Source organism: Eptatretus burgeri, chromosome 1 (assembly GCF_056783735.1).
Source record: "Eptatretus burgeri isolate ZD-2024b chromosome 1, Ebu_testis_v1, whole genome shotgun sequence".
Lineage (NCBI taxonomy): Eukaryota > Metazoa > Chordata > Myxini > Myxiniformes > Myxinidae > Eptatretus > Eptatretus burgeri.
The window spans coordinates 87,196,662-87,268,750 of NC_140961.1; the positions used below are offsets into that span (position 1 = coordinate 87,196,662).

A 72,089-nucleotide genomic window follows, 5' to 3' on the forward strand; every position below is an offset into this window, starting at 1 on the left:
TTTTTCTTGTTTTAATCTGGGTTCAGGGATTTAAATCAAACTTGGTAGAAGTAGCGTATGTGTAATGATGTAATAATGTGGGTGAAGACATGTCTGGTAATGTCGCGACGTTGAAGAATGCCCTTCTAGTTTTCTTTATACATACCCACGCCTAGTTTTACCTTTTCTTCAAGCACAAGCTGACTACTGAGTGCTCGTTCATCCACAAGCATTTATTATCAGGTGATGCTGTTATTGGGGAAATGAATACCTTCCACCCCCCCCCCCCTATTTATAAACTTCATATGCAATAAATAAAATGCTACTGGTGGACCATAGCAAGACAATTCTGCGATATATTATTATAATCAAAAGTTGAAAGGTAAATAGCTAAATTCTGCACCCCCTAAAGCTTTACTTTGCATAGCAGGAGAGAGCAGCAGGTTGTATTGTGTGTACACGTCGGTCTGCTTAGCTTATTGTGGAACGAGATGGGGCCTGACTTCCAATACTGAAAACTGACCCAGTTTAAAATTGCTGCAGTATTCCAGAGGGAACAGTGTGGGTCATTCATGTCAACTCAAGGCAGAAACCCCATCCACAATTGAGAGGAAAAGCGTCAAGCTTGCAGAGGCCTCAAGGTTGTTATACCCTGTATGTCATGAGGAAAGCAAAACAAAGTAAAGTATAAAATACAAACATTCACATCGTATTTGTTTTAACTTTTTCTTTCCAGACTTGAACCTTTCAATGGTATATGTTTTTCTCGAAGTTGTAATGAGACCCGTTTAACACACCCACACATGTACAGAGATTGAGACTCACAAAAGAAAAACATAATATCAAACATAATATAAAATATAATAGTATTGATTAAGACAAAATATAAATTCCTTCCAACATACAATCACATGTTATTAGAATTGCAGAATACTAGGTAATGTCTTGAAAACGAATATATATATATATATATATATATATATATATATATATATATATATATATATATATATATATATATATATATATATATATATATATATATATATACCCATTGGTTTTACCCACTCCTGTTGCGATTGCTAATATATGCAACTGATTCATGTATTCACTGTTTAGTGCATATATATTCTAGATTATCATGAAATGAATTGAGGATAAAGGGAAAAGGAGAATGCACATCCGCATGTTGGCAGGCTGCAAGGATGCCCCTAGATTGTAACTATCTTTTTGTTTTGTGTCAAGCACAGCATTTTAAGAGGTTGTATTATTGAGCTACAAGCTTTTGAATATGTAAATGTAATTACTGAAAGACCATGGGTGGCGATTCGTAAAAAGCTGGTTGTTTATTCATGGCAGATCCATTGTGAATTCTTTTTTCCCATCTCCAATCCTGTTGCATTATTAAAAAGAAATTAATTAATTGTATGAGACCATTTGGGAGAGAATTTTGTGAATATGGACCATTCATTGTCTCTGTAATTTTGAAGAATGGATTATTTTATATGTTCTTCTGATAGTTATCAGAGCTGACATTAGACAGATCAAGCGGAACATGAAAACTCTTGCATTATTTTTTAATCCCATCCCAGGACATTTGCACTGTAAAAAGTAAAATGTCATTTGCATGCACAGATGAAGTAAATTATATAACATCAAAAAATAGTTATAGTAAAGTTAATGTTCCAAGCTTTATCAAAGTCTGCTATTTGCACATATAAAAAGCACTTAACAGATTAGATAGTATTCATCGAAGACTTATCCTGCACAGTCTTGAGAAGGATTTGGTGGCCAACTCTTCTGTTTTTTTAATGGTTTTTTTTTTTCCTGTGATCCAAGATGGTGCCAGACAAGTGACTGATGATGTCACTTTTATCAAATTATATTTCCCATGGGTAGTTGATCAATTAGTTAAAGTTTGATCAGTTCGTGGTTTCAAAAATAGTGATCAATTAGTTGATCGGTTAGTGGTTTCAACAATTGCAGCGAAACTTTTTTCATACTTACCGGATCAAGCATTGTACTTGTCAAATTATGACGTCATAGCAAAGGCACCAATTACATCGTCATGAACATATTTTAATATGTATTGGGGGTACTTGATAATGAGCCATGTTTCAATTTTTTCCATGGAGCGGTTTCAGAGATAAAGAGGTGCAAAAATTTTCGTTTTTTCCAAAATGGCGCCCGTACGACGTGACTTATGAGTCATAATTATCTATCTATAATTCCAGCAATCTCTGTGTGTCTGTCTGTCTGTCTGTGACCGCTGTTTCTAGACAACCACTGGTCCGATCTCATTGAAACTTGCCAGATATATTGCTGGGGACCTGAGTATGTGCCTTTTCAAGGTTTGATATTAATCAGACAAGTAGTTCTCAAGTTATGGCCATTTATTTACCAAACCAATGACAGGACACGGTGCTATGACGTCACGATTGACGTCACAATTCTTCTTTTTTTTTTCTTTTTTTTTTGCACGTACGGCCACGCACGTACGGGAACACACATACAGGCCTGCACTAGTAATTATAAATTCCTGCAGGAGGAGGCACGCCTATGGTCAAAATTTCGTGTCAATTGGACGAAGAGTTGCAAAAAAAGAAATTTTCATTACTTACCGAATCAAGCATTGTGCTTGTCGAGTTATGATGTCATAATGAAGACAGTGATCACATCATCATTAACACATCTTATTCCCCATTGGGGAGTACTTGACAATGAACAATGTGTAATTTTTTTCCATGGAGTGGTTTCGGAGATTATAGAGATGCAAAGCGTTTTGGTTTTTCCCAGATGATGCCTGTATCACGTGACCTATGACATCATAATTATCACGAAAAAAAATTATACAAGAGGAGGTGCACCTATTTGGAAAATTTTGTGTCAATCAAGCTAATGGTTGCTGAGAAAATGACTTCAAAATGCAGGCATGCACTACATGCGCACATGCATATGTACGGCACACGTATGTGACCGATCGCTTTGCGAGGCCAGGGTAATTATGTTATTATTAATAATAATAGTAATAAAAACAATGATGATAGTATTCCAAACCGTTTGTTTGAAAAGAGATTTGTATGTTTAATATCCCATAATTATTACTTGTGTGATTTTTTTCCCCCTATTGCACTTGTGAAACCAACTTTCTTGCTCTTTGTTAAACAGATTAATTTCTCAAAAACTAGCGCTGGCATGATATCTTACAGGGATGTGCAGTCAACTGCAAACATGTTAAGCCTGGGTTTGAATCTCGACCCAGCTATAAACTGTCATCCTTGTGTTCCCCCTGAAGGGTGAGGCATCGTTCGTTCGTATGCAACACAAGGCTCGAGAGTCATTATCATCATTGGCCGAGGGCACAGCTTTGCTGCTGATGCAATTCCCTCTGTAGGTTATGGCAGGAATTTGGAATTTGGCCATGGTGCTTGCAAGAGCTCACCGACTCTTTGCGAAGGACACCATATGATCTTTATTATCATGAAGAGTGGGCGAGTTGTTGCTGGCACCTTGTGAAAATGACAAATTCTTGCCACCTTCATTCAAACATCATGGTTGCCAGGCCGGTGCATGAAAGACTTGGGCCAAAAATGCTCCCTGGCAGACTCAAAAGAAGGTGCATAGATGTGCTTCAAGAAGAAATATGGGGCGATGTAGTTATTAGTTGATGAAGTGCTCGATCCAAGCACTGCACACTCTGGATGACACTGAAGTTGTCCATTACTTGGCTGAGACCTGGAGATGATATTTGTCTGATTTCCCGTCTGATGTTATTTTTCAACTCCTGTGGTGTGTGGGTTGTTTCTGCAGACTTCAGCTTCAAAGGACTCCAAAGGTAGTAGTCGGGATGAGACAGATCCAGGGAGTATGGAGGCCATGGGTTGTCTGTCCATGGAGAAATGAGTCAATCACTCAGAAAATGTTGTCTCAAAAACTTCAAAGCACCATGAGACAGATAAGGTGGTGCACTGTCTTCCTGGAAGATGACTAAATTCAAAGTGATATCTTGCTTCCTTCTCAATGATGGAAGGAATCTTCTTTACCACACGTCTTCATAGCTACAGTGCTTCCAAAAGGTATTCACACCCCTTGATGCATTCTTTTGTGTTACAGCCTGAATTTAAAATGGATTCAATTTTAAATTTTCATCAATGATCTCCAAAAAATACCCCATAACCCATAATGACAAAGTGAAAACATGTTTTCATAAATCCAAACAAATTAATTAACCCTTTGAACACTGGCAGCCATTTTACCAGCCACTACACGACCCTCCATATTCCAGAGCGGCCGGATTTTTCTCCAGGGTGCCCAGTGTGGCGGAGCTGGAAATCCAAGGAGCTCAGGGTTCAAAAGGTTAAAAATGAAAAGCTTAAATGTCTTGCATCAATAAGTATTCAACATCTTTGCAATGACACTCCAAATTGGGCTCAGGTGCATCCAATTTTCTTCCCTTGAGATGTCTCGACAACTTGATTGGAATGCACCTGAGGGCAATTAAGTTGATTGGACATGATTTAGAAAGAAACACACCTTTCTATATATGGTCCTATAGTTGACAGTGCATGTCAGAGCAGAAACTCTACCATGAAGTCCAATGAACTATCTGCAGAGGAGGATAGATATTGATAGAATTGTGAGGAGCATAGATCTGGGGAAGGGTATAAAACAATTTCTAGAGTGTTGGAAGTTCCCAAGAGCACAGTGAGCACCATCATTAGAAAAGGGAAATAATATGGAACTACCCAGACTCTTCCTTTAACTGGTCACCCTTCCAAACTGAGCAACTGGGCAAGAAGGACCTTGGTGAGGGGAGTGACCAAGAACCCAATGACCACTCTGACAGAACTACAGAGTTCCTTGGCTGAGATGGGAGAACCTTGCGGAAGGACAACAATCTCTGCAGCACTTCACAAATCTTGGCTTTATGGGAGAGTAGCCAGATGAAAGCCACTCCTGAGAAAAAGGCACATGACAGCACTCCTGGAGTTTGCAAATAAGCATGCGAAAGAGACTGAGAGCATGAGAAAAAAATATTTTGTTGTCTGATGAGAAAATAATTGAACTCTTTGGCCTAAATGCAAAGCGCTACCTCTGGTGGAAACCGAGCACAGCTCATCACCCATCCAACACCATCCCTAAAGTGAAGTATGGTGGTGGCAGCATTATGCTATGGGGATGCTTTTCAGTGGCATGGACTGGGAGACTTGTAAGGATAGAGGGAACAATGAATGAAGCCAAATTTGAGGATTGAATCTTGTGCACTAAATAAGTGTCGAAATCTGGAGTGAAATCTCAAAATTCAAAGATTATAACTCAGTGTATATCTTATAAACTTTAAGCAAGGATGTGCACCCTCCTTCTCCACGTTTACACAGGAAATGTGAAATTGCCAAAGCATTTAACTTAACTTTTTCTAATGTTCTGTTTTTCTATGTTTTCCTCAAAGTGCAACTTAATTGAGTGCAACAAAAACCACGACGTAATGCTTGATCCACGAGAACATATCAGGACCAATACATTTTTGAAATATCATGCTATTCAGTACAATATCGTTTTTGGCCCTTTCTCTCAATGGTGAAGAATCAATTTTAAAAGTAAATAATTCTCATATCAAGATTCAGATTCGGATCTTCAGGAAAATTGAATAAATTCTTTCTGGTCACACACCCAACATCTTCACCAAGTTTCGTCTGAATCCGTCTACAACTTTTGGAGATATCATGCTACATGCCGTTTTTGGCCCTATCTCTCAATGATGAAGAATTACTTTAAAAATTCTAGTAGCCTAATCTGGATCCGGATCTTCACCAAAATCGAATCAGTTTGGCCTTTTCACATACCCAATATGTTCACAAAATTTCATCCAGATCCGTTCACAACTTTTTAAGATATCCTGCACACAAACAAACAAATCGACAAACAAACAAAGAAGAAGACATCATGCAGATCATGATACTTGCAAAATCCATAAATAAAATTGGACCTCAAAAATAATTGCTGGTTGAACTCAGTGACCTGATCTGAAAATCCTTTTCAAATTTCAAGTCAATGGGATGAAGAGTGAGGATTTTAGAAATTCTACCTTTGTTGTTGAGCTTGGGCCTATGTTGACCGTTTGGTCCATGTTGACATCAAAAATAATTGGCTGGTTGAATTCAGTGACCTGAAATATAAATCCTCTTCAAATTTAATGTCAATCGGATGAAAATTGAGGATTTTAGAAACCTCACTTAAGTTGTTGACCTTTGGCCGATGTTGACCTTTTGACCTTTTGAACTCAACAACAATAGCATTCTTCCTTATGAAAAACTCTACCATGTGGTGAGGTTTCGTGAAGATCGGTTTTAAATTGTGACCTGTAGGTGACAAACAGACAGACAAACAGACAAACAAGCCGGTCGGCGGTGATGGGTTGCCGAGCATGGAAATTATTAGATATAGAGCAAAATGGATGTAATATAGTGGATAGGGAATCACCTTAAGATTATGCAAATCAAATCTCATCCAGTTCCATCTCCTGATAACTACTCGGTATCCATTTGAATGAAAAGTACCGAAAATTCGGTTTGAAATTGGAAATCCCCAAAGTTCGAGGGGGTGCTGTGGGTGAACAAAGAACAAATTGAAAATCCGGCTTGATCCTTTGTGTGCAATCTATTCCAGATGATTAGTGTGAATTTTCATGACCATCCGACCATAACCCTAGGAGGAGTAGCATTTGGCGCGAAGGCACCTCCAGCTCTCTCATATTATCGATTTTTGCACTAATTGACCTTTGACCCCTGACCTAAGCGAAATCGGTCAATATGTCCTAAGGCAAAGTTGTAGTACTCATTAAGTACCATGAACCTCCAAAGTTTCATTTGTATCAATGCACTAACATGGTCGCAAGGAGGCCTTCAATTTTCACCAATTTTCGCGCATACCCTAATTGTAGGGGGCGCTGTGGGTAAAGTTTTCCATATACCACAAAAACCGGAATATATTTGATAGAGCATCACCTGTAGATCATTCATGCCAAATTTCATAACCCTTCCTGGGATAATGGCTTTCGGAATTGATTTCGCGTGAACGGTACCGATTTTGAAGGTTTTTTAGTTGTTGCTAGGGAACCAAAGCGTCCCTCGCAACCATCACAATTTCCAAAGCACTAGGTGATAAGATGTACCTACCACCCGAGTTTGGTCAAAACCCGAGTTTGCTCGGTTCTCTGTGGGGACATCCCTGGAGTGAGGTAGACAAAACAAATTGGAATATTTGAATAAGTAAAGCAATCGGACAAGTGAACTACGAGTTTAAGAGAGATATGAAAAATGCTTTCAGCGGCTACAAAGCAATGAATCCCACCCGCCGCACACACACCATATCAGGATGTCCAGGAGGTATGCATACTTGCTTTAAGCCGTCTCGCCTGGGTTCAAATTGTTTCACCTTTTTGTGCGATCTGCTTTCATTTAGAATATCATTTTATTTCATTGGGAGCTTGGAGCAGTGTTATCTACGATATAAAAGTCTTCGACATAAATGCAAATGAGTCATTTGTTTGTTTGTGACGCTACTCCTCTGAGTGCCCAATCATTACAAAACTTTCATAGGATGACATTTCTTGCCATAATACACCTTACTAGGGGTTTTAAACAGTCATTTTGTCATAAAACAAAATAACCCAAAGAAACAAGAAAAAAATTTCATCTATGTATTGCTAAAACTCATCTTGTATGTATGTATGTATGTATGTATGTATGTATGTATGTTCCCGAAATACAGCCAAAACGGTACACGATAGCGCAAAAACAAATTCGGCCCACCTTACTCACCATTTGCCTGCAGTGTGCAGTATCAAGTTCCGTTCAAATTGGGTAACGAAAAAATTATGAAAAAAATCAATTCCCGATTCAGTCAAGTACTCTTCGAGAGTATTTGATCAATGCAAACAACCTCAGTGGTATTGTTTGCTGGAGATATCTTTTTTTTCCTTGAAAATTTTTTTTTTCATCAACCGCTGTCACAACGGTAACCCAACGGGTTCACGGGTCGTCTAGTAACTTATAAACCCACGAGCCACCATCAGTCGTGGGGGAAGGGGTGGGAGTCTGGAGGGAGGGGAGGAGGGAGGGGAGTGGGTGGGAGTCTGGAGGAGGGGTGGGGGGGAAGGAGGTGGGAGGAGGCAGCGGCAGCGGGAGGGGTGGCATGAGGGAGAGGAAGGAGTCGGAAGGGGGACCTGCCTTTGCCTGCCGCGTATCTTTGCGAGTGCAATACTTCGTTTTCAATGATTAAACCAAGTGCGCAACTATATAACTGCCCTCTGTTCTGTACATTTTCTTACATGCAGGAACAGGTTACACATCACTTTCTGTTGGGTGTCTTGTCTTGCATAACTCCTCAGATAATCTGAAGAACTGCCTCTTTCAAATCAATAATTATGGTTGATTTCAACTGAAACACTCTCCATTTGACACGTCCCCATAAAAATATAATTCAGCAATAATAACTCAGAGGATCTGGGGATGGGGTTTCAGTTCTGTGACTGATAAGGCGATTCGGAGATGTTTCCCTCAGCCAAGTGAGATGTTCATTTGAGGTTAGGTTGTTGTTGAAATTTTGTTGTTGTTGAAACCACAGATTTTCATTATTTCTCACCTTCTTTCCATAGGTCAGTCTTCAGCATGTGAAGATCTTCACAGTCTTTTATTCAGTGATTTATTCTTAAAGATGATGGCAATGGGTGAGATTCATCCAGTCTTGAAAAATTTGTAATCATTGGGAGACTTTTCTCAAACTTCACGATGACCTTTGTAATAAAGATATAATCTGATTGTGAAAGGAACACCTTTCCTGTAGGATGCAAACTGTAAACAGGCCTTCAAATTCTTAAAAGAGTGCCAAACACCAGCATGCATCATGGCCCTCCTATGGTTTGACCTGTTGTTCCTCCTGGACACAGACACCAGCAACAATGGGTTAGTGGGGGTCTGAGCACAAAAGGACAATTGAAGAAACACAAGAGTGGATGTTGACCTATGGCAACCACACACTGAACCCCGAGGAGAGAAATTACAACATCTCACAAAACAGCCTGCTATCGATGGTGAAGATGTACCAGTTTTTGTGACAAATAACTGCGTAGCTGAGAGTTTGTGGCCTGGAAAAGACCATGTGGTCCTTCGGTGGATGGACAATTTTCAGGATCATGTGGGGTAGGTTTTCCCCATGGTTGGAAATTCTATCGGCTTACACACTTATGGTAGAACATCACCCAGGCCAACTCTTTTTTACGGACAACTCTTTTCATGAACATAAACTGCTGGTTGATGCACTGGATATGGCATGGCAGAAACGATCCACATTCAGACAATACATATTTGTATGGATTCAGATACCTTTGTCAGATGAAAATTTGGAAATGTGAACTCCAAAAATAAAATAAAATTTCACAATGAGCATTCTGGTGAAATAAATGCTCACCTCCACTCATGTTGGTGTTTGGCACTCTTTTAATAATTCGTTCTCTTCTTTCCTGCCTTCGGAATCAACTTCTACATTGTCTCCAATGTCATTCTGCCCTCCAGGTCTTCAAGGCAGCTGTTCACCACCAACTCGGGTCACCCCTCCCATCCAAAACCATGATATTTTCAACTCCAGTTAATGTGGCTCCATCTCGTTGTTCACCTCCATCTCAGATCCCCCCCCCCCACTACCCCTCCCCGATCTAAAACCAGGTTGCCTAACGCATTTATTCATCCCTTTATTCTCCCAATTGTGAAATCACCTTCCTGTTTCTGTTACTTCATCTTCCTCAATTTATTCTATCAAATTAGCTAATGTGCTTACCCAAATGTGCATATACAACCTCGTCTGCACGTGCTGATTTTTTCCTATTCCATTCCTCTTTTGTTATTCTTCCTTCCGTCCTTGTCCATTCCCATTCACGGTTAGTAGTCTGTAAATCTCCTGGCCTTTGTCGTTTATCTACTTTTACCCTAGACCCTTGAAAAATATCCCCAACCAATATAATACACGAGATAGGTTAAAATGCTTAGTAATGGATTGCCTGGACAGAGTGCAAATGGTGTCCTGCAAAGGTATTCAACCCCCCCCCACCCCACTCCTAACCCCCAACCAACCCCTCCAATGTTTTCACATGTTTATACTTATTTCATAATGCTTTCAAATCAAACTTAATATGTAGAGTCTTTACAAATTACTCCAAAGTGATAAAGCTAAAAAAAATGCAGATAAAATGTCTGGGTGTGCTCTGTCTTTCAAAAGGAATTAGCCACTGTGGCTTATCCAGGTTTAGAATGATAAGCCACAGGAGAAAGGAAATAGCCACATATTTTATTCTAAAGTTTTTTTTAGCAATATGAAATAATAAGTTAATTTTAAGGCGGATGTGTGAGTTTGATGGGTGAGGTTGGTTGGATGAGTGAGTTGGATTGTACAGATTGGTTGGATGAGTGAGTTTGACGTGAGATTGGTTGAATGAACGACCATCAGGGGAGGTGTTGATTGTGAGGGATGGTGGTGGTGGTGGTGGTGATGGTGTGTGTATGTGTGTGGGGAGGGGGGGTATGGTCTTTGTGCCTTTAGTAGGTGGTAGTGGGGGGTGGGGAGGTTGTGGACCAGGATTGGATGAACCTCATGCCAGTCAAACTCACTCATCCAACCAATCTCACCCAACAACTTCACTCATCCAACCAATCTCACACATCAAACTCACTCATCCAACCAATCTCACACATCAAACTCACTCATCCAACCAGACTTTCATCCAAACAAACTCGTCCTACTACAGGTACTGCTAATGATTGTGTCAAAACTCACCGAGCAACCACTGACCGAACGAAGCATGTAACGCCGAGTCACGCCGAATCATGCGGAATCATTCCAGAAAAGAAAAAAAAGAAAATATTTTCAAAAAAATTAAAATAAAATTTTGAGACGAGAATCATCGGAATCATATGTAATTTCGGTCGATTTTTTTTTACGAGAAACTAGTTTAAAACTACTAAAGTTAGTATATACTAGTACACGCCCATAAAATAAATAAATAAATAAATATTCAAACCACGAGCAAGAAACAACAACCACACAGGCCGTTTCTCACCTGATTCCCGTAATCAAAACATACAAAATGGCGGCTGTCTCGGCTAAAATCATCGGTGCTAAAATCGGTGGTAAAATCACCCAAAATTCGTCTAAAACTGGTAAAAAAAAACCCATGAAACATGGATTAGCGACAGTGGCTAATGGGTGGTTTAAAATATTAGCCACAGGTAAGGGGGATTCTCCCTGTGACGATGTGGCGAGCCGCAGCACACACACAGAATGTGAACAAGTTTGATTAACAGAGAAAATCAGATGATTCTTAGTTGCATAAGTATTAAAATTAATGTTAAATTTTCTTAATTCATAAATTTTCCTCAATTTGCCTAATGAACCATAAATCATATTAGGAGCAAATTATTTGTTTGAAAGGTTATAAAATAAGTGTAACAGGTTTCACCTGGATATAATCAGTGGTTTAACTTAAGAGTGAGCTGTCCTGCTTACCGAAGGAGTTTTAAGGTGAAACTCACTTGGTCAACCAATAAGGCAAACATGAAGACCAAGGATCTTTCGAAAGAAATCAAACATGAAGTGGTGGAGAAGCACTGTTCATGAGAGGGTGATAAGAAGATTTCAAAGTCACTCATTATCCCTTTGAGGGTGGTGAAATCCATCATTAAGAAGTGGAAGACATACAATCCATGGCCAAAAGTATGCGGACACCCATTCTAATGAGTGGATTTGGATATTTCAGCCACACCCATTGCTGCCAGGTGTATAAAATCAAGCATACAGCCATGCAATCTCCAGAGACAAACATTGGTAGAAGATTGGGCCACACTGAAAAACTCACTGACTTTCAACGTGGCACCATTATAGGATGCCACCTTTCCATCAAGTCAGTTAGGGCGAGCCTAACTTAGCCATCAAGTATATATATATATATATATATATATATATATATATATATATATATATATATATATATATATATATATATATATATATATATATATATATATATTGCAAATTCGCGCCCACCGGCGTGCGATTGGCCACATAACTCAAATCGCGGCATTTCGCCCACCAGACGGACAATTCAGTCGTGACCCTCCGGGAACTATCGCCCGGAGCCAGTCATGGGTGGGGGTTTAAACTCACCACGATCGTGCCAATTGCCCACCCGCGCAGGATAGGTTTGCCCGCCATATTCGACCTACCTAAGTACCTGCGCAAGTGGTCGACCGGGCGATCGTACCACGCCACAGGCCGACCCCAGACATGAACCGCTTAAGCGGTTCATTCCGTATTACAGGGATAACCGAGCGGAGTTATCGTCGGCCTTGACAGTTCTGATTAATTACCAGGCGTTTTAAACCCACTACGAATCTCTTACACGATGCAGGATGGAGAGTCAATAAAAAAGAAAGGAGACGAAGCAGAGCGGGAACAGTTCAACAAGCAAGAATTTTATTTACACACGCAGACACACAGACACACGTATTTACAGCAAAAGAATAATGCAACAAAAGCAAATGCAGAGTTAAAACCGAATAAGAACGACACACGGTAACACTTAAAACAATACTTCTTGAGCAAGACTGGCGCCACCCACAGACATTTACACAAAAAGCAAAGGAAAAAGAAAGCCACCCTCATAGGCGAGGAGGCAGACAGGTCCGTAGACCAAATGAACGTGGATCCCGGAAGATCGGCCAGGTCCACGAGACCGGGGCGGTCTTACCCGCGTCCTCGTGACACGATGGCGGGCAAGCCGCAATGTTCGCGCAGCTGCGCCTTGACTCCGTGCCCTGGCGTGGTCGGCGAGTCCTCTCCGGCATGCTCCGCGCACGCGGTCCCGTTGGCACCACGTTTAGGGTGGGGGGGAATGGGGGCACCCCTCGGCACTATCTCAGCGCGAATGGGGGGGGTGGAAATCGTTGATGCTCAGCGAGAGGGGTATGGCTGGTCAGCCTGGATCTCGCGACGAGTCGAGCGACCCCAACACCGCGACCTCGTCACCGTCCGCAGTCTTCCCTGCAATTCCTCTGCAACTTCTCTCCAAGCTCGACTCACCTCTCTATCAGTTCCACTCAGCTCTGCCCCGCTCTTCTCCCAACTCACGCCCTCAACTCACGCTCGCGAGTCGCCTTGCGCTCGTCTCTTTATAGGGGTCTCAGGAGGAGCCGATTTGCAAATATGCAGATCAAAACGTGATTGGAGGCGGGGCCACGCCACCCTCTGTTCAGCCATTGGTCGGGAAAAAAGGGGCGTGAACCTCCCTTGAGCCGTATATCTGCATAAACGGACTTCACATACACGCGCTTGGAGGCGGGGCCAAGCCGCCTCGCGTTCGCCCATTGGTCGGAGGGGGAGTGGGCATGAAGCATTTTGGATCCGAATTTTCCCCTCGGAAAGGCCGCCATTAGTGCTCGCGGCTCGGTGCGTTTGGCACCAATCGCCGAACGGGCCCTAGACAGCCCGACGTTCATTGTTCACAGGTGGTGCGGTTGTTGGTTGTGAATGAGAAAGGCGAAGGTGGTGGAGGGTTTTCGGTGGTGGTTTGATGGTTATGGTGTCGTTTGGGAATGGCGGTGAAGCGATGTTTGCGGGATGAAGTTGTGAAGGTAAAGGTAGTGGCTGTTTGCGTTGTTGTTGGCTTAATGGTCCAACATAACAATAGAGAAAAAAAATGGCGAACTCAAAGCGTCACAGCCCGGATGAATCACACATATTCCCTCGATACAACGGGTTTGGGCAAACTACACATTAACTACCGATATATCTCACATGAGGACTCTATATGGTGTAATGCGAATTTCCACAACCGTAACAATATATATATATATATATATATATATATATATATATATATATATATATATATATATATATATATATATACACACATATACACGCCACCCGTATCGTGCACAACGTGGCGTGGTTGTCGTTATACTATTATCGGTCTCTTTTGATGTAGCTTTTGGCACCACGCTACGAGCCACGATCTTGCTGATATTGGGTCATTTGCTTCTGTGTTGTGCAAAACCACATCCGTGCAGCCTCTTTAAGAGATATTCATTCGTATACCTTTTCAATGCAACCGGCAATCTCATCCCAGATCATGGGAAATGTCAGACGATCATCTCGAGCTTGCGGTAGAGGTTCGTTTGTGAATATCGCTGTATCCTAGCAGCTGCGCTGTTCATGCTCATGGTGTTGTTGCAGCTTTCTATTCCCCTCCGCCCACCACGGCATGTGCTGCATGTGTTGGCTTCTGCGAGGACGCAAGTTCAGATTTACCTCAGGGATAAGCTGAAAAGAAGAGTAGAAATGAAGTTAGTGGGGTAAGTAAACCTCGCTATGAGTTCCCTGCAACACATGCCCCATTTGACCCACTCGAAAAAAGGGAAGGGATGATCTAAATGTACACTTCAGGTCAAAAGTTTTAGAACACCCCCATTTTTCCAGTTTTTACTGAAATTTAAGCAGTGCAAGTCTAGTGAATAACCTGAAATGGTACAAAGCTAAACGGTAAACTGTCAGAGGTTAAAAAAAGGTTAGGTTGCCAAAAACGGAAAAATAATGTACATTTCAGAGTTGTTTAAAAAAGCCTCTTTTCAGGGAAAAGGTAATGAGTTCGCAACTGCAGCTTTTCTGCAGCAATAGAAATAAATTAAGTCTTGAAAATTGATGCAAACAATTCCGACACGTGTCCCAACATTTTTTTGATGAGTTCCAAACCCGCTGTCTGTGTAAAAGCAGTGTTGGAACAGTCTGTATTGCTAGACCCTATGAAGTATTGTGTGGACAATATTGCATTGCAGGAAGTAGTATATTGCTTTCATAATGGCGAGAAAAATACAATTAACAAAGGAAGACAGACAGACCATTATAACCCTTAAAAGTGTAGGTCTTTCCTTTAGAGAAATTCCAAAGGAAGCCAAGGTGTCAGTGAGTACAGTTTCCTACACCATAAAATGGCATTTGGCAACTGGAGGAAACTCTGACAGGAAGAGGTTTAGCAGACCCAAAGCCACAACACAATCAGAAGACAAGGTTCTGAGAGTCAACAGCTTACGTGATCGGTGGCTCACAGGACTGCAGCTTCAAGCACAGCTTAACACTGGTCAAATTAAGGAAGTCTGAGTTTTAACTGTGAAAAGAAGACTTTGAGCTGCAGTTTGACAAGTTGAGTGGCAGTAAGAAAGCCATTGCTCAGATGACAAAATAAGAAAAAGAGGCTTCCCAGCAGGCACACGACGTCAGTATGAAAGATTCACGACGTCGGGAATCGGCTGCTTGGTTGTACAACCATATCACGACGCGGTACAGCCGCAGCGTGCCCCGCGATTATCTAAAACTGTTTTTTCTGCCTCATGCGTTTCCAGGGTGAGCGCTTTGCCACCTCGTGCCATGTGTGGTTGTGTCTGCCTTACGCTGGAGGAGAGATCTGATTGGCTAATTGCTATTTCCGCATCACGAGCCGCCATTTGCAAGGTTTGGTTAAACTTGTGAACTTTCCCTGTTTCTGAGTGTGACAGACAATCCGCTTTAATCTGCAGAAGACTTCCGCTTTTATAGTTAAAATTATCTTCCGTCGTGATCATTTTTGGTAAGTATAATATTATAAATCGATTTTATGTCTTAGCTTTTGTTTTTGGACGTTTTTAAGATCACAGAATCCATGATGTGTTCCTGTTACTGGTGTGCTGGAATCTATATCGTTACAATCAATGGAAACTCTCCCGGGCCCGGGCCATTCAGGGCACTCGATCATGGTTCGAGTATTGGTCTCGGTAACGGAATCTGACGATCGAATCCTCCGGCACCCGATTTCATCATTCGTTTATCACGTTTAGCTGTCGCTGATATGGCCCTGATCGTGTGGATAAATCGACGGTAAATAATGAATTCATTTTCCGGGGTCTGTTGAAAATAAAACACCGGTCTGTGGCAAAAAGGGAACTCTGCAAAAATTACTTTGGACAAGTTTAATTGGTTCAGAACCTTTTAAAATATTTTTCTGGTGTGGATAATGCTTCAGTTGTTCGGGTCCGACGAATTACCACAGTGTTCCGCAATGTAACAAATTTAAAGTTCCACTGCTCTTAAAAAAGCCTCAATTAATATTTTTTTATAATATATTATTTTTTAATGTCCCCTTTTAACGAGTTAGGCCGAACCAAAGGCAAAAGGAAAACAATTTTCAATTATTGTTCACCGAAAAATGTGATTTTGTCATGAAAAATATTAACCCTTTGGCCACCGACAAACTGCCACTTGTAACAATGAAGCCTTCATTGTGGTAGTTTGTCACGAGGGGAATTGTTCAAGTTTTTCGGTGCACAATTGTTTTCCTTTGGTAAAATGGTTCTCAAAAGACATGAAAATAACTTTATATAATAAAGAATAATATTAATTGAGGCTTTTTAAGGGCAGTGGAACTTAAAATTTCTTACAAGCTGCTTTGAACACTGGTGAACTAAATTGTTTTTATTTTCTAAAATAAGGGTGATGTCCAATGCTGTGAGGTCCACATACAATTTGTGTGGAAAGAATGGGAAGAGACCTTTCCGGAACCTGAATTTTTATAAAGTTGTCAAAGGTAATGAATTCTGCTAAATGACAGTTTATAATGTGCATGACTTGAGCGTAATTGACATTGCAAGCCTTGTTTAATGATCATAAAGCCCAATATATACGAAGTGGAAATTCTTATTATTTTTCAGACAGTACCATTGCCAGTCAGCCTACAGCAATGGAGGCGGATGTGGACACTGCCATATCACAACATTTGAAATATGCCCCTGATCGGTGTGGAGGTTCCAGGCAGGAACAAGCCGTCATCTATCTATAATTCCAGCAGTGTGTGTGTGTGTGTGTGTGTGTGTGTGTGTGTGTGTGTGTGTGTGTGTGTGTGTGTGTGTGTGTGTGTGTGTGTGTGTGTGTGTGTGTGTGTGTGTGTGTGTGACCGCTGTTTCTCGACAACCACTGGTCCGATCTAATTGAAACTTGCTAGCTATATTGCTGGGGACCTGAGTGTGTGCCTTTTCAAGGTTTGATATTAATTGGGCAAGTGCTTCCCAAGTTATGGCCATTTATTTACCAAACCAACTGCGTCGGCATGGCCAATGCGGAAGAGATCCTCAGCCGCGTTCCCCATTACGGGTTACAACGTACGGACTTCCGGATAGGGATGACTTACTGTATTCTCATAATTTCTCGATTTCTTATGCGCATTTATAGATAAACACAATGCCCCAATCCAGTCGTCATTTATGAGAGCGAAGGAATGGCCTGTGTGGTTGTTTGAAAGTTGTTGTGTTTTTTGCACGTACGGGCACGCACGTACAGACACATACTAGTGTAATAATAACGAGTAACAGCAACACGCTGTGCCAGCCATCCACGTCCTTGATTATTAAGAATTTGCAGCATAGTTAATTGTAATGTTGTATGTTGGAAACCCAGCCTAAGTTTACATTGTGAAAATATTTATATGTACTTTTATACAGAATGAAGTTATTTTATTTTCTTGTGAAATTAAGATTGAAAACACCCAAAAAATTAATTTTTTGTGCTTTGGAATTATTTATGTGAGATGCATTCAAAATTGTGTTTTCATACTTAATGATGTTCGATTTATATTTTTTTCTTTGTATGAATACACACACATAGATATATATTTGGTCTCATTGATTTGCCTGATTGTAATTCAGTTTTATATAATTTTATGCACTGTTCATATCATGTCAAGTACCATCTGTTTAAGTCTTTATGCATCTCATACTATTGATGCCCGCTGTGGGACATAACAAGTAAAAATATTTCTAAATTATATCAGAAAGGTGTTTGACTTCCCAAGTGGGACCCGTATTGTACTCTTTTACCAGTCATTGCTGAATTTCTACCTATTGAATGTCAACTATTATGTCGTATAGCAAAATTTAAATGTGGTTCTTCGTCTTCTCATAATTCTTACCTGAGGTTTTTTAATTATGATTCTTGTAACAATGGGTAGTATGACATCAGTAGCTAAAACTTTTAATTACATTTTATATAAATGTAAGTTATCGGTCAATACCTTTTATGCTCCTAATGCCCATTTAATGTATGCAAACACTGCATGATGATGTTATTGTACTTAAACGTGCCTTTGTGCAGTCAATTATATTTGAGAGAGAAGAAGCTCCACAGTTCCTCTCTGGAGCAGAACTTTCTGAATTTGAATTGTTAACTGTGCTTTGCACAAAGTGAATTTGTCAAAAAGGTATTTACGACTTTTACCCATGTGGTATTTCTTTTTATTCCCAATTTTTAGTATATGTTTCTCAATTGCAATAGTATCTACTTTTATTTATTGTATGTTTGTATTTGAGTGTGCTTTTTTGGTACGAATAAAGATATTATTATTGTTAATACTGCTTGTATATTTTTGCCGCAATCATGCTCTGCGTGATACATGATTATAAATGATTATCAATTACAGTTGTTTTCAAGTTGTGGTCATTATGTGTTACTGTGCAATGTAATTATGTTGCAATACAACTTCAATGTTTTCAGTCTCAGTCTCAGTCTCTCTCTCTCTCTCTCAGTCTCAGTCTCTCTCTCTCTCAGTCTCAGTCTCAGTCTCAGTCTCTCTCTCTCTCTCTCTCAGTCTCAGTCTTTTACAATACAACCGGTAGAACAGCGGTGCTGCGCTGGCCCCAGACCTACGGGTCGAGGGCTCCATCAAGCTGGAAGCTGAAGGGTGTCATGCACTGCAATGTTCGTTTCTTTGGCGTGCAAAAAAAGGGTAAAAACAAAAACTCCATTTTATGAACGTTGTGATAAAGTTGAAAACTAACGTCATGTTTCAATGTTGTGAGAACGTTGAAATCTGACGTCATGGGTGTTGCAAACACAACTTCCCACTGACCCAATTCTGACGTCAGGTACAACCAGAACACAACGCTGCAACGACGTCAGATTTCAACATTGTGACAACATTGAAATCTGACGTTGTGACAACATTGAAATCTGACGTTGTCACAACGTTGAAATTTGACGTCATGGGTGTTGCAAATACAACTACCCACTGACCCAATTCTGACGTCAGGATAGAACTGGCAAACGACGTTGCAACAACGTTGTGTGCCTGCTGGGTTGCCTGGGCCATGAAGCACCTCCAGTGAACAACTTAAAACTGGAAGAAGGTCTTCTGTACCAATGAATCAAAATTTGAAATGTTCGGTTCATCACGCAGGGTTTTTGTATGCCGTCGAGTCAGCGAAAGGACGGCTCTTCAGTGTGTGACACCAACTATCAAACATGGAGGAAGAAGTGTGATGATCTGGGGCTCTTTTGCTGGATCCAGAGTCGGCGACTTGCACAGAATGACTGGCACCCTGAACCACAAGGGCGCCACAGCATTTTGCATTGCCATGAAATACCCTCTGGTCTATGCCTGATTGGTCAGGGGTTCATCCTACAGCAAGATAACGACCCAAAACATACCTCCAGGCTATGTCACAACTACCTTTGAAAAAAAGAACAAGAAGGTAGGCTTCAAATCATGGAATGGCCAGCACAGTCTCTAGACTTAAACCCCATCGAGCTGGTTTGGGATGAACTGGACAGAGGGGTGAAGGCAAAGCAACTTACAAATGCAACACATTTATGGGAACTTCTGCAACAGTGTTGGGAAGAGCTTTCAGAAGACTATTTCATTTCCATTTTAGAAAGAATGCAACGAGTGTGTTTGGCTGTTATATCTGCAAAAGGTGACGACTTTGACGAGTCAAAAATTTAGATTAAATTTTGTTCAACAAAACGATTCCATGATTTCTCTTTTATTTGCAATTAAATTGTTTATTTGTTCTATGCTTTAATTTAAGAGTACATGGAAATATTAAACTGCTTAAATTTCAGTAAAAACTGGAAAAATGAGGGTGTTCTAAAACTTTAGACCGGAAGTGTATATTAATGGGATAACTGTCTCGGGACTGCTGTATGATGGTTGCTATTGCCTTGGCTGCATGTGGTTCCAAGAACTGCAACAAGAGATATATATATATATATATATATATATATATATATATATACATATATATATATATATATATATATATATATATATATATATATATAATATATATTCGTGGATTTCCGCCCGCCGGCGTGCGAGCGACCGCGTTTAGCCAATGGCGGCCGTCTCGCCCACCGAAAGGACAATCCAGTCACGGCTTTCCGGATTAACGCCGGAAACCAGCCACGGGTGTGTTTTTAAGCACACCACAGCCCAGTCAATATTCTACCCGTGAGCAACAGAGTCAATCGCCGAATTGTCGATATACCTAATTATTCGCGCGGGCAGACTACCGAGAGACTGTATCTCAACGGGGCCGCTGGGAAACGAGCCGCTTAAGCAGCTCGCTCCGTTTTGGTATAACCGAGCGGGGTGTTATCGCGACTCCGGTTCGACCCGATCACTTTATCGGCTATTTAAAAACCAACGATATTCCGAGTGCAATATGGCAGTTCGATTCGGGAAAGGACGCAACGAATGGGTGACATTTAAACAAGCACATTTAATTCACAACCAAATATGCACGTATACAATCATGCAATGAATGAGGGTAGGGACAAGACGCGAGCAAGACAAAGAGCTACGACCATCTATTTATTATGTACATGCACTTAACAATTCTGCTTAGCGGACAAGGCGCCATAACGTTCATTCAAAAGCAAAGAAAAACCCCAGGACAGTCGAGGGGCAGAAGGGACCCCTTGGGATCTTTATTGACACGGAGCCGTGTAGACCGCAGAGGCTCTGCGAGAACAGGCTGGCTAACTTCACCTTGCTGGGGCGACCCGCGACGTCCCGTCTCCACGACCCACAGTAAGGCATGGCTCAGCAGGCCACACACCTTGGCTCTGCTGCGCTCCGCTCTCTTCTCCTTTCCACATGCGTCCACAACCTCCCGCAGCAGACGACTCAGAGAGCGACCACGAGTGGGAGAGTCCCAGTTAGAGAGCGACCGACTCGACTGACAGAGAGCGAGCGACCATGACCTCCAGACCTCCAGACTTTCCGACCTCTCGACAGAGAGACTCAGGAGAGATACTCTCTCACCACCTCGCCAAACGCCAACTCAGACCGCGACCGCGCATTCAGCGCGCTCTTTTATAACCACGGCCCCCTCTTCTCGGCACTCGGGGGAAAATTCCAGGAGAGATCGGATCGGCTCTTTTGGTTTTATAGCTGCCTCCCGCGTCTCTTCCGCACATGTTTTTCGTTGGGGGGGGAGGGTGAGGCCGACGTCCCTTCTCTCCTGATGAATGTCAGGCTTCTCGCAAACTGGCTGAGGTGGCAATGTGGTGCTGGTTACGATGACTGTTATAATGGTCGCGTGGCTGGCATTTTGTGGTGGTCGTGAGGGTGGTGTGGTTGGGCGCTTGTGGTTAAAGTGGTTGTGTGAAGGCGGTGATGGAGAAGGTGTTGGTGGTGGTGGTGGTTGGTGTGAAGCGGTTGATGAGAGCGATGTTGGTGGTGGAGGTGGTGGTTGTGAAGCGGTTGGTCCAAAATAACGATAGCAAAAGAAAAACGGCTAACTCAAAGATCACAGCCCTGATCACATGAATAATACTCATTTGACAACGGTGGGGAAATCTACCTGAACACAGGCTTATCGGCATAACGGATCTAAGGACCTATATGGTGCTCTGCGAATTTCCACAGCCGAAACTATATATATATATATATATATATATATATATATATATATATATATATATATATATATATATATATATATATATATATATATTCATATGTGTGTCGTTATTTCTTTATACATTTATATTTATATATGTATATGTATAAATATATGAAGATACGTATGTTTGTATATATATATATATATATATATATATATATATATATATATATATATATATATATATATATATATATATATATATATTTCCAGCAATGTGTGTGTGTGTGTGTGTGTGTGTGTGTGTGTGTGTGTGTGTGTGTGTGTGTGTGTGTGTGTGTGTGTGTGTGTCTGTGTGTGTGTGTGTGTGTCTGTCTGTTTGTATGTATGTCTGCGACTGCCGTTTCTCGATGACCGCTGGGCCGATCTCATTGAAACTTGCCAGGAATATTGCCGGGGACCCACGGATGTGCCTTTTCCAGGTTTGACATTAATCGGACGAGCGGTTCCCAAGTTACAGCCATTTATCTGTCGACCAATGACAGGACATGGTGCTATGACATCACGAATGACGTCAAAATTCATGTTTATTTATTATTTCTTTTGCACGGGGAGAGAGAGAGGGAGAGAGAGAGAGAGAGAGAGAGAGAGAGAGAGAGAGAGAGAGAGAGAGAGAGAGAGAGAGAGAGAGAGAGAGAGAGAGAGAGAGAGAGAGAGAGAGAGAGAGAGAGAGAGAGAGAGAGAGAGAGAGAGAGAGAGAGAGAGAGAGAGAGAGAGAGAGAGAGAGAGAGAGACTGAGACTGAGAGAGAGAGAGAGAGAGACTGAGACTGAGACTGAGACTGAGAGAGAGAGAGACTGAGACTGAGAGAGAGAGAGAGAGACTGAGACTGAGACTGAGACTGAGACTGAGACTGAGACTGCACCTACGGGCCCATTCTCGTATACAATAATTATACACATATATACATCCATAAAGGTATACAAACACACAGATCAAACCCTCTTACTTGACGAGTCAGCAGGGCACAGATCTGTACGAGACAGCAGGCTGTATGATATCTCAAAAAGTTTGTCAACGGATTTCGACGAAACTTGGTGGGCAGGTTGTGTTTGGATGTGTGACAAGGATGAATCGATTTGATTGTGGTGAACCTTCAAATCAGAACGTGAGATTTCAAAAAAAAAAATCCAGTGATTCTTCTGCCTTGAGAAATGGGGCCAACAATGATATGTGCCATGATATTTGAAAAATTTATGGACGAGTTATGAGAAAATTGGTGGACGAGTTGGTTCGGTGACAAGAACAAGAAGGTTCGCTTTTGGATCATGTTTGGATCCGTATCCAATGTATTCGTGGATTCAATATGTATTGTTCAGCCTGGAGGAGTTATTGAGTGCCGTTCTCGTTACCTCCGCCACGGAAAGTGAAGGAGGTTATGTTTTCACCCGTTACTGTCTGTTTGTTTGTAGGATATCTCAAAAAGTTGTGGACAGATCCGAATGAAATTTTGTGGACATGTTCGGTGAGTGGGAAGGACGAAATGATTGGATTTTTGGTGAAGATCCGGATCCTGATCCGACTATTCGAATTTTTTTAAGTATTGAGAGATCATGCTAACCCAATATACAGCACGATATCTCAAAAAGTTGTGGACGGATTCGTATGAAACTTGGTGGACAGGTTGGGTGCTTGACATGGACGAATTGGTTTGATTTCGGTGAAGATCCAAATCCAGATCTGGATACGAGGATCATTTAATTTTTAAAGTGTTTCTTCACCATTGATCGGGCCAAAAACGAGCAAGCACGACATCTCAAAAATGTATCAGGCCAGACATGTTCCACTGGATCAGGGAATACGTGGCGGAGGTTTGCGCCCCGCCGAGTGCCCTTCTTGTTGATTATAATCAATGGCTCTTCTCAATCTTCTTCTTCTTACTCTTCGTGTACAACAACAACAACAACAACAACAACTCCATTGAAAGGCACATCTCATCGATGAAACACACCTCTCCGATACACCATTAATGTATCAAACACAAAATGTTTCCTTCGACCGTGGTATATCTAGAGTCACAAAGCACCGAAGACACTATTATTAAAACAACACCGAATAATAATTATGGTAACGATGAGAAGAGGGGAAATAAAAAGAAGAAGAGGGAGTTGCCATAATAATAATTATTATTATTATTATTATTATTTTTTTTTTTTTTTTTTTTTTTTTTGTAAAGAGCAAGAGCAGGAAGAAGAAGAAGAGTAAGCGGAAATTTGCCTCGGCTCCATTGTTCCCCTTGGTGATTTTATGTGTGTCTGTTCAGAGATAAGTTTATTGCGTGCATCCACGTGGGAGAACCGCCATTTTTCCCAGCATTGTCTTCACTCTTGTTTGTCGTTTTACCCCCGACCGTCCAGCTGGAGACAAAGGACACCGATGATTGGCGCGTTTGTGCTCTGCTTTTTCTTTGATGAGGAAAGGTTTGGCGTGGTCAAAGCCGAAAAGGTCCACGGTCTCTTGGAGAGCGCAGACGATGGATCAGAGCCGGTGTTTGGAATCGCCAGCGCCGACCAATGGACCGTCGACTGGGACCAAAGCAAAGGTTCCAAAACGATAACGCTGCAGCGCAAGTCGAGGCTCATAAAAACATCAGGTGGGTGTCTCGATCACCTATTTGGTCCTTTTGAAATGTGATGGGTTTTGTGAGGTCGTTTGAGGCGCTTCGTTACGATGGTGACCAGTCTGTGCTTGCGCGAGCTCGGCACGCGGACGTACTTGCCGACCGAGTCGTGCCGGTGATTTGTTGCCTTACGTTATTGTTCCGTTTAAACGATGTTGCACAGCGATCTCGGGTCCTCCACGTCCCTTCTTTTTTTCTTTTTTTTTTTTTTTTTTACAGACGACAAGAAATATCTGGACCACACTGGGAAACAATTGCAGCGGACTCATGATTTGATGTCGCAAGTAAAGCTTTTTCTTTTATTCTTGCAACATTTAATCCTTATCATGAATATGGACAAGTTTGGAAACTTTTGCACTGTTTTTACCAGATTGCATGCACGTGTGGATTTCTCGTAATGTTGTTAAAATAACAACAACCGGAAATGATTTTTCTTTTCTTTTCTTTTCTTTTCTTTTCTTTTCTTTTCTTTTCTTTTCTTTTCTTTTCTTTTCTTTAGGAGAACGAACCCCCCGGCGATCAACCGAGCAGCATGGACGAATGGACTACGAGTGTGACCACGGCGAAAAAACGTCCGGCGATGTCCTTGGATGACCAAAATATAGGAGTAGTAAAGAAGAAGCAAAAAGATGTGTTTGCGGTATATCCCATGTCTGATAACATAGGGAAAACAAATCAATTTGAAGGTAGTCAGCATGGGTTTACCAAAGGTCGTTCCTGTCTAACAAATCTTTTAGAGTTCTATGAAGCAGTGTCTGATTGGGTGGATGAGGGGAAAGGCAGTGGATAGAGTATATCTAGACTTTAAGAAGGCATTTGGTAAGGTACCACATTGGAGGTTGCTCGCCAAAGTGAGGGCTTCTGGAGCGGCTGGTCAGGTAGATAATCGGATTGCAAACTGGCTTAGTGGTAGGAAGCAAAGAGTGGCTGTGAGTGGGAGGATGTCTTTCTGAGAGGATGTAAGTTGTGGGGTACCTCAAGGATCAGTAATAGGACCATTATTATTCACTCTTTATATCAATGATTTGGATAATGGGGTAAAGAGTAAGCTTTCAAAATTTGCAGATGACACAAAGCTTGGAGGTGAGGTGGAAACCAGAGGGGGTGGTGATGAGATGCATGAAATTATTGATACTTGCAGAGATTGGGCAAAAGACTGGCAGAAGGAATTTAGCCTGAGCAAGTGTAAGGTGTTGGGGATGGGAAAGAACAATGAAAATAGAGATTACAGGATGCAAGGGGTAATTTTGGAGGGTGTCACACAGGAGTAGCATCTGGGGGTGGTAATAGATATCGGAGGTAAGCAGGCAGCACAGTGCCAGGCAGCTATAGGTGGAGAAAATAAGGTTTTAGGTTGTATTCGGAGGGGGATTATTTATATATCAACAGGGGGTGTTAACATTGTACAGGAATTTAGTGAGGCCACATCTAGAATATTGTGTGCAGTTCTGGTCACCACAGTTCCGGAAGGACATCGGTGCCAAAGAGAGGGTTCAGCGCAGGGCTACAAGATTGATTCTGGGCCTAGCTAGACTCAGCTATGAGGAGCGGCTGAATGAGACAGGGCTTTATTCACGAGAAAGGAGGCGGTGACATGGAGCTACAATAGAGATGTTTAAGAAAATGAAAGTTATCAATAAAATAAGTGGAGATGAATTATTCAACAGAGTAGACAGTGATAGGACCAGGGGCCATTTCCTGAAAGTAAAGAAGAGGAGAGTTAAGACAGTAGTAAGGCAGGGGGGCTTTTACTCAGAGAGTAGTTAATGCATGGAATGGCCTGCCTGGAAAGGTGGTGGCAACAGAAACAGCAGATAAGTTTATTAGATAGGTACCTGGAAGTTATGAGCCCGGTGTTGGCTTAGTGGTTAGGATGGCTGGCTTGGGATCCTCGGGTCCTGAGTTCGAGCCCTGTTGGCCACTGAATTTACACCAGGGGGTTGACTCAGCCTGTCATCCTTCCAAGGTCGGCAAAATGAGTACTAGTTTACTGGTCCCAGTGTATTCCCGGTTAGAATAGGTGCACCATGTCCATGTGTGTCGTAAGAGGTGACCAGGGTTGGCGTCAGGAAGGGCATCCAGCCATAAAACATTGCCTCAAGAAGGGAACCATGATTGCATGGAGCCCGCAAATAGCTAACCCCCTGCTCAGCAGTGAAAACTGGCTGTAAAACGGCGGATTACCTGGAAGTTATGGAAATAGTGGTTTAGAGATGTTGGCAGGACTTTTAGGTAGTTTGAGCATTGATGGGTGTTGTGTGCATGTGTACGGTGTGTTGGTAGGGGTCTCATCAAGAGTGGTTGTGTGGTTGATGTGTGTTTTTAACCAAGCCCATGCCCCCTCCCCTGAAAAGAAGAAAAAAAAAAGAACATTTTGCATTTTCTTATTTGATCTTGTGATGATAAATTAGGGTGGTGTTGATGTGGTGCAGGCTTGATGGGCTGATTAGCCTCTACCTGCATCTAATTTCCTTGTGATTCCTTGTGAATTTGAGGGTCATGAGATGTTGGAGAGAGGCCTCTCTCTGTCTCTGTCTCTGTCTCTGTCTCTGTCCTCTCTGATGAACCATTCTCTTCGCAAAGTGCCAGTGCCACCAAAGCACTTCCTCACCAAGGGTTATGTTGCGTGGCTTACCACTGCTTTTAAGTTGCCTGCCCAGCAGTAGTTATGGCAGGAACTTGTAATTTGGCCACGGTGTCGGCGATAGCTCGCCAACTCTTCACCAGGGACACTGTGGGGATCTTTAACATCTACCCATGAATGCCGGTAGACACGATGCAAATTTAACGTCTGTCTGAGGGATGGTACACACATTGATGAATCACTCTGCCTGTGAAATGCCAGGATGACAGTTTATAGCTGGCCCGGGATTCAAACCCAGACAAGACACCTTCAAGGCGAGTGTTCCTCCAGGTCATCCTGCCACCCTGAGATGTGGGGGTTAAATGTGGTTTTGTCTTGCTTTATTTGTTCGTTAAAGGTGGCATCTTGAAAATTGTGGGATTTTGTCCTTTTCACCAGGTTCCTGCTGAGATTTTTTTTTAAAAAGTATTTCAGCCAATTTTTGGTGTTTTGATGGAAAATCCTGATTTATATAAGATGGTGGTAATTGAACTGTATTCACTCACTCCAATTCAACACAACCTGCTTTGATGTGTCCTCTCATATTAGAGGTGATGTGCATTATGACAGTTTATAATTTTCAATCCAATGTACAATGTTCTTGTTTTGCAGGAAGAAGAACTCATAAATGAACTACAAAACGAAAATGCTGAGCTAAGATGTGAAATTTCAAAGCTTTCAGCCACTTTGGAGCAAGCTGAAGCAAAGCTTCTGCTTTGTAATGGTAGGCATTGAACGACATCTCGTTGTACAATTGAATGAAAAATGCACCTCCTCTTCCCAAATTGTGATCCGAATCAAAGTTTTCATCTAACTTTTGTCAATGAAACTTTTTTCCATTTATCAACTGAGGAAATTCAGCAAATACATCTGTAGCTAACCCTTTTATAACCTTCCAGTGTCTTCTGAAGTGGTACAAAAAATGGAGCAATTCTGTTTATTGGGAAAACGAGCTCCTTGGACTCAGTGGCCAGCACACCCATCCATGTCTCCTCTTCCATCCATTCAGGAGAGCCTATGTTCATCCTCTCCTGAGCCCATAGAGAATTTGCCTCCAATGAGACGGCCATCTTCATTCGATGAGTGGGAGGTAAATATCTTGTTGCTATAATGCAGCTGTTGTGTATATGGGTATGTAAATAGCCGAAATAGCAGGCACCCCTCCCCGCCCTACCCCCCCCCCACCCGTGGTATATGTGCTCTCCCAGAAGTGGGTTGGAAACTGAAGCTAAAATTCAGTTGTAAAGACACAAGAACACACACAATCATTTCACTTGAAACTCACTAAATAATGCAACTATCACAGAACATGGTTAGATGAGCTGTTTGAGAAGAACATTGCTGAAGTGCCTGTCGTAGACAGGCCCTACAGCTGGTTTGATCAATAATTGTACATGTATAATCATATGCACAGACAGGACAATTATTAAAATATGAAACAAATTTGAATTAATATTCTCGCCTTAAGTTGAGAACATTTTGCCTATGCCTTCACTTAACTGTAATATGAATAATTATTTTCCATTTGTGGAAACATTTTTTTATTGAAATTCGAATGGTCTTGTGTAAGCCCATTTGGAGGTTATTTGCTTCTCTTTGCGTTTGTGTACTCGTATTAGCACTGACTTCAGCAGACTGCTTTTGAACAAATATTTAAGTTTCGTATTGCAAGAAAGCTGGACCGTTTGAAGGAGCATTTATTTCCGTTTATTTTGTCTTTTATGGACAAAATTGTATGTACTTACTTTGACGCGTGCTTTCTGGGTTTTTGTTCCATTTCGCTTGACTTGCACAATTTAATGGCTTCTCTTCTTCTTTCAGGATGCATATACCAGAGTAATTTCCACCAATCCGCACAGGTTTGTTGGTGATTTGCTCCTTGCCAGGTTTGGGAAGGAGTTTCTTGGTCAGCATAGCCTAACAGGTCAGAGAAGCAGTCATCCAAATGTGAAGGAAAAGGTTCCAAAATCTGCTTTGCCAGTGGATACATTTCACTGCATTCAATGTGAGTAGCGAACTTTGCTTTTATGTTTCATTTGCATTATTATCCTCATCCTCCCCCCCCCCACCTCCAAACTTTCGCCCAAACAAGTTGTCATTTATCACCAAGTGCCAGCATGCAACATCATATTGTACTCTCAATTCCTCAAATTCACTTTATCTGGTTGGTCATGATTTATCCTAAAAATGAAAACAGCTTAGGGAACATATGCAACTGAAATGCCACACCCTTGTGTTTTTATTTATTTATTTTAATAATGGGTTTGAGCATTTCAACTTGTCAGATATTTAATAAATGTGATTGTTGTGTTTGTCAATGGTTTTAACTATGTATCAAACGCCACAGTTTCTTATTATTATTTCTCCTTTCACACAGATGCATTGTCCTTGAAGTTTGGAGGACGTCCTCTGGGGGACGATGTGGTTAAGAATCTCATTCGCTGGAAGCTGAACAATAGTGGCCGTTAGATTTCCTTTGTGTGTTTTTATATGTACCAGCAGATTAACTGCTTGACTGGCAAGCATGCAACATGTCTTTTTGACACACACCTTTATTTGGGCAATGTATAGGTAAATGACAGCTGCCTCAATCGCTCCCAAAATAGCATAAAACACCTGGGTTACATGCATGAAACAAAGACATACCTTCTGTTTATAATTCAAAACACCTTACTGCACTGGAAAATGTGGAGACAGGAACACTGCATTGTAAATTGTGGGAGCTTATAATACCCTCTCCCACGTAGAGCGGTGCAACACTACACATTTACATTGAGAATTTATACTCTCCCTCCACGCCCCCCCCCACCAGATCCCCAGCTAATACATCCCTCTCCACTAATGGGGATCATGCTGATCCTCTTTACCAAGTCCGGATGTAATAGGTCCAGAACTGTAGGAGTAGCATGATAAACACACTGCCCAGTCTGTGCATTGTAGTCAGGATTTTGTGCCATACGGCAATAAGTTGTCACTCAACTATTTATACTTCCTTTATTTGTGTGCATTTTCAATAAAAAAAATACTTTTTTTTGCATGGGTACGTGGGCAGAGGGTAATTCCACGGGCTTTGGCACAGTGGTAGAATCATTCTAGCGCTGCTGCTGCAGTGGTACTGTGGTAGATGCTCAGCACACTGATGTAGTCGTAAATTTATCAAAGAATAATGATTACAGTCGTAATTAGACGGCACTCGGTTGAATAGAGAACCTGCCAGGCTGAACAGTTTATACATTGTGTATCCCACTGATAGGTCGGACCTGCATCCAGACCTTAACCAAAATATATTCGGCTTGTTCTTGTCACCTATCCAACTCATCCACTAAGTTTTGTCATAAACCGTGTACGTTTTGAAATAGTGTGCTATATATCGTTTTTGGCCCTATCTCTCACTGGTAAAAAAATCACTTAAAATTTGTTCACTTTAAAAAAATAGCATCTGGATCCTCACCAAAATCTCATCAATTCATCCTTGTCACACAACCAACCTGTCAAGTTTCATCCAAATCCATTCATAACTTGAGATATCCTGCAAACAGACAAACCGGGGTGAATACATAACCTTTGTTCACCTTTAATGGTGGAGGTAACCAGAGTATAACTGCATTACTGAATCCAATAGTGATGGAGTACAACTTGAGTAGTAGCCAGAATTTAACTCCAGCAATGATTCTAGGAACAAGCAGGTTTAACTATTATTTGGAAGTAAATCGATAATCAAAATTGTCGTCAAAACTGTGGGAATTGTCATGAAAGGAGGCTATTCTGTCTGCAAAACAATTGCAGTTACTATACCACTGTTACAACCTAGACTTTCTGCCTGGGGGGGGGGGAGGGAGGGGGGGTTACGGTCCCATTTGTGAGGGGGTGGGGTGTAAGCACAGGGACCTGCATCCTGCCCAGTCCTCCAGGCTGAGGCCCACAAGCTGGCCAAGCAGTATTGGAAGTTTGCACGATTTTGTGGGGAAGCGGGGAGCAAAGACACCCTTTGGTAGCTGTCATCTTCCCCCTTTTATGCCATCAGGCAAGTATCTTTCCTACTTGCAGGAGATCTGTTCCACAGTACGAGTTCATTGACTACAATGACTTTCTTATACAAGTTTTAATGAAATTTTGATTCACAAGCAGCATAGGCAAAATAAATACACATACCACTTTGCTGAAATGGCCTATCCTTTGAAAACACACAGAGGCAACCAAAATATCAGACAAAGGCCTACATGTTGACACATTTAGACATCTAAGGGAGGTGAGGGAAGGTGTTGAAAATAAATAAAAATATGCCATCAGAGATGGGGAATCCCCCGCCATTGAATGAAAAAGATCATACATATTCCAGATAATGAGGGAGGTGAATTGGAAACAAGACACCATTTGGTCATCATCTCAAAAAAGTTCCCCAGGGGTGAGGAATGCAGTAACCAAAATTAATTGAAATCAGATAAGCGGTTTTTCCATTTATTACAAAAAACGTTTTTTTCATGATGGCCACCCCAGTTGGCCATCTTGGATCCGGTGTATGCCAATACACCACACCGGCCACGCCCAAAATCAATAGGGTTCTTCCTTTACAGGTGGTACATGTGTGACTCAAATTTCAAATGGATATGGCAAAAAAACATTTTTTTCAAGATGGCCACCCCAGTCGGCCATCTTGGATCCGGCCACGCCCAAAATCAATAGGGTTCTTCCTTTTCAGGTGGTACATGTGTGACCCAAATTTCAAATCGATATGGCAAACAGTTTATGAGTTATTGCACTCACAGCTATAAATGTTGACGCCCGGACGGACAGCCGAACAACCTGGGTGACACCAATATCCCCCTTCCGCCACGTGGCGGGGGATAAAAAGCAGCAAGTAAACTAATGTAAATGAAAAAGAGAAATAAAGGATACTGGTTCAGTGCTGGTTGGCTTGAAGTTTCATGGTCTCCTCTTGGCTGTAAGGTAGGGTCTGAAAATTCCATCTTTCAATGCTCCCCAACCCCCAGGCATGTCTGGGAGCATTGCCAATGCCAGTATAATCTCAATTGCCACTCCTCACACAGGAAAATGAGAGGAAATAAAGAGGACCACTAGAGCTGCAGCTTATCTGGGCCCTGGCTTAATGTTATAACTCAAATTTGGTAGCATTCTGACTGTTAGGTCTGGAGATTTTGGAAGGAATTTGCACGACCACAATTTTGACACTTTCGGTCATGTATTGGGCATGCCTTCAACAATTTAACATTCGGACCCTGTCCTAATGTAACCCACAAGTGGTAGTATTCTGACTGGTGGGTCTGGAGAACAAGATTTTTGAAGGAATTTACGCAATTTTCCCCAAAATTGATTTAAGATGTCATTTTGACACACTTCTGGTCACGTGAATCCCTGGTGTTTGCTTAATGGTTAGATAAGAGTCATGGATTTGGGATCTGAGGATCCTGAGTTCAAATCCCACTCGGTTGTTGAATTAATACCAGATGTGGTTGACTCTGCCTGTCATCCTTCTGAGGTCAGCAAAATGAGTGCCAGCTTGCTGGTATCCTGTGTTGGAGTGGTGACCTATCCAGGATTGGGTCCAATTGCCAAGGAGACTGCTTAGGCAGCACCAACGCTCTGCACAGAGTATGGTCCTGATGGATGGATGGTCATGTGATCGGCATGACTTTCCATAATTTAACTTCCCTACCCAGACCTAATGTTGCAACCAAAATTTGGAAGCATTCTGATTGCTGTGTCTGGAGAAGAAGATTTTGGAAGGAATTTGCGTGACTGCCATTTTGATGCACTTCTGGTCACATGACAGCATGGCCTCAATTTAACATCTGGACCATATCCTAATGTTGTAACCCAAATTTGGTAGCATTCTGACTGGTGGATCTGGATAAGAAGATTTTTGAAGAAATTTACAGTCGGCCATTTTGACCTACTTAAAGTCACGTGACCAGAATATGATTTGCAATCCATGTTACGAGTCAGGAGAGGAACGTTGCTGCCAAATTTCAGCCAGATTCGCCCAAAGGTTTGGCCAGAGTTGTCGAAATAGGAGATGGACAGACGGTGCATGTTGACAATACCTTATCTAGAATTTAAATTCCAGTAAAGCTAAAAGTGGAGGCACATAGTCTTTGAGCCAAAAACTCTCTCTCGACTCTTCCCCTGTTCGTCGCTTCTCTTTCAACTGGCAAGGAGGTGGGGCGACTGATGTGGTTCAAAATAACAATTTACAGGGTGTTTCAAAAACATTGAAACAACTTTAACTTCCTGCCATTTCTTGGTTTTTCGACCTATACTGTTTTCCTTTTCAGCGATTGGTGGTGTTGTCATGGTATTTGTTCCCTGGGGTTTCTAGCTCTGTAGCTCAACTATGCCATTGACAGTGAAGCAGAGACAAAAGTGGTGGTTCTGTGGTATCAGACTAATTCCAATGTAGACACCTGCCAGAAAATGTTGTTGTGGTTGTTAATGGCACCGTTCATGTGGAAATGGGCTTCATCACTGAACCAGATCAGGTTGATCCAGTTTGGGTACTGCTCCATCCTGTCACTGAGCCAATTGCACATGTGAAGTCCCCTTCTCATCTCATATTGACTCGGTTTATGCCTCATAGAGATGATTTATGGGAAAAGCTTCAGTTCCTTAGTGAGGATACGCCAAGCTGATTAGTTTGATGCCAAGCTCCCCGGAGTGCCAGCGGTGGGACTTATTGGGACTGTCCACTGCAGAATTTCACACGGCGTCGATGTTGGCTTGGCTCTTGGTTACCAATGCTGGCCTGCCACTGTTGTCTTTGCTCTGGTTGTGCACTGTCGTCTTGTGCTGAAAATGTTTCACAGTACGTTGAATGGCACAATTTATGGGTCATCATGTGTTCTGAGGTCGTATTCCCGGCATAACCTCCGGCAGTTGTCTACTTCTGATTTAGTCTCATACCTCAGAGCCACTACTACTTGTGTCTTCTGCTTCACTGTCAATGGCATAGTTGAGCTACTGAGCTAGAAATCCTAGAGAACAAATACCATGAGAACACCACCAAAGCCTGAAAAGGAAATTATTAGAGGTCAAAAAACAAAGAAATGGCAGGAAGTCAAAGTTGTATCAATCTTTTTGAAACACCCTGTACTTCCCATCAGGAGTTCACCCAAGCAACAACTTACATTGCCAAATCGTTCATGTATTGCTTCTTTACACACAAGGACATCGCCTTCCATTCTAATTCATGAAGGCGGAGCCTCCAATATTGGGAACATTCTGCCCATCTGAACACAACACCATGCAATGGTTGGGAAGGGTGTGTAAAAATGCTGGTGTAACTAAAAGATAAAAGAGAATCCAATAAAGGTGCTACTCTGTCGCACACCTGAACTGGCATTAAATATGTGGGACACTTAAGCAACACTTATCACCATTATATACCTCCGAAGCTATGAGCATTGTGTGTGTGTGTGTGTGTGTGTGTGTGTGTGTGTGTGTGTGTGTGTGTGTGTGTGTGTGTGTGTGTGTGTGTGTGTGTGTGTGTGTGCGCGCGCGTGTGCGTGTGTCGGTTGTTATCTCCGAATGTGGGTTTCATAAAGTGGAACTGGAATGGTGCCCTCCCAGTTCTCGAAGTATTGTTATGAATCTGGAAGCCATTCGCACACAAACAGACAACAGTCCCTAAGCTTAGTTATTTCGGTAAGTATGTGTTTATCGTTAGAATCCCTCCTTCTGTCTAATGGGAATTTCGTGTGTGCGTTGTGAGTTATTTTATAGTCAGGTTTTCTTCATCTTCAATCATCCTTCGTTTTCGCACCATCGTCCACCTGCAACGTATCACGTACAGGGTTGAGGTTCCCTCCGCCCACCGTGAGCTCGTCCAATCAATGGCGGCCGATCCGAGATTGCCCCTCCCCACTACAAGGGTAAATGGAGAATAGGGTGCTCCCCTGGTTGTTCCGTCTGGGAATCTCAGACACGCACGGGGGGAGGGTGGTCGTTGCCCCTCCCACCAGACCACCCCTTGTCCAATCAGGGAAGCTCATCACCTCAGGGTTGGCTCCGCCTCAGCCAGATGGAGTGTTTGGCCTGACCAATGAGGGGCGGCCAAGAGTCGCCCGACAACCCCTCGTCCAATCGGGAGGCGAGTGGGAAAGGAGAAATTGCTCCGACCTCAAGATGTGTGGTAGGAAACGATGAGAGGGCTGTGACAGTGGTGGTCGTGGTTCGAGCGGTCTGCGGTCCTTTGAGGGGTTCACAGTGGTGGCCGTGGTTCGAGCGGTCTGCGGTCGTGGTGGCTTGGTCTCGTTTCTGGGCCGTGGACTTTGGGTCGTGGGTTCGAGGTCCATCGTAGTGGTTTGGAGTCGGTCACTGCACGAGGTGGAAAGGTGCCAAACCGATCCAGTTCTTGTGTGTGTGTGTGTGTGTGTGTGTGTGTGTGTGTGTGTGTGTGTGTGTGTGTGTGTGTGTGTGTGTGTGTGTGTGTGCGTGTGTGTGTGTGTGTGTGTGTGTGGCGCCGTCCTGTAAGTAGAAACTGTTAAGTGCTTTTAGCTAACTGTACATCGCTTGCATTTCTTTTATTCGGATAACTCTGCTCTTTGTGTGCTCTCCTCCCCGATTATTCTTTATAAATAAATCCCCATGTTAAATGTTCCAGTTCGTTGTTCGTGTTTTCTTTCATTGGCATCGCATAGTTCAGGATGGAGAAATAGTAAGGCCGTTCGTGCCGTAAATTGTTAATTTGGTCCGGCGCGGCTTTGGTAACTTCCGCTCGGTTACGCCAGATCCAAGTCGGTGATAGCGACTTGGTTCGGACAAAGTCGGCCGAGGGTGTGGTTTCCCCGGTAGTTAGATGGCGTGGGTACTTAGGTAAATTGGAATTAGACAAGTGGATCCTACCTCACGCCGTCAAAATATTGGCAACCACCGTCCTCAGTGACCCGTGACCTTTCAGAGTTGTCCGAGAGTCACAACCTAAATTCCGGGTGTTCGGTGGGAGACTGCTCCACTGCTCCACCTAGCGGTCGTTTACCGCCACTGAACTCCGGCCCACAACAGTATTAACCTCCGTCTCAGTTATGGACCAATTTATGAAGTTTTCTTGTTCTCAAAGTTTTGTTTTGAGGGCTCTTTGGAGGATCATCACTGAGCACTGGATAGCTTCCAACTATAGTTTGTTTGAAGCAATATTCCCAGGGATGGTTTTTATTGTCTCTACGACGTTCTTCTTCATTATTCCTGTTGCTCTAATAATCACTGGTACAATTTCATCACTCCAAAGCTTCCAGGATATTTTCACTTCATTTTTGAGATCTTCGTATCTGGTTATTTTCTTGATTTCTGCATTGTTCAGGCAAAAATTACTGTGCACTGACATCTCAATTTGCAATGCCTTATTTTCTTTTTTGAACCTTTGCACTATATCCGGTCACAATGCTTTGTTTTCTATGTTCACACTCAATGGCATCATGAGGTCGTACGTGAGCATTATGGTACTTCCTTGTTTTCAATGATTGCTTTTGATGTTTCCATGAGTTTTCTGGAACTGGTATAATGAGACTTTTGCAGATTTGCCAGTGGATTACTCTACATACCTTGTTGTGCCTTTGTGTGTACAGCTGTTCTGACATGAGTTATTCACATCCTGATAGGAGGTGGCTCATACTTTCTATTTCTACTTTACAAATCCTATGCTTGTCCGATTGACTCGGTCCTGCCATTTTCTTAGTCAGTGGTGTTGGGTCCTTGGTGTTGGGCATTAAAATTATTCATTCTCCATCCCAGTTGAGCTGACCTCTGCTTCACCATTCCAAAGAGCCTTCTTTTATATTCCCAATCTGTACACTGTACAGCTCTTCTTTTTTTTATACCTTCCTGCTCTTTTGTCGTTTTCCCAGTAGTCGATGTAGACCTGTTGATATTTCGTTTTATTTTTTATTTTTATTTTGTCTTTTATGCAATTGTTGGGGCTGTATTCATTGTTGTTTTGGTTCCTTGTGTGCTATCTTCCATTTGATGTCTTTGGAATTGTTTTGCTCGGTGAGTTAGGGATACCTTCTCTGATTTGTTGTCTTTGTATTTGCTTACATAAAGGATTCGGTAGTCTGTTACACCTTTCACATATTCAGTCGATCCCACAGTTGTCATTCTGTGCACTTGGTCATGCTACATCACGCTGCTTCATCCTCATATCGGTAGGTACATTCTCGAGATGCATTGATTTTTGTTAAACGTTTTGTGGATGGTGAGGAGTTTCCTTGTTTTGATATCCAGTTTATTCGCCACCATTGGACTTAGTCCAAAATGGGGGCTTATAGATTTGGTCTCCATTTAGTGTCCGTGCATGTTTGCTGTTTGCGTCCGTAACCGTATCTCAGATATCCATTTACTGGTATTATTCAAACTTGGCACACAGATAAAGAATAATGCTTTACATAAGCATGCCATTTGTTTTTTTCGAGATCAGATCCAAGATGGCCGACCTGTTGCAATTTTGTTGGTTAAATGTGTCCCCAACCATTTCTCCGACATGCATGGTCCGATTTTGTTCAAACTTGGCACAGGCACAGTATTTGATGGCATGTACGTGCCCCTCACTTTATTTTGCGATTTGATCAAATATGGCCGACTTGTAGACTGGTGACCATTTTAGTTGTACATAAATATGAGTGAGCCATTTAAATTATGAAAACAATGGGGGCTATGACATTTTATGTTTTTTTTTTCTTCTCTATTTATGATTGTGCCCAGTTTTTCATTGCTTGGCTATACTGGAATACTGGTATTGCTTTTCTGAGTACCCACTTGTCCAATTGACACAAAATTTTCAGTGTAGGAGTAACCCCCCCCCCCCTATGTAGAATATTTTATCGATAATTGTGATATCATAGATCATGTGGTATGACAGACATCTTGGATTAAACACCAAAAAAAGTTAGAACATTATATTTCTGAAACCGATGATCAGAACAATTTGAAACAACACATCTCATTCCACTCCCAATGGGAAGTGAAGAATTGTAAGGATGACGTCATCGGTGAAATGGGAGATCAGCCATAAATGTTTTCATCAAAATCCTTGTTTACCATTGAGATTCAGTCTGTTTGTCCAGGCCATAATATTTTAACCAATTGAGCTTTTGTCATCAAATCTTCAATAAATCTTCATGATGAGATTGTGAAGAACAGAAATGAATAAACTGTACAATTTTTTTTCAACTGTCATTGTCAAGTTTAGTTTGAGTACAGAGCGGACATGGATGTGCTTTGTATTTTGAGATGCTTTCTAGTCTTGCGTTTGTTTGGCTGTTAAATGTGATTAGAAATGTGTTCACTCAGCCATAAGCCTTGAGCCCCTCCTTGAGCCCCTCCTTGAGCCCCTCCTTGAGCCCCTTGAGCCAGCCACGTGACATTGGCCCCTCCCACCAGGGCATGTCCCTCCTCCTCTTCGCTGCCTTCAGAGCCTGATTGCATGGCTGGAAATTGTCATATTATTCCTCCAAACAACATCACAGGTTTGAGCCTAGCGAACCCTGCTGTCTTTGTGAATACTCTGTGTCTGTCGCATGTGTTTGTGGCCTTAAGGTAGGTAAGGACCTGTTACCGTCGATGATTTGTTCCATGGCATGTGGGGTGTGCATTCGGTAGTAGGTAACATTGGGGTATAGTGTTATTGTCATTGCAATCACTGTCTGTAAATACTTGCTTTCTTTTGCATCACAAATACAATTGTTGAACTCGACTTGGCCTTGACTCATCCTTCTCACTCACAATGGTTTCATCTGTTGGCTTTGGGGGAATTCTGATTGAGATAGAGATTGGCGTGGTCATGGACCGCTAAGATTCCGGCAACACACAACACTGGTTGCAAGGACAACGAGATCTGTTCTGTATTTGCCCCGGCATGTCAGACTCCCAACACAGATTCCAATCGGCATGGTAACGTGACATCGGGCACAGGGACCCAGCTGGGAATTTCTGTGGTGGAGGATAAACGTGGTCGTTATGCAACTCGCCAAGTTCAGACCAGGCAACCGGACTGATCGGTGGGCCGTAACAATATTGTTTGGATTGTTCTGGGACCATAAGAGAAATTATATGAGATATGTAATTTTCTGATAAAAGGAGAAGTGTGTGTTTGTGTTTGTGTGTGTGTGTGTGCGCTATTCTACTGCTGCTGCTCTCTGATATTAATAGAAAATAGCAGGAACTCAACACCTCTCATCCAATATATTTTCTCGTATTTCCGATATTTTTGTGCATCCAGGAACACACAATTATGGCTAACCATATTTAAATGGCTATTATTTGGTTTATTTGTTGCGGGGTTAAGCAAGTTGAAGGTGGGGGGGGAATGGGGCAGGGGTAAGGATGAGTAGGCGGGGACAAGCACGCCCTGTCCAGTCCATGTCCCTCGAGTGTGGGTAAGCTGGTGAGGGTGGTTGAATGAACGGAATCCGTCTGTGACTGGGTTTCGGCTAGTTTGATTTATTTGTTGAAAATTATGTTTAAAAGACAATTTTAATTATAAATTTCACACGAGTAATGGCAGGTTAAAAGTGCCTGCCCCAGCAGAAACGATCAAGTCACTGAAAACGCACACAGCGCATAAACGAAAGGCCTCGTTAGCAATGTGCCGCTGAGGTTGTGCCACCACATTCAAGGCAGGAGTTTGGAATGTGTTCAGGATATCGGCGATAACCTGCCTCCACTTCCAAAAAAAAAAACGTAAGATATTCAACATCCACCAACAAGCGCTAGCAGATGGGAAACCCAGCTTCATGTCCATTCCATGGACGCTGAACAGATAGATGCCTTGTCCTGCATGCAAAACACCATGATAATTTATTGCTGGGTCAAGATTCCATCCCAGTCTTGACAGTTCAGAGGCAAGTGCTAATAGCCTTCCAGCAAACTTAGCAAAGTCAGGATTCTGGAATTAATATATCCACAATCCTGAAAGTTAAGATCCTGGATGAAGAGTGAAAAAATACATTATTTGGGTATAAGCCGATCACTGGCTGACACGGGGGTTTAGACTTAAGCGCACTCACCTCTCAGCTGTCTCGCCTGGGTTTAAATCCCGACCAAGATATAAACTGTAATCCTTGTGTTTCAAAGGCAGGGTGATTCATCAATGTGTGTGCTGTCCCTTGGATACACGTTAAACTGGACGTCCCTTCTGCCGGCATTAGTTGGTGGACGTTAAAGATCTATGGTGTCCTTCTCGGAAAGTAGATGAGCTATCGCCAATACCCTGGTGAAATTCCAAATTGCTGCCCTTTATCCTGATGGGAGAGGGATGGCAAACTGCCAATCATGGCCCCTGGCCAAGAAACTGCTTTGGCATGCCAAACGCTCTGTAACAGTAGTATGGTACATTGGGAAGCCGTTCACTGTCCAGACATTTTGAACGTTCATTTTTTCGAATCTTGTAAATTGTAGAAGCTATTCACACATGACAGAATAAAGTGGAGGATGTAGCAGAAAGGGGAGCCGATTCTACATCTGTTTCTATGTGAGTTAAAAGCGGTGTTACTATACGGTTGCATTTAGAGTGTAAATGAAGTGTGATTACCCTTTCGCATTTAGATGGTCCAATTTATGTGCTAATGCCTTAAAATTGTCTCTGAAATCTAACACATGTCATGTAATGGGACCATTACATATCTATCGCTTTTGACAGCTACAAAATTGGACTGCTTTTGTGGACATTGTGAATTTTTTGTGAAATTGTTATAATTAACTCAAGATGTCTACATTCAAAGTTGGGAACAGGTAATAAACGTCGTCGATGACAAAGGCGGTATTATTTACAGTGTCGAGGAAGTGGTATGTATTATAACATGGTGTGCAATGATTTCCACACATCTCATAAAGCAAAGAACATTGAGATCAGTAATTTTTTTGACATTGTAGTACAGCTTGTATTTGGCCAAAAGGATGAAGAAACGATTGAAATATACACATCTGAAAACGTTTGTGCTTTGCCAGGATCCCCCCTTGGGACAATGGATCTGTGCAATCAGTCCACAATTCTGTGAAGTGCACAGAGATTCATCAACAAGTTATGGATGGCTGAAAACAATTGTATTCATTCTACCATTTATATATTTTGTGATTTCTTTCTTTTTAGACACATTTGAAAAACTGGAATTTGTTTTTGCAGTTGCCTGAACATGCACCACTAATAACCTATGAAGTGTGATCACATTATGAATGATATATATCACAGTGCAGTGTGTATAAACAGCTCTACAACAATCAAATTTCTATTTTGAGCATCAAAATCCTGCATTATACTGCAGAGGCAAGCTGACTATTGCAAAGCTCGTGACACATGTCAGGAGGGTAATCTTTGACCATTCCCTTCAAACCTTTTTGCTCATATGTTTTCATTTAGCTTCAGCAACACATCTCTTTATGGATTGCATTCATCTCTTTGCAGCTAAATATGTCTGTAGCTGTGAGATAGCCACAAAAATACAGCTAGTTATGTTTGGGAAATTGCTGGTGGGAAGCGATGAATTGTGTGTTCATGTGATGGAATGTTAACATGCAATAGCAGGTGAAATAACCTTGGACCATGCACACAAAAATCGAGTTTGAAATGGGACTTGAAGGGAAACCTGTTGATGGAATGGGTTGGTGGGTTATTCTGTCTCTCGTGGGATTATAAAGCCTGATGTTGAAATCTCCAGCAAACCAATCTTCAACCTTAGCACAAATACATCAACTATAACATACTTACTGAATGTGTCAAACAGGTGTTGTACAGAATGATGTTTATACAGGGTGTCCCAAAAAATATATACAACTTTTCATCTGCAAAGAGGATGGTCATAACATATATTTTAAAAAAAGATATATGGTTGGATAGAAAGCTGAAAGGTTGAAGTTTATTGTACCAATGTGAAAATTGCCACCAAAATTTAAATTTTGGTATAGAATCGTCGTTTTCTTTTAGACCACATGTTCGACGTAGGCTCCACGTTGTCCGATCACTGCCTGCAAACGTGTTGTCATGTTCTCCATCACTTTTGGGAAACGTATCCTGAGGAATGTTCTGGATTTCTCGGTGGATGTTTTCCTTCAGCTGATCAAGAGTCTGAGGCCTAGGGTTTCCATAGATCCTGTCCTTGAGATACGCCCACAAGAAGAAGTCTGGAGGAGTAAGGTCAGGGGAATACGGTGGCCACTCAACGTCTTTGTAGAGAGAGATAAAGCGGTCCTCAAAATGTTGGTTGAGAAAACGCCTTGTTTCCCTGGCTGTATGGGGCGGTGCCCCATCCTGCTGGAACCACTGGGTTCTCATCTGGATCAGGTTGTTTCTCCTACGGGCCTGAGTACGTAGCTCAGGCAGAGAGAATTCCTGAATCATTTTGTGATAGTTCCTCTGGTTTACCGTGCAAGTGCGTCCCTGGTCATCTTCAAAGAAGTATGGACCAATTATCCCATACCAACCAACCGCCACCCACATGGTGACTTTGAGAACAGATCGAGGCACTAGTTCAGTTGATGCATTACCAGGATTTTCAGTTCCCCAGTACCGAAAGTTTTGCTTATTTACCTCCACGGACAAGTGAGCATGGTATTCGTCCATCATGTGAAGTTTTTTTTGAGGAAGTCTGCTTCTTCCTCCAACTTTCCTGAGAACCAATTTGCAAAGTCTAGTCGTTTGCATTTCTGTTGATCAGTAAGCACTGTTTCCGTTTGAATTTTGTATGGAAAGACATGAATGTCTCGGTGAAGTATCCTCTGAACGGTGCTCTTATGAATGTTTGTCTCGGCAGAAAGTCGTTGAATCGATTTTTTGGGACTCTGAACGACCACCTGTCTCACCATTTCCACATTTTCTTCACTACGACCTGTCCTCTTCCGACCACTGTGACCCTTGTGAAGGTCACAGATGGTTCCCACATTGGTAAATTTGCGATGGTGCACTTTATTGTCCGAAAGTTTGGTGCATGGCGCAAGTGGATACCGAAATGTCTCGAGTAAAGACGTTGCACCTGTATGACACTTTTCGTCTGGTGCCAAAGTTCAACAATTTTCGTCCGTTGTTGTATGGTCAGTCTTGGCATTTTTCGGGTGCTTGCTTGGTATCGAAATAAACTTCAGGGTCTCTGCAACAAGAAATGAAACATTAGTGACAAAATTACTGCTTTTTTAGGATCGAATGAAGCATTTTAAAAGTTGTATATTTTTTTGGCGACACATATATATATATATATATATATATATATATATATATATATATATATATATATATATATATATATATATATATATATATATATATATATATATATATATATATATATATATATATATAGAGCCTGGTGTTGGCGCAATGGTTAGGGCAGCGGCTTGGGATCCAAAAGGTCCTGAGTTCAAGCCCCGTTGGGCCACTGAATTAATACACCAGGGGGTTGACTCAGCATGTCATCCTTCCGAGGTCAGCGAAATGAGTACCAGTATACTGGGCCGGTGTATACCCCGGTTAAAATAGGTGTACCATATCCCTGTGTCGTAAGAGGCGACCAGGGTTGCGTCAGGAAGGGCATCCGGCGTAAAACATGTGCCAAATCACTATGCGGATCATACGGATGATCCGCTGTGGCGACCCCTCACGGGAGCAGCCGAAAGAAGAAGAAGAAGATATATATATTCAAAACAGCATTATCACTTACCTTGTGTAAGTCTTCTTGGGTTGCTTTATGCAGCTACTTCAGCTCGAGGAGTGTGGGTGGGTTCAATCATTCATATAGTGCTCGCTACCTGAGTGTCGTCGATTAGGTGAGAGCTGATTAGATATTACCTCCATTCATAGGTGAGAGATGTCGGTGGGTCTGTCTTTATTATCTTGCCAAAGCAATGTATGTTACTCGATCGGTTTGTTTGTTTTTTTTGTTTATATATTTATATATTTGTCTGTTACAATTGATTTTCAACTTTCAACTTGCTCTCTAAGTCACAGTTCTAAAGCAATGGCTCTCAAACTTGACATGTATACTCGTGAGCGCAATACGTTTCGACGCCCAAAAGTTTGAAGGTCAAGGTCAAAGGTCAAGGTCACCAGAGGGTCAAACATCAAAATCAACGAAACCCTTAGCTTTTGAGTAAATTTTTATCGGATCATCTCCAAACTTGGTGGATATATAGCATATCGATAGGCGCTCAGCTGATTAGTTTTTGGTGGCGATCTGCCTTGACCTTCATGGTTAGCGCCTTAGGTCGAAGTTGACCTTCATGAAGGTCATTTTTAAATCTTTGACTAACAATATCGAGTAGTACCTCAAATTGAAGCCCGAGAAGAGTGTTTCCCCAAATATATAAAAATTTAGTCGTAATGATGTCATTTGATGACGTCATGACAAAAAAACTGATTTTTCATAAAAAATGAAACTCTCAAATCAAGGTCTTTTGGCAAGATAACCTTTGGCCTTAGGCCAAGGTACGCTTTTTCTTTATATATTTTTGATTTTGAATTTGACTGATATATTTGACTGATTTTGAAGTTTGCAAGTGGTTGTATTAGAGAGTGCTATCGTGGACTGGTATCAGAGAGTGGGACAAGGGTTTTAAGGAGACAGAAAGTTGTCAGAAACATAAAAGTACTGGTTGACCAAGCACAAGTGCAGCAGACGTTGAACGAGTATCTGAATAATTTCAACAAAGTCCCAGAATATCAAGTTTATGCACATGCGGGGAACTGGGACTACCAACCACCACTGTGCACAGGATATTGCATAAAAGACTGAAGTTTTATTCCTATAAGGTGCAGATTATTCAGAAACTCAAAATAAATGACGCAGCCAAATGCAAGGCATTTGCCTTGGAAATGCTCAGTCAGATGGAGGGTGACGAAGATTTCCTGATAAAGGTCATGTTCACAGACTAAGCTTGCTTTCATGTATCGTGGAAGGTCATCTGGCAAAATTTGAGGATCTGGAGCTCAGAAAACTCCCACATGGTCAATGAACACATTCACGACAGTTCAAAGCTCAATGTATGGTTTGACCTTCTTCCCGACCGCTTGGTGGGTCTGTTTTTCTTTGCAGAGGATGCAGTGACCTCAATAACTTCCATGAACATGTTGGGAGGATGCACCTTCCCACAGATTGAAGACTTGCAATCCGATATCATTTTTCAACAGTCCCCTCAGTGGGCCTTAGTTGTTCGAGCTATCCTGAATGAAAAATTTCCAGGTAGCTGGATTGGCCGAGATAGAAGAACCACCTGGCCACCATGATCACCAGACGTAACCCCCTTTGATTTTCCTCTGTGAGGGTTTGTCAGAGATGTCGACAACACCAAGGTGGCAAACCCGCAGGATCTTCGTTCTCTGATCACAGTTGCATGCACACTGATGGAGGCAAACATGTTGAGCCAAACATGGCAAGAACTCTTGTACCGCCTTGATGTCCGGCACATGACAAACCGAGCTCACATTTAAATGTATTGATGGCTTCCACAAAACGTTATGAGTTTCTGTATCATATAAATCATTGTATCATTTGTGGTTCTAACTATATTAACAACCAAAGGTGTCCAGGTCTTTTTGGAACACACTGTATGTATATTCTTTAAATAAGTGAGGCACAATTAAAAGCAAGGTACATCAGACAGTGGGGCAAAACATCAAGGTCTGGTATGGGAAAGGGAGTGGCTATAATGTGTTTTTTTTTTTTTACAGAATTGTTTTTGTTGCAATACCTAAAAAGAACAAATAAGTACACATAGTTGAATGCCAAAATTCCATGTTTTATTATTCTGTTCTATTTTACTTGCTGGAGTAAATGGATTTGATTGCCTTTGATTATCCCTTATGACATATTGTTTATTTTGAGCATACTAAACAATATGATGATTATTTGCTGTTGATTTAATTGAGATGATAATCAAGAATGTATAAGGTGTAAAATCAAATATGTTGTGGCATACTTTTAATCGACAATGATGTAGGATGTGGCAGGCATGCACATTCATACAAAGAGAACGCTTTGAGAAGCATTGGAACGAAAGAACTAAGCAACTAAATCATTTGCTCTGCCATTAACATGATTGTTCAGAGTAAAGCAGCAATCGGCATATCCTGTCAATTGGAAATACAAATGGTACTTGTTCTCCTTGCTAATTACTCTTATAGTGGGTGTCTGGAAATCATATCCATTGTAAGCGATGCATTGGCATACTGGGGGAACACTCGTGGAGTGCAGTCATTGGCTTGTAATAGTTCCAATAAAAAATTTGGAAATTGACATTGAACGAAAGTTGCATCCTCCCTGTAGTTTGAGGCTGAAAGGTAGCTGATGAAGCACTGATATTGAGAGTCCAGTGAGAATGCAGTCAGCGATCAGATTTAACTGTGCTGAGTTGAAGGGTTGCCAGGGGTAACAAAATCATATCTAAGAGCTGTGCTGGAGAGCCAAACTATGACGTGACGTACGTGAAGACCGAGTCAGCCGAACCATGTCTGGTACCGGAGTTGACTGGGGTTCAAAGATGGCCACAAACACAGTTAGGCACGATTGCATTGCAGCATTTGAGATAATGAATGTTGTGTGTTGTCACTTGAATTACTCAAGAGTGAGTGTGTAAAGAGTAAGCCCAAAGTCAAAAACTTCAAAGTGTTGAAGTCGATCACAATGGACAGCTGCAATTATCCCCCAATTAATTCACACATTGAGAAGCACTATGTTTTTAATCATTTCTATTTTATTTACAAAGATATTTGGCACTGGAGAGGTTATGAAACCTATGCCATAAAAGCATGCCACTGCCTGAGGTTTCTGCAGAACAGAGTGACTTTTGTCCTTCAATGCCCGCACAGTCTTTATTAGTTCCTTACCAGTTTCTCCAGAGGGACCTATAGGTTTTCTCTCCATCCATCCTTCTTTCTGTCTGTCCCACCTGTGTTTTTTCCGACTTTTTTGTCCCATGCCCTTCCACATATTCAATTGAAACTTGGTACATGGCTTTATTATGATAAGTTACAGAAAAAGTTCGAGTTTCAGGGCGTTTCGTCAATTTTTCACGGTTATGCCCTTTTTGGACTTAAAAAATCACGTATTATACATGAAACGGTGTTCAGGTGTCTTCACTCCACCTCACTGCTTTACACCCATTGGCTGGACAGCTTGTCTGGCTCCACCCCAATAAAATCATGCACTGTCATTGCATGAAGCAGCACAGACCAGCAAGTCTCAGGCCTTAGGCCTGGGTGTTAGTACATGGCCCAGTGCAATTATAATGATCCCGGGTGTATAACCACAATATATTATATAAGCACATAAGCCGTGCGCATATTTATGCTTCATGTATGTACATCGTGTTCTTTTTAATATGAAATAAACAAAGCTTACAAAAGAACGAAACAAGTTGGGTTGGAGTTTCTTCTTATTAATTTTATTTCCGGTATCGGTTCGATCGTCCACTTAAGCAAACTAAATTTTATTTTCCAGTTTATTTTCCTTGTTGTTGTCTTTATTGGTTTCTAGTCGAAAAAGATATCAGTAAATGAAAGTTGCTTTTCCTTTTATTTTACTGAATAGACCCAAACACGATGCGTTAGTTTCTTCTTCTTCATTTTGGTTCTGGTATTGGCTTGAGTGTGCATTAAATGCAAACAAATTTTTATCTCCTAAACATTCATTGGGACCAGTTGGGGAGATGTATTGCAAAGCAATTCTTGCTCTTGGCTTGTATGATGCGGCTAAAGCATCATCGCATCTAAATTCATCACCTTGGCTGCTCACCATAGTTTCACTTTCTTCTCCATTCTGAAGATTCTACAGTGCCAGTGCCATTCTGCAGACTGGTATACCATTTTGCTGAGAGCAAACCTTTGATATCACACATTCTCAAAATTATATCTCAAAAAAAAATCTCTCACATTGAAGTCAAGAGGATAACAACACACCAAAAATGGGTTGCCATCGTTTTCTTTATTTTTCTTTTCATAAATAATGCTCATGGAAGAGCAAGGTACAACTAGCAGTGGGACAAATATAAAGGGAATGACGAGAGAGACAGAGAGAGAGAGAAAAAAAAACTGAAATCAGCAAGTAAGAAGGCTGGGTTAGTAATGGTTAATGGGAGTAATAAAGATCATAGGTTAGAATTGGGGGTGATAATATAATTGTAGGTGAACCACTTGCTTGAAAACCCTGGTGGAAAGAGTGAGACAGAACAGCCTCTGAAAGGTGGGTCCATAGATGGAAGGCATGAGGAATAAAAGGGTTTAGGTGTGCAGAGCCTGGATTTTAGAATTTTAACTAGGAGGAGTTTACTGGAAGAATGGTTCTATCCTGGAGTTGATCGGCAGGGTTGGAGGAATGACAGAAAAGAGGCAACAATGTTCGAGAATAAACGATAGAAAACAGAGATCACCAACCTGCCTGCAAAGTGAGAGCAACATACTCTGTGCTTTGGCCTCATTTACAAACTTGTTCCATATTTTTCTTTAAACTTCCACTACTAAAATGCTTGCATTTTGATGTATAATTGGCAATGCATTATTATGTTTTTTTAAAAACTGTTCGTTATTTCAAAAATCTAAAACCATTCACAGATTGAATGTGGTGTTCTCGAGGGTTGCATGTGGTGTTCTGGTGTTCTGGAGGTCTCTGGACATTTGTAGAATGACTTCGATTTTCCAGTGTGAAAGACCTGGATTTAATTTGTAGTTTCTCTTCTGAGCGGGATATGTAAGGCAATCAGTTCATTGTTGGACAGGAAGGTAGCTAGGCCTATGATAGTAAGAATGGATGACCATACACAGGGACAAGGAGAAGAACCATAAGAAGACCATAACGAAGGACAATAGATAATCATTGGACCGTCGTCGTTCCGCATACGGTCGGAGAGATGCAACATTTGCAGTTGGAAAAACTCATGAGGCAGTCAGAGCGACCAGTAGTAATCCCAGAGGGAATGAAGGAATGGACTCGAAAACCTCTCTAGGAGTTTGTAAGGGATATCATGGGTTTAAGTACAGAAGTTGGGTATGGAGAGTTCCATGTTTATTACCTACATCCATGGCACAAGTGTGTCTGACAGGACTATCTGGATCGTCAGGCTGAGAAGGCACTCAAAGACGAGGAATTCCAAGAGAGTTTGGAGAAGAATCGTGAGAGAGGTCTCCAGTACATACCACGTAAATGTACCAAGCAAGCCAAGTTCAGAGCAAAAAAGGCAGCTGATTGCTTGGCAAAAAAGATCAAGGAGGCAGGAGAGCAGTGTGAGGAAAAGGTAGGGGAAGAATCTGATGAAGAGGAAGAGGCAGTGGCAGACGATGCAGAGGAACCTAATTTTTTGATGTGTGGGAGATGATTCACTTCGACTGACTGTGAGAGTCGTAGTGGATTAAACACAGGATCTGTCCCGTGGCACAAACTCGAAGCTCTCCAGGCCATTTTTGTGGTGTAGTCATGCCCGCGGGGAGGGGCATGATGATGATGCATGATGGGCGTGATGGTTGGAGGAGTGGCCGTGGGGTTCGGCGAGGGATATGAGGTGTGCACGCCGTCTGAGGCGTGGTAGTAATACTGGAGTCGGCCGGCTCGTGAGTGTACCGCGTACGGAATAAAGGAGAGCCGCGGGCACAGTACGCCCTGGCTCGCACTCGTGCAACACAGCGATGATCACAGCGACAAGGATCGCCTCGCACACTGCCATCTATGACCGTAACAATGGGCGATGACCCTCGGCCCACACACCGTAGACGACCTCGAGAGCCCAGACCGCCGTCCGAGTGATTGCATTGCCACGCTCGCCCACGACCCACGCCTCAGACGGCGTGCACACCTCATATCCCTCGCCGAACCCCACGGCCACTCCTCCAACCATCACGCCCATCATGCATCATCATCATGCCCCTCCCCGCGGGCATGACTACACCACACTTTTGACGTACAGTACTTGCTTCGTATCAAAGAGATCTCTGGCCGAAGGTTTTCATGAAGCCAGTTGGTATGCTCATGAACGCATTTTGGTTTGTTGTTTTTTTTATGGAGTGATTCCATGCACCTGCTGATTGCAATTTGACAAATGTACCTGATAAATTTTGCAGCTAGATTTTGAGGAAAACTTTTAAAATTCAATAGTTATTTTGCTTTTCAATTTTTGCCCTTGCTTTGAAAAGTTGCAATTTGATGTCAAGCTGTTCACTACCATCTCCGATCATCCCCCATCCAAAACCATGATCTTTTCTACTGCCATTAAACCTTCGCAAGCCCACCTCTTTCCAAATTTCCAGTTTTTTCCTTCCTGAGAGCTTGCTTCTGTATCCATCTTGTCCACCCCATGTGTCCTTCCCTGCCCCTCATTCCACATTTGTCCAAGTCTCCCTCTTTTTTTTGTCCCTCATCTCTGCTGTTGGTGTTTCCTCCTCTCTACTACTCCATTTGTTCTGTTTCGTCATGATCCCTTCTAGGTTCTGGCTCCTCCTCGAGCCTTGACTTGGTACATCATAAAGTAGTCTCCTTGTGAATTTTGAAACGAAACTTGGACCTGGCCAGGTGAGGTTTTACTTGCTGTCTTTTTTTGAATCTTGGTGTGTACATTGAGCAGTTGAACTACAATCATACTACTTGTTTCTTAATGTATTCCACTCTAACTCTCTGAGGATTTCTCAATCGTTCTGATTTCTGAATAAATGCTGAGACACTATTTAATGCTATATTTCAAAATATATGAGCCTTTTGGTGAGAATTTGCATTGGCTTGCAGAGCCTCATTATCATGATGATGCCATAGGGATGCTCAATGTCAACAATGAAATGCTGAGAGGATGTCCAGGTTGACAAGTGTGCCTTTAGTGTCTTTTTCCATCAGGATTTTTTCTGCCAACACATCTTATGAAATTTAGGTCAAGACAGATTTGAATATTGGATTGCTTGTTCGCAAAGAACCATGAATATTTTTCAATAAAATTCTCATTAGTGAGTATGTAATGTTTGGCCTGCTAATCTTTTTCTTTTGTCAGTAAACGTTTCGCTTTCAATGGGAAAATACTTTCTTTATTCGAATTTAATTTTCCTTTCCTTACGATCATTCATTACTGCTTACACTTCTCATTAATTTTTTTTTTAATGAAGAGAGAGAGATTTTATGTCTTTTATTGGAGTGTCTTCATAGTTTCGCATAACACATTTTCAGCAGGATGGTCAAATTATTTATACAGTACAACCAAGTATCCAACAGCAACTGATGATAAGTCAGGTGTAAAAAGCTTCACCTTGAGGGTTGTTGATGGAAACAAATCTCAGATAGCAACTTTCCAATGAATTTCGAGCACACAAAAAACAGCCATCTGATCTGGAGACATGGCTTGAATAGTAATTTTATGGTCCATCACAGAGGCAGTGTGATAAAATAATGAAGTGTGTTTTTTTTTTTGTGAAAACAGAAAAATTATTATGAAAAGGTCATGCATGTACATAAGTTGCACTAAAAGGCAATGTGGAGGAACACCATGGACCTCTCCTTATAGACTTACTGATTTGCCCTTGTCAAATGCCATCATGTAACTTTGATATTGTAGGTGCATGCATGCATGCATGTCATTCTAGGCTAGCTAAAATGATAAAGTCGATAGAAGGACACCTGTTGAACCACTGGACATGGCAGAAGACTAAACGCTGGTAGATTGCAAGTCCTTTGGTACATTGAAGGTGCCTCGGAGGCCAAACTCGAGGGCAACTGGCCTGAAACTCATTACTGGTTAGGGCAGGGATTTGAATTTTTGCCAGGGTGCACAGTGGATGACTTGTGAATGATCGTGGAATCATTAACACCCACCCGCAAGTTCTAGCAGATGGGATTTTGACTTAATGTCCCATCCCAATGGACAGTGCACTCATTGGTGTAACACCCTGCTTGCAAAACACTTGTGTGGCAGTTTATTCTTGGTTGTAAATTTCACAAAGATAATAATGTGAATGTAAGAAAATATGCATGATTATTCATTCATACTTTGGGAATGCAAGATAGCTTCGAGGTATGTGCACTAACATGGGTATACAAGGAGCTTTGTCACAGGAGACCCATCAATTGGCCCATCATACCTGCATTGAACCAACCCCAGAACCCATCAGCCATCCACACACGAGCCACCTACAAGTCCTGCCAATATCCCTGTACCTCTTGACCTCCAAAGCATCTGTCTTCTTCTCTGTGCCTTAATGCCAGGATCCCATGGTTCGGGAAGCTATATTGAAGGAAGCGATTATTTGTGAGAATATTAATTAGGGGACGTAGCAGAGACAATGATAATACTCGTGGACTCCCACCCGCAAATTCGTCCCCCAGTAAATATGGCACTCCCTCTGGAGTCCACACCCCAAAGAGGCAGGTCAGCCTCACCAACGACATTGGAAATGGACCAGTTAGCAATGATGTTTGATCAAATAATGAGCATAATGGACGCTGGGTTGGCTGGGAAAAGGAAGGAAGCAAAGGCAGACATGAAGGCAATGGGCGATGATATGGCATTGACATTCCAAGCCATACGGGATGATGTCAATGGAGTAAGTGGGTGTGTGGATGGTGTCTGGGGCGAGATGAAGGTGGGTCAGGTCAAAATGACAGATAAAATAAATAAAATACAGATGCAGATAAAAGGACTTAAGGAAGGGCAGGAACAACTAAAAATATAAATCGGAGGGAATACAGAGCTGATAAAAGAATTTAAAAATGCCCAGAAAGAAACCAAAAGGAAACTGATGGTCAAGATGGAATGTAAGGTGAGACATAATAAGATAACACAGAAAATAGAGGAGATGGGACAAATAATAGAGACAAAAAACGGGAGATGAACGAACAAATGAAGACTCAGGAACGATGGAAAAAGGAACACATAGTGTTGTGGGAATGGAAAATGAGAGAGTACAGAATACCGAAAGTAATTCCAGAAGAGGGACTAAAGTGAGCCAAGTGGGAGATCAGGAAGATAAGAGACGAGATAGATAAAGTGAAGGAAAAGTGAGTAGAGATGGGGGAGGAGTACAGCAAATTAAGGAAAAATTGATGGAATGTGTTGAAATGAGGCTTAAAGATCGAGATAACGCATTGCAGGTCCAGGTGGAGAGGATACGAGACCTCGAGGAGAACCAGGCTGAGGTGAGTTCGGTCAAGGTAACATCGTGTGAGCCTCCACGGGTACTTGGTGCGAACAGGTGTCTGTCGAGCTTTGGGTTCTTGGAGCAATGAGAGGCATGGAGTGTGTGCCGTGTGTGCAGAGAGTGAGTGTGACAGAGTGCATGCTGGGAACGAGTGGTATGGAATGGGTGAGCAAGCAGGAAAACTTGGAATATGCACCGCCACAGACGGGTAGCCATTTGCTTGACTGATGGGAGGGGTGAGCCCCCTGTGTATGCAAACACTGCAAGGTGTGCACCATGAAAGCCATGATAACCTATCATACACCTCAAAATGGAGTTTGTGCAAGGCCCTTGGGGATGGGAGGATGTTAAATCGCTACATCCTCCATCGTGTGACCCTTAGTCCTACTGTCAAGTTTGGTTGCAATTGGATAAGTAACCACCAGATGTATAGCAGTCAAAAAACAGTCAGACAAACAGACAGAAACCAAATTGCGTATTTTAGTAAGATTACAAGAAGGAATTTCAACTACGTGGACATATGGACCACACTGTTTTTACCACAATCTCGCAATGGATCCCATCCCTCCTTACATGTAACAATATCCTAACAGCTCTGATTGTTTCCATATTCTTGTGAGATCAGCTGCAAAAGTTTTTGGGTCACGTCTTAACTAATGAGTTGCCCTCATTTGGCGTTCAACTAAAAGTGGCAGGAAATTTGACCTGGTGTTGGCTTAGCGGTAAGGGTGGTGGCTTGGGATCCTCAGGTCCTGAGTTCAAGCCCCGTTGGCTGCTGAATTAACACCAGTGGGTTGATTCAGCCTGTCATCCTTCCGAGGTTGGTGAAATGAGCACCAGTGTAGCAGGCAAAAGGCTGCACATGAAGGGAAGGGGTATTGATGGATTTATTAAATCTGGCATTGGTGTGGTGCAGGCATGATGGGCCAAATGGCCTCCTCCTGTTCAAAAAAAATCCTTGTAATTTCCTGGTAAAATTAAACGTTGTTCTGGGTGTTGACAATAACTTGCCTCCTTTTCACGATAGACACGACGGATAAAATCTAATGCTAGCAGACGGAACACCAGGCTTATGTTAAATTGTGGAATGGTACAATTTATAGTGTAACTCTCTATTTGCAAAAGCAGTAAGGGTAACTGCTGTGGAAAGTCAGAAGCTGAAATTTGGGGTGTTAACACTTCATCAGAGCAAAAATAATTTTTTGCTATGACAAAGTGTTAAGGCGCAAAACATGAGGTTCTCCATGTTTCTCAAAGAAGGTTTACATAGGCTCTCGAAGCCTTATATTGGCAAATTGTCAGCCCTCCCCTTGTGGAAAGGAATCAATCAACCCTTTTGGCCCTAAGGCCAAGGCTCATGGTCATCCAAGAGCACATAAATCCGAGCCCACAGGTACAGATTGCATTATCATTCCATAACTTAATCAGTTGGCAAGCCACTGCTCAGTGTACTCCTACCAGGAGATGAGTTAGCATACCCTAACACGATTACGTTTATTCCACAAGCTCCTCTGCACTGGAATGGTAACTCAATAACTATATTTTACTTCATAAAATAAACATTTTGATGTCTTGGATAAATCTGAGTATTGCTTTGTCGTACTTTAGAAACACCCCTATGATGTTTTTTCCTTATTTTTGGTTTGTTGTAAATTCCTCCAAGATGAATTATACAGTTTTTGAAAGTTTTTTTTTTATTATTTTGGGTTTCCCAACTCGAGATGTAATGAATTAAAGGGATGTAATTATTGAAAATCTGATGCAAACTAACACACTTTTTTTTTCTAATTCAGGAAAGATAATGACCAAAAAAAATCTTCAATCTTCGGCATCCAGTTTGCCTCCTGTACTGCAAAATTGTTTTTACCTGTCACATGTCTCAAGTCTACAAGAGCTCTGAGTTGCTGTTGTTTGTGTTCTTGTTGGGGTTGATATTTGAAATGTGCACCCATTGGTCACCCAGCTGCCAGACCACACACACATTGGTTGCTTGACTCCACCCATCCAGATTAAATGATATGGCCATCATCTTGGTTTTCTGGTGGGCCGAACACCGTAGGCCTGTAGGCCTCTAAAATTATTAGTAATGTTTAATCAAGGCCATACACTCCTCCCTAAAAAAACAATAGTGTTACATGATTTTTGAAGGGCCCCATATTGAGGTTTAGCAATTAATGACTGTGTGACTAATCAGCTGTTTCGATATAACGGTGGCAGAGGCTGACATGGATGAGAGGTGTCTAGTTTGTAGTGATTATTCCCTTTCAGTATGCTGGTTAAGATGATGATGCTTAAACCAGAACAAGAGAAATCTCACTCACATGAACAATGCAATGATGTGCTGTAGATGAACTCCGGCTGACGATTACTCCTTCCGCGTCTCTCCAGCAGTTTTAAATCAGGAAAGATTTAATGCCATATGGCACTGAGCCGGTGCGGCTGCAGAATGCCATCGAAAAATGGCAAGCAGAAGCGGAAAACTTGTTCGTTGCAGTCGTTATTGTTTAACCAAACAAACGAAATCCATTTCACTCAATAGTCTTGATAAATTCGAACCAAAAGTCACCATGAAAAATAATGATGCATTGAGTGATTCATGAATAGGGATGCGAAAGTCTTGTATGTGAAGGCGTGCAAGTTTCCAACATGTATTCATCAAAAACCCCCGTGAGCCCTTGGACTTTTTAACATCCCATGCATCGATTCGTTCTATGGAAAGATGCAACTAATTGGCTACCAGAGTTCACGTGTTTGAAAAATTAAATAATTACTGAAAAATTAGCGAGTCACTACACTGGTTCCCCCCAAGATTGAAGACCAAAGAGAAACGATCGATAATGATCTAGACATAGACGTCAGCGCTAACTGAATACTTGCACAAATCTCTTCGGCCAATTTGGGGTTTAATATTATTCATTTGTATGGGAAAACAGGACAGACATGGCTCTATCTAATCTTATTCATTTCCATGGGAACATGGGACAGACACGGCTCTATCTAATCTTATTCAGTCACATCAGAACACAGGACAGACTCGGCACAAGGTTAATGAGGCAGATTAGAGAATCTATGCTGAGCCGTTCAACATCAAGGATGAGGGAGTTGAGTGTACAGTGGAGGAAATAAATACTTATTTTGTGTCACAGGTTTTGACCACAGTGCGTTCATTCTTGTTATTTTCCTGAACACATATTCCTTGCTAAAATATGCATTGCATTTCAACATAACATGCTCCACAAGTCTGTACATTTGCAAGTGCATTTCAAATCGGGGTCTCATTATTATTTTATATATCATCTTTTTGCAGATAACTTTTCTGGACTAGCCATGTTTCAATGTTTCCCCCAAAAGTAAAAAAAAAAAGAAACCCTGCAATCTCACATAATATTGCAGCATTACTTCCTGGTACATTCCAAATTGCAACTCTCGTACAAGTTCCAAGCTGCTCTCTATGAAACAAAGATAGTGTACACTGCTCAGGATTTGTAGTTTTTCAATGTCCGAAATCTTGAGAGTAGTAATGTGGACCCATTGATCCCTAGGAATGTGTGGCTTCAGAAAAACAAATCCTTTAATATACATCTTTAGCAATGAAAAATTTCCATCTTGTGAGGCAGAGATATAAAAATTAATAAGACATTGATAGATGTTTGCACTTTGCACATACAGATCTAAAAGGTTCTTCATCCCACCCACCCCTTTGTGAAGTACATTTTTGAACTTTGTCTCCAATATTTTATCCCAACATGTCAGACCATAATGTGCAATTATGAAATCTCAGCCCAAACTGAAGACTTCTTACTTATTTCCAAACAACAGAACAGAGTGTTTGTATTGTCTTCTTTCCAAGTATTGTATGTAGGTTTGGGTTGGGTGAGAGAGATTTGAGATGGAGTGAGACGTTTAATATATCATGTACTACTGGTGGAGTTGGCAACTTGATAGATCATATGTGACTGCCCAAGTTTTTTCCATAAACTGACAGGTCAGACCGAATAATTGCATGCCCAGACTAAAAAGGTGGTTGAAGTCCCCACCCTGAAACTTACTCATTATACTTGATCATACTTTTATATGCAATGTTCATTCACAATGATCAGATTCTGGTCTTGCAAACACAAAATACCTTTCAATCCATGCAAACTTGCATTCCAATTGCATTTCAGGAAAGATTGTTAAATCAACCCATTTTTCAATAGACCCACTTTTCAATGCAACTTAACTTGCTATTATATTTCAACAATTAAGCACTTGAAGAACTTCAGTCAGAACATCAGAACTTCAGCTTTGACTTCTCCCAAGAGAACCATGTATTCCAAACCCAGCCACAGATTGGGCATCCTCCATCATGCCAAGTCCTCCTCTGGTGAATAGAGTTCTCACAGCCTACAAGGACTTTATCCATTCTTTAATGGAGTACTGGTCTCCCGTATGGGCTGGCACCCCCACTACACATCTGTTTCTTCTGCATGATGTGGAATCCAAAACTTTCAACATAATTAGCATCTTTAAAAAAGCACAAGTACAGGGCATAGTTGCTACTTTCTCATCATAGACAGGGGAGTGGCCTCTTATTTTTTGTCACCTCTCCTGGGGTTTTGTTTCCTCTCCTCATTCATCCCTCCATTCTTCCCCAACACCAAGACCCACCCCTCCTCTCACCAGATGCCCCAGGTTGAATGTGTTATTCACAAAAAAAAACCTCGATGTGAAACTAAAAATAACAAGCTCACTGCTCACATTTACCCCACAACCAAGTTTGGTGATCCACGTTCAATTACTTCACGTCACAATTCTTTCATTTGTCATTGCGATCGCATACCTTAGACAAATTTATATGATGTATGCCCATTTTATATTTATCCAGACAATCTCTGCTTGCAAGATGGCTGTTTTTGCTATCATGTAACATTTTTAAAGTTCACCATACTTGAGTGAACATCACCCATGTGTAAGTTGCCATTAGTCATGTTGTACTGGAAATGGAGGGAGGCCCACCAGATTAATTGGCAGATCTCAAAAACACCCATCCCCTGTAAAAAAAAAAAAAAAAGCATTGTCATTGGGTTGACACCTACGTGCAGATAACCTTAATTACCTGCTTATGAAGCCAAATGGTTTGCCTTATTCCCAATGGTGGATATGATAAAAAGACAGCAAAATCTGCTGCTTGAGCAGATGGCCACTCATTACCAGTAGAGGAAGGGAGGAATGCTGCCTTCCATAGGAGAATAATGGAGCACAATTTGCGATACTGATGGTGACCATGATTGATTTATTCGCTGATGGGATGGCAGGTGCAGTGAATTATCTGAGAAGATTTGTGAAACTTTCACCTCATCAAAGGCATTTACAGAGCACAGAAATCAATTTTCCCATCAAGGAGAAATGATCGCAATGGGAGAGACAAGCGTAAAATTACGGACATTCAAAGTACTCGCATCAAACGTGTGAATCGTGATTGAATTGTGAAGAAGGTATGAATTACCTTTTACATCCTGAACGTGCAATTTGGAGCATCTCGGCGGTTGTTATTTGCATTCTTCACTTGTTTTTGAACTTTACAAGTAGAGTTGTTTCACCGGAAGTATCTGCATGCAAGAATTATTGGACGAAGAAAGTTATACGAGAAAATGCAGAATGGAAATTGAGATTCTTGAAGACAGATTGAAAAATGCTAATGCTGGGAATTGACAAAGACAAATCGTTCTGTGTGTAACATATGTTGAAATAATTGCCTTGTCATGCCTTCGAGCTCCATCTTATTGGTCTTGCAATCCGCGTGTGCCATTTTCAATCTTGGCTTCTTTGCAACTGCCTGTTTTCTTGATGTGGCGGTCGAGGAAATTTGGCTTTTCACATCCACACGAGCCACAGTTTCCTACCAACAGTCCTGCATTGCCATCTGCTTATGATGTATGCAAACTGATCAAGAAAGCTTCAGTTGGTTGCATGCTCAACACTGTGCTGTTTCGTTTGGATTCAATTTCGACTGTTACAAGATTAACGAAAACGAGTCATTCTAGTGCAACTGCATGCTGGAGCACTCCATCCTCAAAACCAACTGTCCCAGGTGCATTTAAGTTGATGGACCCTGAAGCTCTCTCTGGTGGTATCTCTTGTAAGCAGTAGTCAAGTATCTGATGGAGCCCAACATAAATTCTCTGCCTCAAGTTCCAATGTGCTCTCTAATTTATAGTTACAATGGGATGGACCAGAGATGATACATAAAAATAATACATTAATAATCTAATGGAGCAAGTGTATATCCAGCCACTAACCCATACTGACATGACTTTATGTGTCTTAATTACGTACTTTTTGACTGTCAGTTGCACCATGACTGTCTATTAATTACGTATTATTGGAACGTACCTTTTAAACTTTTAGACCCTTTAGATTACTGAGTACCGAGACCCCTTAGGGCTTAGACCTTTGAAGACCCTTAAAAACCTCCCAGACATATAGACCATTTAGATGCCGTTTTTTGTTGCCATCCTTGAGAATTCTTAACCTTAGATCCCTTGAGACCCAAAAGACCCCTAAGACCACTTGTGATCTCTGAGACCCCTTAAGACCCCTAAGACCCTTCAGACCCTTTGTTAGACCCTGAGACCATTTAGACCCCATTGACCCTTAAGACATTTACACCCCTTAGACCTTAACAGCATTGAGACTCCTTACACCTTTCAAACCCTTTAGACATGTGAGACACTTTTTAGACTCCGTTAAACTGCTTGAGCCCTTGACCATTTAGAGCTTTAGAACTTGAGTCTATTTTGAGAACTTCGATCTTCTTGTCATCTTCTGATGTTATAAAACGACACTTTAGATCTCTTTAGACACCCTTCGACCAATTAAATATTTACATCCTTTAGATATTAGACTCTTGAGACCCTTTACACCCCTGAGAGCCTTTGTACCCTTTAGACCATTTAGACCATCTATAAGCTTTTAGACAGGCACCACACAAACATATATAGTCTTCTTGCAAAATGCAAACAACACTGTTTTCAGAGAGTTCGTTCTCTTTGTACTCTTTGCATGCAAGATGCTGGAAGGAAGATAAAGAGAAAGAAGGGAGGACTGGGGTGGATGGGGGTAAAGGAGTGGTGAAAGAGCAAATGGAGGAGCTGCCTGCCAGGCACTCAATCCACATTACACCTTTTAAAGAAAAATTCCAACCGCACTGCACGGCCATTCCTCCGTGAACTGTCTCCAAGATCCCTCATCATAGTTTTTACTTAGCAAAAAAGTGTTTTCGCCAAGTATGTTGGTCTGGAGCGTTTGTCTGTCTGTCTGTCTGTTTGTAACATTAATTTTGGCCACATTTTTCAAGCAATCATTCTGAATTTTTTTTGTGTATGGAGGTGACTGGCCAAGGAGAGCAACGTTTAATTTTGGTGAAGATCCGAATGCAGATCCGGATTCGAGAATTTTTCAAGTAATTCTTCACCATTGAGAAATATGTCCAAAACGATATATATATATATATATATATATATATATATATATATATATATATATATATATATATATATATATATATATATATATATATATAATCCCTGTATCGTAAGAGGCGACCAGGGTTGCGTCAGGAAGGGCATCCGGCGTAAAACATGTGCCAAATCACTATGCGGATCATACGGATGATCCGCTGTGGCGACCCCTAACGGGAGCAGCCGAAAGAAGAAGAAGATATATATATATATATATATATATATATATATATATATATATATATATATATATATATATATATATATATATATATATATATATATATATATATAGCACAACTTCACAAAATGTTATGGATAGTTCATGCAGAAACTTTCTGGACAGGTTGGGTGTGTGAAAAAGGACTAATTGATTAAATTATTGGTGAAGATCCGAATCCGGATCCGGATACGACAATTTTTTGAAGTCATTCTTCACCATTGAGAGATGGGGCCAAAAACTTTGTATAGCATAATATCTCAAAAAGTTGTGAATGAGTTATAACAAAACGCGGTGGATAAGTTGGTTAGGTGACAAGACCAAGCTGATTCGATTTTGTATAAGGTCTGGATTTGGATCCGACCTATCAGTGGGATACAAAATGTAAACCGTTCAGCCTGATGGTGGTATGCACTCTACCGAGTGCTGTTCCGTTTCGCCAAGTGTCACTCTATGAATGATTTTTCATTTTTTTATCACTTGGCAACCCCACTGGTGACACTCTCTATGATTTTAATTGAACTAATCAGGGACGTAACCACATGGCTATGGTCAGCCAAGGTTAGTGGAATATCGAGGACTCCGAAAGAGAAAGAATGATAAAGGACAGTATCTTGCTGCATCCATCCTTTTAGACAATTTTCAGGTTATAGAAGAAGAACAACAAAAGCTTTGAGACAACTATTACTCGGCAGACAATGGTCCTGGTTTGTGAGAGCAGTGAAATTTCTTCATTTACACAGACTCATGAGTCTGCCATCTTTTTTCTTCTCTCAATCAACCCGTTTGACCAAGAATCTGCACCAACATCATCTGGATGCTTGTGAGCAATCCAAAAATCAACACACCCAACAGAAACCCAGCAGCGAGGCTCCGAGGCCACATAACCAATGTTAGGGTTCAGGAGGGAGAGGGAGAGCAGAAACCAAAGTAGTTTCATTTTTCTACGTCCACAATCTGCAAGCATCATTCTGCTGCGTCATAACCGGTTTGGCTGGTGATGTTATATAGAGAGGGACAGAAGGAGTATATTGCTATCATAATGGTGAGTAAAGATAATTAACAAAGGAAGACAGACAGACCATTATAACCCTTAAAAGTGTAGATCTTTCATTTAGAGAAATTGTGAAGGAAGCCAAGGTGTTAGTACAGTTTCCTACACCATCAAAAGGCACTTGGAAACTGAAGGAAACTCTGACAGGCAGATGTCTAGTAGACCCAAAGCCACAACACAATCAGAAGACAAGTTTCTGAGAGTCAACAGATTGTGTGATAAGTGGCTCACAGGACAGCAGCTTCAAGCACAGCTTTACACTAGTCGAAATAAGGAAGTCTCAGTTTCAACTGTGAAGGGAAGACTCCGAGCTGCAGGTTTGACAGGTCGAGTGGCAGTAAGAAAGCCATTGCTAAGATGGCAAAATAAGAAAAAGAGACTTGCCTGGGCCATGAAAAACTGCCAGTGGACTACTGAAAACTGGAAGAAGGTCTTATGGACCGATGAATCAAAATTTGAAATCTTCGATTCGTCATGCAGGGTTTTTGTACAATGTCTCGTAGGCGAAATAATGGTTCCTCAGTGTGTGACACCAACTGTCAAACATGGAGGAGGAAGCGTGATGATCTGGGCCTGTTTTTGCTGGATCCAGAGTAGGCGACGTGCACAGCGTGAATAGCACCCTGAACCAAAACGGCTTCCACTACCACACTCTGGACCAAAAGTGCTACCCTGAACCAAAGGAGATCGCTATTCGTGCCCCGTACTGTGCGATGGATTGAAGGAAAGGAATAGATATAACTCGGCTTGAAAAGAGCGCACTCCATGCATCCTCTATGGCGTTGGAATTTAATGTATGGTTCTACTATTCCCTTTGACACCGTATCTTACAGCGGAGGATTTTTCCATCGTATAGGTTATATTATGCTTCCTTTGGTGTTTGCGAGGACGCATTCTTATCATGGAGGATGTTGCTGTGGTTTTCTTAAGTGGCCGTCTGGGTGCGGTGCCTGCTTGGATTTATTTCAGCAATAAGAGAAAAAGAGTTGGAATGAAGATAGAGATATAACCAGACCGAACTATGACATCCACACAATGCACTTCGTCCAGTTTGACCCATTAGACATGAGCGAAAGATCTAACTGCATGTATATTTATGAAATAACTGTCTGGGGAACACTGTATGATGGATGCCATTGCCTTAGAAGCATGCAGTTTTCAGAATCACACATACATGCGTGCACTAAAATTTAATATATGCCATTTGCACCCTCTGGCTGTAACGGAGAGCGTCAGCCATAGATTATATCTCAGTGTAAAACCTCTGAATTGATGTCACATGGTATGGTGTATATTGTACTCACCACAAAACCTAAATTTTGACATTTTTCCATCTCAATGCCACAACAAAAAAATACGCAATTATATCAACCCACACTAAACATCTACGATTACGGTACCTCTACCATAGACAAACATCTTCATAGAATTGTTGCTATTGCTTCCTATATCAAAAATGTAAAAATATGTTGTGATGGCAATCCGTAAAAGATTGCGATGTTGTATTGCAGTGTCATTCTTTCATACCTTGTTACTTGTGAAAATCGAAGATATTTCAATGCAATATATTGGTTGGTCATGTGTGTTATTCTGTCTGTCTGTATGTCAATCGCCTTCAGGTCAAAATTTTAAACCGATCTTCACGAAAATTCACTGCCTGTTCGAGTTGATCATAACAAAGAAGCCTATTGATTTTGAGGTCCAAAGGTCAATTGGTCAACATAGACCAAAGGTCAACAATTCGGTCAAATTTCTAAAATCCTCAATTTTCATCCAATTGATTGAAATTTGAAAAGGATTTGCATACCAGATCACTGACTTCAGCCACCAATTATTTTTGAGGTCAACATTCGTCAAAAGGTCAATGTAGGTCTTATTTCTAAAATCGAAAAATTTCATCTGATTGAATTGAAATTTGAATAGGATTTGCATATCACTGAATTCAACCACCAATTATTTTTGAGGTCTAAAGGTTAAACGGTCAACGTAGGCTGGATTTCTAGAATCATCAATTTTCATCCAATTGACTTGAAATTTGAAGAGAATTTGCATATTTGGTCATTGAATTCAACCCTCGATTATTTATAAGGTCAAATTTGGTTTAGGGATTTTGTACGTGTTCTGCTCTGCATGACATCTTTCTTGTTTGCTTATTTTTTGGAGATTCCATCCCGATGTGTTTTTTTTCATTTTTAAAAACTTTTTTTCTGACGAGTATACATCTATATCAAGTGAATCAGTTGAAAATTGAAGATTTATGTGAACTTTACATTTGACCTTTTGACCTAATGACCTCAAAAACAATAGGCTTCCAGCTTGTCACTACCTCTATCAGGTGGTGACGTTTTGTGAAGACCGGAGTAAAAACGTTATTTGTCGGTGATTGGCATTCAAACAAACACACAGACAGACAGACAAACAGATGGAATAACGGAACAGACCTACCAATATATTTGCATATCTTTGATTTTGCAAGTAACAAACAGACAAAGAAATGGACCCAAATGCAATACCATCTCCTCTTGCGAGGGTAAAAATGGGTAAGTGGCTGGGTTGGGTAAACTCTGTGGCTCGTTGAATACCGTTTACTCTGTTGCTCTTGAAACAAGATTAATTAAACCGAGTCGAACATGCTTTATTGTATAAACAAGTAAATAAGTGGTGATGAGAAAGGGATCACGGGTGTGTATATTGTCTCATCTGTTTGTCCTCACCCCAATACCTGGAACACCAAAGTAAATAAATGATAGAACCTGGTAATTTGATTTTGCAATCGAATAACAGTCAGATATGGCTTTTTGTTTTCCAGAGAGATTTATCTCACGATTGGGAAATGCCAACAAGCAGTCAGAATAGGTGAGAAAGTTGAAAACATTTTCTCCAATGTTTGTCTTTCTTTAGTTCTGTTCTGAGATTTATGTTCAACAAATTTCATTTGTGATGGATGTTGATCAGGATATATGCTGAGTCCACAGGGAGGAAGGATATTGAACTGAACAGCAAACAAAGGTTTTATAAGGAGCAAGCAGTTGGTGTGAGTAAAGGAAGTGCTTTTAAAGATATAAAATGCTTCAAAGCATTCAGCACATGATATCCTGATGAAAATATCCATGATATCCTGATATCCAGCACATGAAAAACAGTAAACAGTATGTTGCAGTTACATCAGTACCTGATGGGCAACAGAATAACTCTATTGGGAGTCTGTTTAAAACTGACATGAGTTTCAGGTTAGAATTGGAATAGAAGAGGAATGCAGCAACTAAAATAGTAGTGAGAATGTTGGTTTAGTGTACACAGGGAGTGAGACATATAATGGATCCAAGTGTAATGTTTTCATTGAAGGGACATTTAACCACATGTCAAGCTATGGTGCATTTACTTTTATGGTTGCTACATATCCTAAGGTATATAATACAAGTTGAGACATTTATTGCACTATTTGTGTGAAATATCCATGGTAATAAATGTAACAGTAATGCATTTCATGTGAAAAGGGTATTTACGTTTAGATTGATTACAATCTTACATATCTGACAAAATAGTCGTTAAACATTTTCATTGAGCCATTGTGCAGCTTTCAGAGCAGGATTATAACAAGGCAAGTTGATCATCCATATGTTCGATTTTTCAGGATAAATTGGAATTCGGTCAAAAGTTTGGACCTAAGGTCTGCTTTGTTAGCAATACATGTATGTTTCGTGGCCTTGCAAATCTTTACCTTTCTTTATTCCAATCTTTATACTCCTGCCCTCTTGCCCCTTGACGAAGTCCCTGCCTCATCACATCACGCTATCTCCTAGAACCCACAGTTCATTACTCTCCCTGTGTCAAAGCTTAATTATAACCATAACCTTCATTCTCTCATCTTATTGTCCTTTTGTCTTGTCTGTGGAATCATGTTCCAAACTTTCTTGTCTTGTGCTCTAACTTCCAGTTCTCCAAGACTGCAGTCCATCACCACTTAATGTCAATCTTTGTTTCTGAATTGATGCCATGTCCTCGATTTTACTGCCACTACTCTTTTCATACTGTGGAGCATCCACATGTTGTTATCTTGCCTCAATGTTAGTGTAGGACCTTCAGCCGTCTGTTATTCAGCTCTTCAATGAATCTTTACATTTGACTATAAAAGTCTGAAATACCATGTAAGTATTGCATGCATTGAAAATTTTGCTTGGCGTTGCAAATCGAAATGTTTTCTTTTATTATTTATATTGATGGCCAGAGGCAGATTAAGACTTTTTGAGGCCCTGGACACAAAAAATATTTAGGCCCAAAAAGAGTACGTGTTATTTTCGCCAAAAAAGCCCCAAAAAGAGTACTCCGTTTTATTTTCACCCAAAAAGAGTACTCCGTTTTATTTTCACCCAAAAAGGCCCAAAAAAGAGGATTCCGTGTTATTTTTGCCCAAAAAGGCCCAAAAAGAGTACTCCGTGTTATTTTCGCCCAAAAAGAGGACTCTGTGTTATTGTCACACTTGCTTAGCTGATGTTGCTTTTGACTTGACTGCAAAAAATCCAGAGGAATTCCTATGTTTTATTGCCTTTTACCTCCTTGGAAAAACATGCCATGTTGAGGCATTCAATTACTATCGCTTGCCAAGTCAGCCGTTCCTTATCAACCATTTTGTTGGAGTGCTTGTTTGAGTGCTTAAGCCACTTGAGCACTCTTCAAGCTGATTGGTAATGGAACACAACCAGCACTTTTATGGGTGTGTTCAGTAATAAGGTTTATAATTTATTCTTTTTAGCTTATCTGGAATTGAAATTCCAGATAAGGTATTGTCATCATGGTCGTCCATCCATCTCCGATTTGGACTTCTACAATCAAACCTCTTGGCCGATCCCGCTGAAATTTGGCAGCAAGATTCCTCTCCTGACTGATAATGGGGATTTCAAAGCTCGGTCCGGTTACTTGACTTTAAGTATGTGAAAACGGCTGACTTAGTAAATTCCTTCAAAAATCTTCTTCTCTCGACACACCAGTCAGAATGCTACCAAATTTTGGTTACAACTTTCGGCCAGGGTCGGGATGTTAAATTATGCACCAGGACGAGGATGCGTTCTGAGCATTCATGCAGCTCTCTATCGGTTCTGTAGCCTAGAAACTGTTGACTGGTGGACATGAAAGTGTCGAGCAACTTTCTTGACTGATTCCACTATTCATCATACCGATGGCTTGGTTCCTCTGATCATTCGTTAATTGTGGGATTTTAATCGATGGCTTGACAACTAAGGCACCTGTGCTTTTATGGGCCATGGATACACATGTTGCATGTGCAGCATGTTTGTTTAATCACTGCTCATAATTTCAAAGATTTGCCATATGGTTGCGTTCAGACTCAAGCGTCTATACACACCAACCAGACTCGAACAGAATCAAACACTTCCCATAACAGACAGACATCCAGCATGCCTGTTTTATTACCCTTGCCAGAGGAGAGAGTATTGCATTTGGGTCCATTTGGTTGTTTGTCTCTCCGTCTGTTTGTTTGTTTGTTTGTACATAATTTTCGTGATTTTCTCTGCAACCGCTTGTTGGATGGAGTCGAATTTTTCACCATTGGTGCGACTACTCATGAAGAATGTTAAAATGATAATCATGACGTTATAGGTCTGTATCTCTGAAACCACACCAAGGAAAAAATTGAAACTTGGCAAATAGCAAGTACTCCTCATGGGGAATGAGTGTGATTTTTTTAATGACGTCATCGGTGCCCTCATTATGATGTCATAATTGCATATGTAGAACGCCACATCCAATCAGTATAAAACATTTTGAGGGTCATCTAGGGATAAAATGGTCCATAGAAAAAAATTAATGACATCATTGGTCAGGTGATTCGGCAGACATATTGTGTTTTTTTTTTAACCTTCATAAATCTTCTTCTCTGAAGTGGCTGAACAGATCAACGTGAAACTTCACAAGTATGACCACCTGTCCATGAGGAACAAAAGGTTCACAAATATGATATCATAGGTCACATGGTTTGGCAGCCCTATTGGATTTACCCTAAAACCTATAAAATATACACCACTCAAAAGAAGTCCTGGAGAGGGTCTGCAATCTCCGAATGCTCTTTTTCTTGTTACTATTTTGATTTATTTTTCACATGTTATAAAATAAATGTCAATTTTAATCTGGTGTGTGTTTTCATTGCCTCACAGTATATTTGCATTAGGTTAATTCAGTACATTTTTAGATCAAATTCACTATCTGTTCTTAACCATTATGCAATCACATTCAGAACATATACTGAGATACTTAATATTGTAATGAATTTGGCAGCCATTTGCACACAACAGCCAGAGTCCCCGCAGTTCAGTTATTTCGATAAGTATGTGCTTATAGTTAGGGTCCCGTCCTTCTGTCTAATGGGTTAATTTAATCTGTGCGCTGCAGGTTTCTATTATAGTCAGGTTTTTTACATGTGCAATCATCCTTCGTTCTCGCACCATCACCATCCATCGCCCACGTGCAACGTGTCACGTACAGGGGTGAGTTTCCCTCCGCCCACTGTGAGCTCGTCCAATCGACAGCGGCCGGCCCGACAGCCGACCCGAGATCGTCCCTCCCCACTACAAGGGTGGATGGAGAATAGGGTGCTCCCCTGGTTGTTCCGTCTGGGTTCTCAGACACACACGGGGGGGAGGGTGGTCGTTGCCCCTCCCACCGGACCTCCTCCAATTAGGAGGCTCATCATCTCAGGGACGACTCCGCCTTAGGCCGAAGTCACATTTGCCACGGCGGCCGTGGGGTCTCCAAAATCTACAGCCACTAGCAATTATACAGCGGCCGCAGTATTTCCACGGTCACACAATGTAGCAGTCACATATGTTTTTGTTTTTCGGGGAGCCGCACAGGGTATTTAGAAATTGTGGAGACCGAAAACGTGGGGTTGCCGTACGGTCTTTGATTTGATGTCGCACGGTGACCTTAAGGGGGCCCTGTGGCGGCCATAGAATTTTCAAGGCAGACGCAAGGTAGCCTCAAGGTGCCTGCAAGGCGACCGGAGGTGAGCCCTAAGGCGAACGTGCGGCCAGACGGATGGTAACGAGTGGGTTCATTTTTTTTTTTTTAAGGTTTTTTTTTTTCGGCATGTCGAATTGCTATGGCGAACGTAGAAATGAAAAAAGTTATAACTTCGCGTTATAATTCCATGGCGACCCCTACGGCCTGTAAAAGATAGCCAAATAGCGTAGGGCCACCCTGAGGCCACAGCAGAAACTCTGCGGCCGCTGTACGTTTCTGTCAATTCAGAGGGTGTACTGCTGCCGTATCCTCGCCGTAGAGCAAATGTGACTTAGGCCTTAACCAGATGGAGTGTTCGGCCCGACCAATAAGGGGAGGCCACTGATCGCCCGACAGCCCCTCGTCCAATCTGGAGGTGAGTTACCTCAGAGTGGTTCCCCTCAACCCGCATCGGGTGGAGTGGGGGGGTGAAGGATAAGAAAGGTCGCGAGCTGTATCCGAGGTGTGGTTGAGAGAGAGAGTAGAGTTGTCATCTTCGTCTTTGTTCTTTGCCCTTTGGACCTTCGGTCTGCAGGGATCGTCTGCGGTCGTTTCCGGGGTTCCTCGTGGTGGTGGTGGTCGAGCAGCCAGGACCATGGTGCTCAATCATCGTTCGTGGCAGCTAGGATTGTGGGCTCGTTGGATTCCGGGTTGTGGGTTCAAGTCCCAACATGGTGGGGTGGAGTCGGTGTAACCGCACGAGGCAGACAGGTACCTGGCAAGACTCTGCCCCCCCCCCCCAGCTGAACTATCCTCCTCGGCTGTAGGACCGAATAATGACCCGGTGGGGTCCATTTCTTTTGGGTGTGTGTGTGTCTGTCTGTGGGCCAGTCTGTAAGTAGAACTGTATAAGTGTTGATTGCTCATTGTACATTGCATATTCGTGATTAAGTCTGCTCTGTGTCTCGCTTCCCGATTACTTATAAATAAACCCCTGTTAAATGTTCCAGTTCGTTGCCTGTCATTTCTTCCATTGACCCAGCATGGTTCGGGCTTGAGAAGTAGTACGGCCGTTTGTGCCGTAAATTGGTCATTTGGTCCGGCGCGGATTTGGTAATCTCCGCTCGATTACGCCAGGTCCGAGTCTGTGATAGCGACTCAGTTTGGACAAAGTCGGCCGAGGGTGTGGCTTCCCAGTAGTTAGATGGCGTGGGTACTTAGGTGATGTGGAATTAGACAAGTGGACCCTACCTCACGCCATCAAAATATTGGCGACCCGTCGACTCTGAAGTTATCCGGGGTGACGACCTTTCAATTCCGGTGTTAAGTGGGAGATGGCCCGATTGCTCCGTCTAGCAGTCGTTCCTCGCCACCGACCCCCGGCCCACAACAATAACACTTTTGGAAATTTTCACCTTTCTACCTCAACCACTTGCATAAATATAAAAAATTATAGTTTTCCCATACCAATTTTCAGAGTCTTGAAGACACCTTCAAGTGAAATATGAACTCATAGCACACACTTTTTTCACCAGGAGTATCCATCACCAGCAATACATAAACTTATATTTGCCTACCACAAGGTATTGCAGTTTGATGGAAGCCATCACTGGATCTGAACAACTGGATAGAGTATGAGTGCCTGTACTTTTGTTGGTTTTATACCCATGTGGCACTTTCTGATTGGCTGGCTGACATCACAAAACAGTCAACTATCAACTCATGACTCATAGAGAGTAGTTGGTTGTTGTGTAAAACTTTTGGTGTTTCCTGCAACTTTCGGATTTTCTTCACTGTGCGATTTTTAAATCAATGTTGCATTGTTTTTGGTAAGGATGATTGATTTTGTACAATATGAAATACACTGACAAAATTTTTTTTAAAAATTAAATTAAATTAAAAATCCTTTTCATTCCACAGGTACTTCGGAGTCGATTTGCACACAAACAATTCGATAAGCATCAAAGCATAAATGAACAGTGAAATGGACATAATTAAATAGCCTCTAGTCTGGTGGCAGACCACAAAAGCATGCTTTGGGGTATATACAATGTTTTATTGTTCTTTCTAATATAACTGTCCCTGCTGGTCATAAATCAGCTGGGTGCCAAGCTGTCACCCTTGGGGAATGTTTTCGTTTTAATAGAACAATTCAAAATGGCCGCCACCGAAATACCTTTCTTCCAATAACTCGGCCTATATTAGACATAGATACTTGATTTTGATGGCAAATTCCATATTTTAAATGTCTAGGAACTCAATAAAAGTACATCACTATGGTTTACAATGTCCTCAACACTTTCCAAATGGTTTCATACGAAAAGGATGTGTTCAAATGTTGCTTTTAGAGAAAAAAAAACTCCATTTACAGTGAAAATAGAGACACGTTTCTGGTCAAAACTAAACATTTTACTACAAATATTCCAAGTGTACAGAGACATTTTGTTTTCAATAAACAACAACACCATATGTGTTGTCCACAGTAAAAAAAAAATAATAGCATCAGCCTTACATGATATGTCATTTTTCTCCACTAAATTCAACACCACCTTAACCTCAATGCAAAACCTGCTAATATATAGTACTACTACCAGTTCAAAGATATTACTTCAAATTTATCCAACCTATTCATTCATCGTATACAAATTAAATTTCATAAATAAATATTTCTTATCTTAGTAACAAATTCAAAATGCTATGTGTCATCATAATCAGGTATTTCATTGCCCTAAACTTCAGTTTCTTCATCATGTTCATTGTTATCATCATCCACTGAAACAGAAGTGATACTATGTTCATTCCTGCACTCCTCATTGCCATGACAAGCACATAACATGGAACATGACAGTTATGTTGCAGAACAGCTGCAATAGCCTATTGAACATGGACATGAAGAAGTGCATCCACACATTATCATCTTCAACACCTCTACTGGTACGGGGGAAACATCTAGTGGCAACACAACTGGCACTAACATCTTAGAAACCATGTCCAATGACCATCCATAATTAACTGGATTCAGAGCAGGTGGATTTGCATCCAATGCTGATTTACAGATGGCTGTTTGGAGATGTGTCTTGTATGCATGCTCCTCGAATGCCTCTGCTGTTGGTCGTAGATCGCTCAACTCGGGAGGAGATTGAAATTGTTGCCTAACTTGATACACCCATTCGTCATCTTTCTGATCACCTATCTCTAAAATAACTTCCTTGAATGTCTTGTGTGAGCCCCCACAGT

The 72,089-nt window shown here is 41.6% G+C and overlaps 1 protein-coding gene, 1 long non-coding RNA gene and 1 pseudogene across 4 annotated transcripts in view; all 3 read left to right on the forward strand.

Moving 5' to 3' along the window:
- Positions 1-3,987: 3,987 nt before the first annotated feature.
- LOC147034905 (BEN domain-containing protein 6-like) lies at positions 3,988-30,067 on the forward strand. 3 transcript variants are annotated; one of them, XM_085891017.1, is made up of 8 exons: positions 3,988-4,055; positions 24,151-24,386; positions 24,633-24,697; positions 24,913-25,053; positions 27,649-27,760; positions 27,936-28,126; positions 28,858-29,041; positions 29,414-30,067. In XM_085891017.1, the coding sequence occupies exons 1-8, from the start codon at positions 4,000-4,002 to the stop codon at positions 29,503-29,505; spliced, it is 1,077 nt and encodes a 358-aa protein (XP_085747143.1). In that variant the 5' UTR covers positions 3,988-3,999; the 3' UTR covers positions 29,506-30,067. The 3 variants fall into 3 exon arrangements, with proteins under 3 accessions (XP_085747143.1, XP_085747151.1, XP_085747135.1); XM_085891025.1 differs by lacking the exon at positions 3,988-4,055 and adding an exon at positions 23,978-24,032; XM_085891009.1 differs by lacking the exon at positions 3,988-4,055 and having other exon boundaries at positions 24,039-24,386.
- Positions 30,068-39,414: 9,347 nt separating this feature from the next.
- The window catches only part of LOC147034906 (uncharacterized), a 114,791-nt gene continuing 82,116 nt past the window's right edge, over positions 39,415-72,089 (forward strand). Inside the window, exons 1-2 of the long non-coding RNA XR_015060731.1 lie at positions 39,415-40,513; positions 64,708-64,754. This is a non-coding gene — a long non-coding RNA (uncharacterized LOC147034906). The remainder of the gene's footprint in view (positions 40,514-64,707; positions 64,755-72,089) is intronic.
- On the forward strand, positions 47,374-49,412 carry LOC147034907 (PRKR-interacting protein 1-like; annotated as a pseudogene).

Excerpts from the sequence above, each read along its gene's own strand:
- LOC147034905 (XM_085891009.1), top strand. The coding sequence starts at position 24,041 with ATGTGTGTCTGTTCAGAGATAAGTTTATTGCGTGCATCCACGTGGGAG. Across the intron at positions 24,698-24,912 it reads CTCATGATTTGATGTCGCAA|GAGAACGAACCCCCCGGCGA; the intron begins GTAAAGCTTTTT and ends TCTTTTCTTTAG. Across the intron at positions 25,054-27,648 it reads AGCAAAAAGATGTGTTTGCG|GAAGAAGAACTCATAAATGA; the intron begins GTATATCCCATG and ends CTTGTTTTGCAG.